At 50.1% G+C, this 63,655-nt stretch overlaps 1 protein-coding gene across 1 annotated transcript; it reads right to left on the minus strand.

The window, feature by feature from the left end:
* Positions 1-13,756: 13,756 nt before the first annotated feature.
* On the minus strand, positions 13,757-57,568 carry col5a1 (procollagen, type V, alpha 1). The gene is given in 68 exon segments (XM_067250212.1): positions 13,757-16,267; positions 16,555-16,788; positions 19,691-19,759; positions 21,645-21,757; positions 22,126-22,393; positions 22,512-22,565; positions 22,661-22,696; positions 22,813-22,866; positions 23,025-23,132; positions 23,721-23,774; positions 23,966-24,019; positions 24,260-24,367; positions 24,640-24,693; positions 24,847-24,900; positions 25,110-25,163; positions 25,275-25,298; positions 25,301-25,330; positions 25,672-25,730; positions 25,733-25,778; positions 25,912-25,931; positions 25,934-25,964; positions 27,861-27,911; positions 27,913-27,969; positions 28,314-28,371; positions 28,490-28,593; positions 28,743-28,796; positions 29,302-29,355; positions 30,576-30,683; positions 30,984-31,091; positions 31,433-31,486; positions 32,201-32,290; positions 32,455-32,562; positions 34,287-34,319; positions 34,321-34,341; positions 34,435-34,488; positions 34,647-34,700; positions 34,818-34,862; positions 35,043-35,096; positions 35,317-35,361; positions 36,461-36,514; positions 37,018-37,071; positions 37,579-37,686; positions 39,578-39,631; positions 40,348-40,392; positions 41,578-41,631; positions 42,026-42,070; positions 42,178-42,193; positions 43,083-43,135; positions 43,291-43,335; positions 43,691-43,744; positions 44,363-44,407; positions 44,851-44,904; positions 45,567-45,611; positions 46,425-46,478; positions 46,649-46,702; positions 46,933-46,986; positions 47,252-47,305; positions 47,441-47,494; positions 47,655-47,711; positions 47,846-47,938; positions 50,164-50,238; positions 50,618-50,680; positions 51,191-51,232; positions 53,322-53,378; positions 53,478-53,933; positions 54,190-54,825; positions 55,105-55,212; positions 56,997-57,568. Coding segments are annotated over 68 exon segments (5,520 nt in total). The 5' UTR covers positions 57,111-57,568; the 3' UTR covers positions 13,757-16,120.
* Positions 57,569-63,655: the final 6,087 nt, after the last annotated feature.

Raw genomic sequence — 63,655 nt, forward strand, 5'->3', positions numbered from 1 at the left:
TCTGAGACCTGCGCTCTCCAACAGAGCATGCGTGAAAGTCCAACAAAAGGCCAACCTTTTTAGACTTTGCAGTGACCGCGAGTGGATCGTTACTCAGTCACACCCGGCTATTTATGTTCCCCTGTCGTCCATTTCGATGCTCAGTGGTCAAGTCTGTTTTGAAAACAGTGGTAGGCAATCAAACTCACATCGAAACCTGCGTGGTGTACGTAGAGCGTGGGTTGGCATGTTCGCACGGATCAGTGGGTGTGCGCACCGGTGTCTAGTTTGTGCGAATGTATGGACATGTGCGTGTGTTGGTGTGTGTGAGAGCATGCTTTTATGTGGATGTGTGTGGGTACTTGTGTGTGTCTGTCCTGGCTCCCTCCCCCGGATGTTCCTGATGTGCCGCCCTCTTCTGCTCTGACACCACAGGCAGGCAGCTCGTTACAGCATCGTTAGCGACTGACTGCCCCGACCCGGCTGTGTGAGCAGAGACGCAGGGACTTCCTGCCTTTTCATTTACCCAGAATGCCAAGGGAGGAGGAGGAGGACGACAACCCCGATCGGGGGGGGGGGGGGGTTGAGGCGGAACGAGGCGGAGGGAACGAAGGACAGAGCGGAGGAGGGACGGAGCAGGTGACGAGTGGAGCGACTTGAAGAGACGGGGAGAGAGAGACACTAATTGAGTGCGGTGAGAGGAGGCCAAGTGGAGACAAGGAGCAGGCGAGAACCACGGGGACAGAGTGTGGGCAGACAGGGGGGGACGGGACACGTGTGTGAGAGAGGGGGGGGGGGTCCGTGGGGTGGGGCAAACAGAGCGAGGGAGCTAGTGGGAGAGGAGAAAAAAAGAGGTGGAGAGAAGAGTCAGAGGGAAATGAAGGAGAAAGAGGCGGGGGGAAGGGGATCGAGCGGGGGTGACGAGCGGGGGAGGTGTGAATGACGGGAGGTGACGACGACGACGGGGGGGAGCGGAAGCGCGGGCGGCATGCCTGTCGCTCCTTCTCCCCTTCGCTCTTCTTCTCTTTCTCCCACCTTTCTCTCTCTTTCCCCCTCACCTCAGTGGAATAGCCTGTGTCACCATGAGGAACCCGGAGGAGGAGGGGGAGGGAAGAGGAGACGTAGTTTGTCTGTCGTCGTGGTTGTAAAGCAAATGACAGACGAACTAAGCAAATGCGTGTCCCCTCTCCAGTTCAACTGCTGTTTGGGCGACGGTATGCACACACACACACACACACACAGACAGCACACACTTGACTTGGCCCACAGAATTCCTCTTCCAAACAACAAACAATCCTCCACACACCAGCATGTCTGGAGCAGCAGCGTTCTCGCTCCCTCGCAGTTTCTTTCTGCTCGTCTCGACAGAAACTTTAATTAGACAGGGGACTAGATCGGAAGAATTAATGTGTGTCATCACTGCTGTCTGGCTGGCTTTTATTAGCCCTGCTGCGGGACTCGGCACTGAGCACTGACGATTAAGCCTCTAGGCTGGGATATGGAGGTTGATGGTGTTTGTGGACCTTGATTGCTTTTAATGAGACTTTTGTAAAGCTACGTGGAGACACACCAGTGGAACCGGAGAAGGCCGAGCTGCATGGGAATATTGGTTGGCGGGGTGAGAGCTCCGAGCCCAAATCAATCAACCAGCCAACCAGCCAGTCAGCTAGGCAGTCAACAAGCCAGCCAGACAATCGACCCAACAGCATGCAAGTCAGTTAACCAGTCAGCCAGCCAGTTAACCAGCCAGGCAGGTATCCAGCCAGTAAACCAGTCAGCCAGCCTGCCAATTATCCAGTCTGCGAGCCAGTCAGTCAGCCAGCTTCCTTGCTCATTGGAGATGTTGTCTGGAGACAGCAGCCATGATGCTTAAGGGAGTCAGCTCGGGCTACCTGGCAGCTGCTCACGCACACTTCCTGTCTCATATAAGGATGCTTGCTGCTGTTCCCCCACAAGTGCTGGAGGAAGACTTTAATACTGGTGGAACAATCTGTCTAATACTGGCGTGAAATAACACTGGGTTGGCTGTGTGTATGTGTGTGTGCTTGTGTGAATGCCGGCGTGTTCCAGAAATGCGGAAGACCTGCCATTTGTGTGTTTGGGCATCAGGTGTAGAATGTCGTGTTACGTAATTCCCTCCACAATCACAGTTCGGTAGACAGAGAGGCCAGATAATGACACACCTAGCCAAATCAATTGACAAGGCCATGCTTGGTGAATCTGGAGGTTCAATATCTAGACAGAGAAGGTGTGGATGTTGCCTTGGCTGCGTGTTCTAATACAGTATAAGAAATATGGAGAGAGGGAGAGTAGGATGATGGATGGATCTAAAAAAAGAAGGAAGGATATAGATAGACAGACAGAGATAGATAGACAGAAGAAGTATGTGTAGGTATGTGAAGTATGAGGTGGGTAGGTAGGTAGGAGAGGTAGGTAGGGGATGTAGGTAGGGGAGGTAGGTAGGTAGGTAGGAGAGGTAGGGGAGGTAGGTAGGGGAGGTAGGTAGGTAGGTAGGAGAGGTAGGTAGGTAGGAGAGGTAGGTAGGTAGGTAGGAGAGGTAGGTACGAGAGGTAGGTAGGTAGGTAGGTAGGAGAGGTAGGTAGGTAGGGGAGGTAGGTAGGTAGGTAGGTAGGAGAGGTATGTAGGTAGGTAGGAGAGGTAGGTAGGAGAGGTATGTAGGTAGGTAGGAGAGGTAGGTAGGTAGGAGAGGTAGGTAGGTAGGTAGTAGAGGTAGGGGAGGTAGGTAGGTGGAGAGGTAGGTAGGTAGGTAGGTAGGTAGGGACTGTATGGTGGTAGATACCATGTAGATACCCATGTAGACGGGCTGGCAATTTAGATCCTACATGTTTAAACAACTCATGACATAATTCATGAGCAGCTCTCAGAATAAACATTAGAGCTATTAGCACAGCTCCAAAAGTAATGGATTTTCATCTAATGAAGGGACTTGTGGGGGGATGTGTAGGGATGTGAGCAGAATAGCAGTCATCAGACTGAAAGCTACACTACAGGGACCCAAACACCCGTTTACTCACCAAATTATTGAGGATGCTATCACATTTGGCACAGCGATGAGAGTGAAAGGTTGTTGTGTAATGAAAAGATAATGAGAAGCTCAGAGCCAAATGGGATTATGTCCATTTTTGACTTCCTCCTTCTTCTCTCCCTGTGGTAGATACTCCAGAGTGCTTCTCCCCATCGCTGCTCTTGCCTTGATAGTTATCAATAATGCACACATCCAGCACTGAGCTGGGAAAGGCCACACTCGTCATTTCTACATTTGTTTTGTTTTTCAGAGCGGAGCGACGAGCATGAGAAGCAAGGCGTCTCAGACGACTCGAACCAAGCAAGATGAAGGAACAGAAGTAGGAAGGTTTCAAACCATCACTACCCGAGATTCAAAACTCACAGTTGTACTCGTGAGTAGAGAGTCATTCTGAATGACTTTGTCAACCCTAATGCCAACATGTTAGCTAAGTTAGCGGATGGCCGTGGTATGCTAATCTCCCTTAACACCTAAAGGATATTGCTAGACGGCCATTGTGCTTGTCATGCGTTGTTATGTAACCAACAACACTAAACCAATCTACATTCAAACCCTAAATGTGCCATTTAGCTCTTTCTCTTACAAACATTTGGTGAGTTACGGCTGTGGAATCCCCTATGAAACAGAGTGTGCTGTGCTAATGGTGGCTATCTTCCATTAACAACCCTGTCAGGTTTTTATAGCTGTGCTTCCCAGAGCTTCATTCAGAGATATTTGGCAAGGCCACAGCACACAGATAAACAGCATCAGGTAGCCTAGACATACCAGGGCTCTCAAGTTTGATAAAAAGTTTGGCGTGAGATTACCATACCTGTCAACCAGGGCTATGAAATTTGATCAATAGTTTGGCGTGAGATTACCCTGTCAACGTTTGTGTACTAGGGGGTGGGGGGTTCTGATTGGCTGGTAGGTGGCACACATTCACACATCTACAGCTAGACAACTACAGAGCTATTAGATGGCCAGCTTCAAAGCTAAATATCTAATTACTGCTGCATAGCTAATTAGCTGAACAGTCAAACACAGCTAAGCCTAGGTACAAAACTACAGCTACACAGGTAAGTTGGTGAACAGCTACACAGCTAAGTTGGTGAACAGCTACATAGCTAAGTTGGTGAACAGCTACATAGCTAAATTGGTGAATAGCTACATAGCTAAGTTGGTGAACAGCTACACAGCTAAGTTGGTGAACAGCTTCATAGCTAAGTTGGTGAGCAGCTACATAGCTAAGTTGGTGAACAGCTTCATAGCTAAGTTGGTGAACAGCTACACAGCTAAGTTGGTGAACAGCTACATAGCTATAAGGATACTATCTTTCTTCCCACACAATCTTTGCTGTCAGATTAAATCTAAGCATGCATTATGTGTCACTCTCTGAGTTATCTCTGCCTCTCTCTGTATGTTCTCTGTTGTAGATCTTTCTGTCAGTCTCTCACCCCCCCCCCCTCTCTCCTTCCCCACACACCATATTACTTTCTCTCTCTCTTTCTCCTCCCTCCATTCTCTGTGTGGTAGCCCCCGCCCCCGGTGTCTGACTGTAGTGAAGACTAATTCCCACAGTCTTGTGCAAATCACCTCACCCCTCCGTCCTCGCGTTGACTTTGGAGTTAATGCCTCTGTGCCTCAGCAGGGACTGCGGGAGGTGCCTGGTGTACGGGGAGAATGAGAGATGGTTAGAGAAGGGAAGAGGTGTAAGAAGAGAGCAAATGAGGCTTATGAAAAGAAATGGGAGGGGAAATGAAATAAAAGAGGGGTGAGCGAGAAAAGCCCGGGGAAGGTCAGCTGAAATAAATACAGAGAGAGAGAGAGAGAGAGAGAGAGAGAGAGAGAGAGAGAGAGAGAGAGAGAGAGAGAGAGTTGGGGGTGAGGGGAATGAAACCGTTCTCATGTCTGTCTATGTTCAGCTTGCCAGTCTCTGCATCAGCTCCATTATGTAGTCAAGTAGCAAGGAGCTGTCAGTCGGTAATAGCCTAAAACACTATTTAATTATCACAACTATTGGCTAACTGTGACCTTCACTCATGGATTTGGATGTGTTTTAGGGAAGGACGACGTCACACACGCTTTCTATCTCTGTCTCATTCACGCCCGTTTTCTGTCATGCTAGTGTGACGCGAGTAACATCCTATCAAAGCCTCTGGAAATCTTCTGTCCTTTGCACCTTTGGTGTGTCTCAGCAGTTGAAATCCCGCGGGGTGACCTGAGAGCGGGTGGTGAGAGCGGGTGCGCGTTCAACGTGACGCACCTCGGGGGGTATAGCGTGAGAGCCTGGCTGCAGATTCCCATGGTCAGAACCATCGCTCTGTCAGCACAGCGCCCGTTCTGAGGATCACACACGGTCAGCACTTCCTCGTCTTGCGGGGAGCGTGTGGGAGGGATGTCTGCTGTACGAGACTAGCATAACACAACGGTACCGGCAAGGAAGCGGTCTCTGGTTGGCTCGACGCGCCTGGCTGCCGTCATGCGATCTACATCAGGAGACTTCTGTTGTTTGTAAACAAGCCATGCAACAATCATGTTTACTGTCTGGACACCAATCCAGTTTTCTGATGTCTGCAACAAACAAAAAAAGCATGTTGTTTCAATATTCATATATGGACTGTAATGGTGTCTCATAACACTGTAGATGTTCCCTCTACTGAACCAGTGTGAGATTAGTATTAATTTTAGGACCAGTCATGTCTTATTGGTCCCTCCGAGACTGGCGGTCTCCTTCTACTGCACTGTACCTCCATAATTTTCTCGTTCACTCAATGATTTTCTTATATAATTGCCTTTTGGAATCGTTTTCTGGTAATCAGCACTCTAATTGCACCAAGGACCTTTCCTCTCCTTCACTGTGGTGTGGGTGTCGGTGTGTGTGTGCGTGCGTGGGGGGCGTACTGTGGGTGTGTATGAAATATCCAAAGATATCCCTCCCTGTGCATGATAAAAGGTACAAGAAGTCCACCTGTGACTGGATGAGGTGGCCCACCTCTCTCTACATTGCTAGAACAGAACCGGCGAGATCCGAACCAAAGGCGTCTGGCTTGTGTCGACAGCCCACCGGTTTGTGACAAATGACTGGCTGAATGGATTTTTAATTGCATGTTCCGAACCTGTAATTAGGTAAATATGAGCATATGGTGTGGAGGTCTTTAGGCTGTTCTGCATCTGGGGGAAAGAGGGGGATGGATAAGGTGAGAGAGGAAGAGAGACTGGATGAGTGAACGTGAGAGAGACTGAGAAAGAGAGAGAGACATGTTTTTTTAACATGAACTCTCACGTCGAACTGCAATTAAACGCAGAAGATGGCCTTGCTGTGTAAACGTAGGGTGTGTGAGTGTGTGTGTGTGTGAGAGAGAGAGAGAGAGAGAGAGAGAGAGAGAGAGAGAGAGAGAGAGAGAGAAAGCGAGAGAGGGCGAACGAGAGGGGGAGTGAGAGGCGAAGAAAACCATTCAGTGGAAAAGGAGACAGACCTTAATTAATTGGCTTAAAATTAAAAGCTTAGTACTTAGATTAATTCAAGTTCAAGGAATGGGCTGAAAGAGAAAGGACATTTTTTATCCCTGATCAATAGACTGTGGAGGAGGCCATTACAATTGCCTGCTGAGGGGGTCACTCTCTCTTTCTCCGTCTATCTCTGTCTGTCTCTCACTAGACACTATTCACACAAGACAGTACTCTCCCTATCTCTCTTTCGCTCTCTCTAACGTCCAGCCAGGAGCTACTGGTCGACCTCCAACAATCCAAGCCCGATTGGAGGTTAATGTGCGTCCACCTGCCCTTTGGTCAGGGTCACCCAGGTGTTACACTTGGAGTCAGGTGAAAACTCAGGGCGTGAGAGGTGCATTTGGACCCTGACTGATCTTCTGGCTTTTGATGATGAAACGCCATCTTTGTAAATGTAATCATGGGCGCGCGCCCGAGTCTCTTGTTTGCGCCCGCGTCCACCAGCCACGCTAACCGTGATTGGCACCTTTGCCCGCGGCGGACGGCGAGACGAGGCGGGTCATTATGGAGAAGCTGCTTTGATGGGATGACGAGAGATCAGAGCAGCGCCATGGAGGCACCTCTCCACCAGCAGCCTCCCCGAGGAAGGGACCTCTCCTCCAGCGGCCTCCCCGAGGAAGGGACCTCTCCTCCAGCAGCCTCCCCGAGGAAGGGACCTCTCCTCCAGGAGCCTCCCCGAGGAAGGGACCTCTCCTCCAGGAGCCTCCCCGAGGAAGGGACCTCTCCTCCAGGAGCCTCCCCGAGGAAGGGACCTCTCCTCCAGCAGCCTCCCCGAGGAAGGGACCTCTCCACCAGGAGCCTCCCCGAGGAAGGGACCTCTCCTCCAGGAGCCTCCCCGAGGAAGGGACCTCTCCTCCAGGAGCCTCCCCGAGGAAGGGACCTCTCCTCCAGCAGCCTCCCCGAGGAAGGGACCTCTCCTCCAGCGGCCTCCCCCTCTCCGTGTCTCGATCTCTTTTTTATGCTGTCTTGTTGTTATATGTAATGACAACTGTTCAACCCATCATGAAAAAAATCGATGTTGAATCTCAATGAGCCCTTCCTGGTTAAATAAAGGTCAAATTCAATAAACGAATCTCTGTATCTGTCTCTACTCTCCGTCTCTCTCTCTCTCTTGACACATTCACACAGACAGAGCCTGTGACAGATAATGACGTGGAGACCCGCTCCCCTCACCACGTGAAGAAAACAGACAGGGCTAGGATTGCATCGTGCAGGGAGAGGAGGAGAGGGAGGGGGGTCTCTTGCGGTGAGAGCCGATATCCTCCTCCTTGTCTTTGCAGCGGAGGCTGCTACTCACTCCTGGAGGGGCTGGTCCTGCCAAGCTGGGCCAGGGCTGGAGGACATGAAGAGAAAGAGAGAGGGAGGGAGAGGAGGGGCCGAGAGAGAGAGAGAGAGAGAGAGAGTAGTGATGACAGGAGTGAGTGGTGTCAGCTCACTGTTATTATATGAATTATTCTCCTGTCACTCCTGCAGCCAGCCGGAACTGACGTCCTTACACACACACACACACACTTTCACCCACACACACCCATACACACACACACCCTGCAGCCCTGCCAGGTCTGATCACAAGAAGTACAGGACTGCGCACAGAAGCGCAGACCACAAACCAGAGTTCGAACTGAAGGATTCTAAGGGCCATTCGAAGACTTTGTGGATCAGCCTTTGCGACCGGCAGGGGAGTGTGCCCTATCCTTGGCATCTCCCAGTGCCATCGAAACTGGCCCTTTAATCAGACCAAGCTTTTGACCCACCGCTGGGAGCGTTGACGTTCAGGTGACAGTGATGAATTACGGCAACAGACTCCGACCCTCAGCCGTGCCATAAACACGCTTGTAATTACATTTGTTTCTTTTTTTCTTTCTTTTTTTTTTTTGGACAGGATGCAACGGATTGGGAAAGGTGTCTTAGATCAATAGTGAAGCAAGGGCAGGTTTGGCCTTCTCTCTCTCTCTCTCCCTCTCTCTCTCTCTCTCTCTCTCTCTCTCTCTCTCTCTCTCTCTCTCTCTCTCTCTCTCTCTCTCTCTCTCTCACTCTCTCTCTCACTCTCTCTTCTCTCTCTCTCTCTCTCTCTCTCTCTCTCTCTCTCTCTCTCTCTCTCTCTCTCTCTGTGTGTCTCTGACTCTCCGTCAAATGCAAGAATGCTGCATCCAAACAAAGTGCAAGTCTTCAAAGTGGGACTCCTCCCTTCCAAAGTGTCAAGGTTTCGACTAAAAATAGCCCAAGTGAGAAGTTATTTTAGCGCGGGTGTGAAAGGAGAGAATAATACCAAGCATGAACATTCCCAAACTGTCAATCCACAGAGGCAGACTGGCACCGGGAGGAAGAAAACAAATCAGTTAAATGTCTCTCAGGAGGTTCAAGGTACGAGGGGTGACAGACAGGTGCATTGTGGTCCATGAAAGTCAAGGCCTCCTTCTGGAAAGAGCCCAACCTTGAGCATGAATGGCTCTCATCCCGATAAATGGGACCTTACCCTCTCTCTGCGAGATTTATGTGCGTGCGTGCGAATTGAAACAAAAGTTCTTGTTCTCTGGAAGTTTCTCTATGTCCTATAGTGTGTATGATGCCAGGGGGAGTGTATAAATGTAATTTAAAGCTCGCATGCCAGTTTATTTATCGGCTACAGCTCTCTAATAGCAAATAAAAGCAAAGTTGGGGAAGTAAAATGCCCTGGCAGGCAGCTAAGCCAACATCATGAAATATTCAGTTAAGTGCGCAAACACTGAAATGGTTTTATCACCTGGTGTGGCTGATTTGCCCTGAGCCAGAGAGCTGTGAGCTCTGGTATTGCACGAATGCCCGAAAGGAAGAAATCGATTACAGATTCATAGTTTCATTCGTGTGTTCATTTCTCAGATTACTGTCATGCCCCTGACAGAGTTGAAAAGAAATATAATTAAATTTTATCAAAGTAATGATATCTGTGCTAGGACTTGGTGGTGTTCAGTTCACATCGTGCTTTGTACCTTTAATCTGTCAATTTCTGTTTTGGACCTGTTCTGGTCTAGATGTATGAATTACTACATTTATAGTAAAAACCAAGCTGTTTCATGGCCTCATGATGTGGGATTCAATAAGGAACTGAAATATTGAATACAAAATATGAGTTCAATAATTCCGCACACATTTCCTGGCTCTGCTTGACAAACAAAATCAATATTCTTTCATTTCATATTCAAAACAACCGAACAATAGTTCATGGCAATCAGTGGTACAGTACAGTAACGTTGCGTTCGTACCTAAGGTTCCTAATACTATCCGGGTTGTGTGTGTGTGTGTGTGTGGACTTGTGCATGTTAACCGGACTGACAGTGTTATGGCATCTGCAGCAAACACCGGACCCCGCTGCTCTCTGCCTCATTAAATGCTTCCCCTCTCTCCGCCACCTCGGGTGAGTTAATTTATGCAGAACAGTCCAGCCAGATGGACAACTACCATCTGCCGTGGAGAAGCGACGAGAGGAAAGGGGACAGGAAGGGAAGGGCAAAGAGGAGAGATGAGAGGAGTCGAGGAGAGCATTTGCTCCGAAGCGATACACACGTACGCTCGTTCACGTGGACAATATTGGTCTTTGTCAGCTTATCGACATGGGAGGCTCACTGCGTGAAGTTAGTTGTTATTCCAGCCTCGCTAACACGGAGCGAGCCAGTTGGAGGAAGAGAGAGAGAAAACAAGGAAGAGTTGGAAAGGAAAGAGATGGTCAAAAGGGTAATCTGACACTATCCCTTTAGTCAGAGCTGCGGTCTGTACTTGTTATCGTGGAACTCGGCCAAGTGAAAGAGTGCTTGTGTTTGAAAGGTTAACCTTCTCTGGCCAGTGCCTGGCCGTTAAGTGGTTAATGATAGCTGCACTGTGGTTTTATAGGGCAGCAGCACTTAAACTTTAAGACCACTCTGTTGATGGATAGATTTCTGCTCTGACTGACACGGAAGGGAGGGACCAAAAGAGATTGACAAATTGAGAGCGATAAAGTGAGGAGGACATGAAACAAAGAGAGAGAAATGGAGATATGACTTCAGTTTGTACCCAGTTTAATGGAGAAAAAAGGATAGAGAGATGAGAGGAGGATAAAACAGATGGAAGTAAGATAAGTGTTTGCAGGTTTTGCTTTGAAAACAAAAAACAACTCTTCAAAGCTAAGTCAATGATATTTGAAGCTGGGGTGAATTATTTGCCGTCAAAACCAAACGATTTATCGGTCAGGGCATCTTTGGGGCAGATTAAACAAATCAGGGAGCTTAAGTGCTCAAGAAAAAAACAATTTAAAGTCCCTTTGGTCAATGTTAAAAGGTTGGCCAATGACGGTCGAAGAGCCCATCACTAACAGCTGTGGATGAACCGTCGCTTCTGTCCGTGAACCAACTCCGAGCTCCCAAACCTGTCTTTCTGTCACAACAACTGTGAAGCATATCTGCAGAGGAGAGGAGATCCTTGGGAGAAGGTAGGACGGCAGAGGGCGTGGCAGGAGAGCGGAGAAGGACGAGGGGAGGAGGGGGAGGAGAGGAGCCGCAAAGAGGAGAGGATGTGGGAAGGAGGTGGACGGGAGCGCCGAGGGAAGAGAGGAGGCTCAAGGGAGGAAGGAGAAGGGTGGGAACGGAGAGGGGATGGAGTTGAGGGAGGGAGGGAGGGAGGGAGGGAGGGAGGGAGGGAGGAGAGTATGGGCAGACGAGTAAGAGGAATGAGAGGACGCATGTCTGAGCAGGTGTGGTTGGAAGTTCCAGCGGTACGATTGTGAATAAAGAGCGGAGCAGGTTGGAGAGGCAGAAGAACGAAAGGGAAAAAAAGGGAAGGGAAAAAAAAGCTCGACCCATATGCTCATCCTTCTGGATGTGAAACAAGATCATTGAATTAAATCAGCGGCTCAGGTCTGAATGCAGAGAAGGGAGGAGCGGACCGTGAGAGATGCAGAAGGAGAGTGGGGAGCCAAACGGGATGGATCATTGATCTTTATCTTCCTGAAATGTGTTTCACAAACGCGCGCAGTATTACAGAATAGGTACATCGATGTGGGCAAACCTTTTCTTGCCTTCACTTCCTAAGAACTGTTTTTCCATCGCCACGTCCCGCTGGATGTGGCGGTTTGAGGACATGGACATTAACAAACACAAAGGTAGCAGAGAGGAGGTTGACAGAAACATGCCAACTCCTTCCTCGAAAATGCTAACAGCACCTGCTGCCATCATTTGAATAACGTTCTAAAAATGACCCAACCTCATGTGTAATTCACCTGCTTTTCTATAGGGAAAAGATCACAGGCGGACAGGGCACATTTACACATCAAACACACACCCTCGCCTCGCCCCCCCCCCCTTCCAGTTCCCCTTCCTCTCCGCTTCTCTCCTTTCCTCTCCTTTCTGATCTTATCTCTTCCTCTCTCCTAACCTCCACTCTAATCTCATGTCCTCTCCTTTATTCTCCTCTCCCCTTACCCCTCTCTGTTGGGAGATACTGTCACTCTCAGCGCACTCAGAGAGACAGATGGTTACGATGATAATCACAGGCCATGTCGTAAACAATGCACCATGGAACTGTAAACACGTCCTGCCCCCCCTCAATGGGACTCCTCTCTTGACAGAGTGCAGGTTTGAAACGAACGTGTTTTGTATGAATATGATGCCTTCTTGGCACAATAATCCTTTCTATGGGCATTACCGTCCAACTCCTAGCACACACGTACACACACTTTGGGCATTTTTGCTGAGCTCACTTTAGAGCTTAAGTGTATAGCCATCGACAACACACCTTAGAAGACAAACACTCACCCTTCAACACTCCTAATATGAATATCCTAATACTAGCACGTTGAACTTCCCTGCATAACTGCCTTCCCCCCTTTCCACCCCCCCCTCCCCCCCTCTCTCCCTCTCTTATCTGATTCATATGGAAGTAGGTCGGTAACATCGGGGGCTCGGGAACGAACGCACCGAAGATCCTCTGGCTCAGAGCAATTACATGTCTTCACAGGCCACTTCCGCCTTCATTTCCTGCCTTCGTCTGGCACACTTGACCCTCCAGGACCTCTTCAACTCGGCCCACGAGAGCCCCTCCACCCTTCCTCCCTCCCACCCACCCACACACCCACCCACCCACCCCCAACCCCATCACTACACACCACCCCTATAATTAAGCTAATGCCTCTCCCTTGGCAGTTTCCATCCAAAAATAGCATTTCCACAAAATGGTGGCACCTCCATGAAATTAGAGAAGCCGTTCCTAGACCTCGGAGAGGATACTGTAGGGGTGGGGCAGCACAGAGATGTGAGCTGTGAGGAGATGGATTTATGGCTGACATTGATGGGCCCCAAAATGAACAGTGTACAACAAGCCCTGGATTCTCAGTAACGATAATTGCAAGAATGGGCTGCACAGAGATGAGAGGCTGCGTGTTAACCTGCTGTTTCGATTCACACCCACACACCCACTCATAAACATGCACACGCGCAAAAACATGGGTACATTACCACTGTAAAGATGACATGAAATATTCATTCAGCAACACATTTTCACATGATTTACCAGGCTGTCTGTGCTAACTCTGTGTGAATGTGTACATTCATTTTAATGAGGGGTTGTTTTGGTCCAGCCAACAACACAGATTCTTCTTCTTGGGGGAGGCTGGTGAAGAGTTTAAACCTTAAGTGAGTCACAGTACGTTACACCTCCTCACAAGGACATTTCCGACGACCAAATTGGCGACCATCCACACGTTATTCTGAGATACACAGCAAACGTGTTTTTGCGAGGCGGAGCCTTGTACCAGAGTGGGTACGATCTTTGACCCTCGAGAGATGTTCCAGTATTGGTGAGGAGAATTGAAAATAGTTTGTTCTATATTATTCCAGTGGAGTTTCATGAACACGAGATTAATTCATTTAAGAGTTTGGTGTGACCATCCCAGACCATTTGCAGGATGAGCTATTCTTATAAAAAGTGTCATACTGTATTGACTGATTAAACCATTTAACAGTTACATTTTTGCTTTCCGAGAGAAAGAGTGGGCCTCTCACTTACACTATGGTATCAATTAATATTTATTTTTAAATAATACAATAAATATTCTTAAAACGAACATTTTGGCAGAGAGTTACAATATCACCATTCTCTCTCCATTTCACAATTATGGACATGACCGTTTGTATCATTCTTAGCAATCAAAAATGTATTGTTTTTTGTAATAGAAACGTGGATTGGAGATCATGTCATTTTTAAGTATAACAAGAGAAAAAAACTTTACAATTTCATGCATACAGATAGGTTTTAATGCTTCAAAAGACATACAAGAGTGGGTGGCCACAGTAAACTTGAATTTATTGACATAAAAACCAAATATATCTTCTATCCTCTCTTACACAGGTTTGACAAGACAACAAACAACAGACAAACGTAAAACAACAAAACAAAAACAAAACAAAAACTTTATTGGCAGCGTCACTGCTGGTTCTGAAAATTTACAATAATGTGTTGTCCTTTTATTGAGAGTGAAGTGTTAAATTTGGCGTGCTGCATCACAACTGAACATAAAAACCAAAGATCTACAAGTGTTTTTGGAGTCACCTTAACAGAAATGGTTCAAGTCACATATCTATATGTAAAAAAAGAAACGTATATCAAGCTACTTAAAGAGGACAGTAAAGATCTGTGGTAGATGCTGTAGTGGTCAAAAGCATAAAGAGTGCATAGTTTGTACAAAGGGAATAACAAGGCGCAAAAAGAGAATAAACTAACAGATAAATCAGAAGACCCAAACAATTACAAAAAGCTTTTAATCTGGCTTCTCTTCCAGCGGGTGAACAATCTATCATTAAAATATATATTTAACTTTTTACTATTTTACCTAAGAACACAGAATGTCTCAATAGTGGATTTAACCAATACAATTCATCGGGGTTTTCAGTTTCTTTCAAGGGATAAAGAACATTTCTATGAGGAAATAAACTTTGGTTGAAGGAGAGTTAAGTGTCCAAGACCTTTGGATAAGCAGAAACGGGCCTATTGCCTCTTGTGAACAAACTCCATAAAGATGACCATGGCACAAAAATACCACAAAAGATCCGTTCACACGATGTATTGTGTTAAACGCTATGATATGCAAACACACTGCAGTACCATTCCTTTGTGTGTTTTTTTTACAGACATCTACAGTTCGAGTGGATTGATAAGCATCACATTCAACAACCGACTACAATCTCATATCTCCATCAGCACATGCTGGGAATTGCTGTAAGTTCAGACACGTCTTGGGCCTTGCTGGAAGGAATATAAAGAAACAATGTACTGGGCTATAAACGGGACACGGCATGCATTAAAAGACCCCTGAACATAAATAAGGATGTAGCAAAGATCTTCCAGGGTCAAAGGTCATGGCTACAGGGGAGTTGGGGCCGGGGTAACCATGGTGATGGATGAAGATGGAAATCATACTACTGTCATAGAAATAACAAACACTAGAAAAACACATAGCACCACAGGAGGAGAGAAGAAAAAAAATAGCACCTTAGTTTAAATTTCTTTGTTTTTCACGTTGTGATGTCGACTCCCGTTGCATATATAGTTTGAAAGAGAAAAAATAGGAAAGTACTAGCAAAACAAATATGATAGAAGCTGTTTATTAAGTTACTAAATCTCCAACTGCCACCAAAACAGGCATTTTATAAGATAAAAAAAGGAGGAATGTTTAGTTTTTTTATGCAAATCAACTCTCACATAGAACAGAGCTTGTTTCTGTCTTTTATTGTTATTTCATTCTTTTGTTCTTAAATTACAACAAGGTGTGCTCCACACCTGCAACAAGACAGCTCTCCCCATCGAATTTGTTCCTTTTTGTTTTTTGTTCAATTTACAAGTCAAACGTCTTCTTCTTCTTGTGTAATTTGACTGATTTCCAATGCCCGTCGTCTCCTGCCTCACAGTTGAGAAGGTCACATGCACGTTTTGAAGCCAGAATCAATAAAACATTACCAGGAAAAATATACAGAACGTACTTACAAACATACAAAAAATATTTATATATATTTATATATATAAGCTCCATTCAAGAGAATGGGGAGACAATTATGCACAAAACAAAGTGATTCCAAAATGAACGGGCGAACCAATGAATAAAGTGAAGAAAGGAGGGAGAGGAGAAAAAACAGAGATCCAAACATAAAGAAAACCAAGAGCCAAATCAGATGGTGCTCCACTGCAAATATTCCAACCCACTGAAACGAGTCCGGTTTCAGAGAAGGCCTTGGGTGTGTGGGACAGCAGACCTGTGTCTGCGTCAAGTGCGCTGGAGATTGGCAGAGGTCACGGATTAGGATTAGAGGGCAGGAGTCAAAGGGGCTTGATAGTATCTGATCTATCCAGTTTCAAAACTTGCATGTGATGGAGAAGGCACATTGAGGTTACAAGGTTGCTGTTTTTGTATTATTCTTATCAATTCCTGTAGAATTATATTGTATTCTTGTTTAGAAAGTGTTTTACTCATACTTGTTGCTTTTTGGAAACAGAATGATTTTACAAATAGAAAGTGTCCGATTCATTGCATGTATTTTGTTTCTGAGAAAACAAAAACATTTTTTTTTTTTTTTTTGCTCTCCAAAAGTTCACTTAACAGTCTTAGCCGAGGAAACAAACAGGGCCCACTTCGAATCCAAACTTCTGTGCGGCTCCACCGAAATCGTTGAACATAATGTCAACAACTGGCACCTGCTCCACCTTGGGTGTGTTGATCTCAAGAACTGTCTTTTCATAACCCTTTTTCAACTGTAGAGGGGGGAGAGAGAGAGAGAGAGAGAGAGAGAGAGAGAGAGAGAGGGGAACCGTGTGAGCCATGAGGGCCATTGAATAATGGCAAAGATCTCATCTACCTTTACGCCGTGCCGTGTACAAAACATACACCAGGACCTCAGACGAAAGGCTCAAATCAATGTTACAAGGATGCAGGTTTTCGAAAACGCACACAATTCTAGTCTCCAACGTTCCTCCGTCTCTGTATAGGCACACACACACACACACACACAACACCTCGCTCCCCTCACGGTTGTACTCACCGCACAGCCATCCACCACGGCTCGGATGAAGGGATTGTTGTCGTATGACATCTCCTCATCGTTGGAGCCCAGGAAGCGGATCGCTTTGTCGTACGAGTCCTGGTCCTGGTCGTGCCAGGCCACGGACTGGTAGCAGTTGTAGGTCACGTTCTGTCGGGCCGCCGCACTCAGCAACCTGAGGAAGGTCATCTGGACCACTCCGATAGGGTTGCCCTCTGCATCCGCATACGACAGCTAAACGCACGCACACACGTAGGGAACAAAAAGGGAGGGTGTCTAGGACTGGAGACGATTCAGCACGTACAGCTCCCGCCACAGCACAAACATAGACCAACTTTTAAACGTCTTCCTCGCACCTGCCTGTGTTTGTGTGTCTCTTAGGAGTGTGAGGAAGCCTTCCTTTCTCGAGTGTGTGGTTGAGATAACAGCTACCGCGCGCGCACGCGCGCACGCACACACAGCAGTCTTTAACGACTCGTGCTTCCAAGTGAAGATGCAGCGATGTGATTTGGGCGTCACTCACACGCCCTCGTCTCTCTCCTTCACTTCGGAATAAGTTATGGGATATTGTTCACAAGTGCGTTTGCAGCCCTGCGTGCTGTTGTCGTGTCGTTCATCACGATTCCCCGTGTGCGTGTGCTTTGTGTGTGTGCGCTGTGTGTCTACGTGGGCACTGTGTGTGTGACGGTCTCCAGGGGGAGCATGTCGCACTTCATTACCCATAATTCTTAGCAGGGCTATGTAAGTGGGACACCACTCCCCGCTGGTCTGGCCACAAATAAGACAGATATACCAGAGAGGGCTTCAAGTAGACCCTCTTCCCCCAGAATGGCGTCCTGTATCTGGGCTGACAGCTTCCTAGTCCTAGGCTCTGAGGTCCAGTGAGGTGGAAAGGCTTCTATGAGGGCTCAGTCTGTCTGGATCTGTGACTTGTAACTCCTCTAGGCCTTGGGAGCAGCTGGCAGAGCTCTGCTGCAGATCTCCAGGAGACTGAGGTAGCAGTGTGGGCTCTATCCCTCAGCCCGGGAACTCCACAAGCAGGGGCCTTTAGACAGGCCTTAAAGATGGGCTTACAATGCTTGAGAGTTGCTAGTCCCTTGAAATTGTATTGCACATTGGGTGACAGATCAAAAAAGGACAAAAGTTCAGGGTTTTCCTAAAGGGCTATGGGATGTCAGACACTGGGAAAAATAAGGATGGTGGTCTAATCTGATTTGATGCTCTGGGGGTCATACACACGCAGTGTAGAAATGTGGGATTGGTCTTGTGACGATTAACTCTTGAAGGGAATGCTCAGTGTAATTGAATGACTAGGCATCTATTATTATGACATGAAAAGTTGTGCAATGTGATTTAATCATGAGGAAAAAAAATTGCAAAATCAAATTATTTGTCCGGTCGTTTGTCATTGCTAATCGGCTTGGCAACGAGCAGACATAGAGCCTGATCCGCTTCACTGGAGTTCAAAACCAAGATGTGTTCTGTTCCACTGTGCTGACTCTCCTCGTTACTAACGGTGATGGATGGCCAGGTCGGCAGCCCGCTGACATTTGAGAACATCCGTCTTAGGTGTGATGTCACCGTTTCCATACCAACCGGCGGTGTTCCGTCGCCAGGCCCCGCCGTGATCTCTTCTTCTTCTCTCAGACACACACGACTGACCGGAGCAAAGCACATGCCACGCCCATGCCATGCAGGGGGAGCAGGGAGCCACCCCGACTGATGGTGCGTGTGCGTGTGTGGTAAATCATCCTCTCTGTCACGCACACACACGTGCAGATATTGACACGCAATAACTATGTGTAGACAAGGTACCTATACACACGGATACACACACATACACACACACACACACACACACACAACACACACTTCTGCAAACTCTCAAACGAGACCATGATGGACAGGTCCAATAATCTATTCGGAATCAGCGACCTAAAGGTCTATTTGAATTAGTGATAACTTGAGCGTGGGAGTGGTTTAACCTCAGTCCATCATGTCCTGTCTGAGAGTCTGGTCTCAACAGGTGGCTCTACATGGGAGACAGCTCTCCTCCAGTCCCACAGGATCTGGAGCTGCCCCCCTCTCCTGCTCCCGTCTCCCCCCCCCCCCCCCCTCTCCCCCCCCCCCCCCCCCTCTCCCCGCCCCACCCCAGTGTGTGGAACCAGCCCCACATAGCCATGGAAACGTTACCTCTTTATCACAGCCGCATGTCAACAGTGGCTGACTACCCAGAAGCCCCTGGGAGGTGACTGAGTGACTTTAGGCTGGTAAGCTCGGGGTGACTACAAAGCAGCAGTTCCATCTGTCAACGCCACACCTGAGAGCACAGAGGGTGATTGAGAGACACCGGAGTCGAGAGGAACAGGCAGGATGGAAGTGTCGAGATCGACAACAGCGCCTGCTCATCGTCCCCTGAGGAAAACGGTCGGTGGCAGCTTCCTGGGATGACGGCATCCAGTGCTCTCGTCCTTTCGTCTTTTGTTTGCGTTTGTCAACGCGTTGTTTGATAGAGCTTCCGAATTTCTGAGGTTATTTCCTGCTTGCCAGCGTAACGCAGCACTCAGTCACTTCTAGGTGATGCTCCTTAACTGAACAGGCAGGAAGGTAAGTGGAGCAGGTGTGTCTACAGTCACTGTTTCCCATGGTAACACTTTCCTTCTTTCTTTCTTGTCTTTTTTGGACTCATTTCTCATTCCAAATTACGATGTTGTTTTGCAAGCTGACGTTCACCATGGTAAATACCGTGCCTGTGTACCCTACTGCTCCCCCCACCCCCCCACCTCCCCTCAGTGTAAGAGCCCCTCACCTGCTGCTGCCGTCGTTCTGAGGGATGAGCCGAGCTCAGGCTAGACCATGCACCGCACACAACCACAAGCCAGGTGCCAGAGATACGGGAGGACCCCGTACCAGAGACCAGAAACCATGCAGAGCCTCAGGCGCCAGAGGTGACCCAGCCTGAGCTGGGCCTCTGGAACCTGGGGCCAGGGGGCCACTTACCAGAGAACCTCGCTTGTAGCGACTATACCAAGTGCCCGGGCTGTCTTTGGGCCATTTTGCCATTTTGCTCTGTAAAATATGAACATGGCGTTCAGGGAAGGGAAAGGGATGAGGGGAAGAGGGGAGTGAGGCTTACCAGTTTACCACGTTTGAATTCACTGAACCAGGAGCCGGGAATCTCCTTGCCCCAAGACGTGAGCCTAGCCTGGGGTACGGAGCCCCACGGGAGACAGCAGGAGGACGGAGGACAGAGAATGAGTGTTAAAGTAACAGCCCTGTAAAATAAATAGAGGGTTTTATCCCTCCCTCCCACCCGCCCGCCTGCCCGCCCCCTCCCTCTCACTATTCCTCCCATCATCCCTCCATCGCTGTCTGTGTTGCAGAGTCTGCTGCCAAACCTGTGAAAGCAGACACCGCACAGAGCGGGAATGCAGAATGCTGAAAGACCCCGGCGAGACAAATATGGCAGTTTGTACAAACGCTGTCTGGTGGCTAATTACCAATCGAATATGAGTAAACAATCCTTAAGTAGGCCAGCCCCCCCCCCCCCCCCTGTTACTACGAGCAACAGCCGTTTCGAACCAGCCCTGACAGGATGTCTCTCTTTTAGGGATGTGTTGGTGCTCCGCGGGGCAGCGGGGCATGGCTGTAATGGACTTATGACTGAGAGGACGGCCCTTTCATCTGGTAGATGAGTCCCGACGAGGGCCTGTCGTCAGGGCCCTCGCACGTTAATGAATGTTCGACAGGCGACTACAGGGCGGTGTGTGTGAGAAGGCATACATTAGACACACGCTGCCTTGAAAGTCACCTTCGGATGCTCCGGCACAGAGGGAGCCAGATAGAAGGAGAGGGAGTGTGTGAGAGAGAGAGAGAGAGAGAGAGAGAGAGAGAGAGAGAGAGAGAGAGAGAGAGAGAGAGAGAGAGAGAGCAGCAGGGTGCTCCAGTGGGGTAGAGTGAAGGAAAGTGTGAAAAGAATTGAGAAAAGCAAAGAGAGGCCGAGAGAAACAGAGCAAAGGGAGAGAGGGAGACTGAGAACGACCGAGAGAAGGAGAGAGAGAGTCTGAGCCTTTCACTGTACAGAAAAGGGAAAGAGAATAAATCGTGTTCACCTCCATTTTTACCCACAAATGAGAGCAGACCGCACGAAGCGGTCAAGTCCCAGGCTATGTAAAGGCGGCTTCATTATTCCAGGCTTAAGCAAACGTCCGCTCCTCTGGGCTAGAGAGTGGATCGTTAAAACCTTTGTAGCACTGTGGCATTACAGAACTCCCCACCTAACACAGACAAGCTGTCTGCTGTTCTACCCACCCCTGGCCCCCCCTCTGCTCTGCTCTACTCTCATCTCCATCCCTCTCCCCTCCTCTCCTTTACACTCTCCTCTCCTCTTCTCTGCTCTCCTCTCATCTCCATCCCTATCTCCCCTCCTTTCGTTTACGCTCTCCTCTCCTCTGCTCTCCTCTCATCTCCATCCCTCTCCCCTCCTCTCCTTTACACTCTCCTCTCCTCTTCTCTGCTCTCCTCTCCTTTTCCGCTCTCCTCTCGAACTTAGCTGGTGGTCAGCTGTGTGTCTATGCAAGAGGAAGACCGTAATCTCTACACACTGACTGTGACAGCCACAGACACGAACACTGTCGACACTGTTAGTGAATCTGGACGTGTCTCTGATGGGGCCTGCTGCCCTCTAGGGGACTGGCAGATCCCCTGGGTGTCTGCCTCAATCCCCCAAATCCCACTGGCGTGGTGGGGGCTACGCTGCCCGCCAGACCTGCGCGAGGAGTGGACGAGACCCCCAGGGGGTCCGCCGGGAGAGGCGCAGTAGTGGTTTGCACGCCTGACAGTCGAGGAGGAGACGCAGTTCCAATCACTTTGTCAGCAGCACGCAGTCTGGGCTACTCTGCTGTCGGTCGAGTTCAGAGGACCAAGTACAGTACTGACGACTCTCCTCCCCCCCTCCCCCCTCCCCCTCCCCCCCTCACCGGCCAGAAATGCTCTATTCCACTAACTATAAATATATCCCCTTCTACCAAACAACCAGAGTGAGAGAAAGAGAGAGAGAGAGAGAGAGCATAAAGGAAGATAAGACTCACCCCTTCTGACTTCTTATCAGGGTAGATACAGCTCTCTCCTCCCGCTGTGAAGTTGCAGTGGACCTTGAAGGAGTCCCTGGAGCATCCCTGGTTAGGATCAATCCAGTACTCACCTGGATTGAGAGAGAGAGAGAGGGGGGGGGGGGGAGGGAGAGAGAAACGGAGGAGAGCGGGAACGCGAGAGAAAGAGAGGGAGAGCGAGAGGGGACAGAGATATAGACAAGGAGAGTGAACGAGAGGGAAAGGGAGAGGGAGAGCGAAGGAGAGGGAGGGATAGAACGAGCGAGGGTGAAAGATTGGGGGAGGGGAAACGGGACAGCGGGGGAGACGGAGAGAGAAAGGGGGACCAATTAGACACATTCCGTCGGCCTTCTTCCCTCAGGGGGCAGGAAGGCAAACACAGTTCGAAAGTGGCATGCTGCGCTCCATCCATCCAGTCAGGCTGTCATCGACACTGCGCGTGCCCAGACAGGACGCCCACCATCGGGGAAGTCGGGGTGGCAGAGCTGCAGGTCCTTGCAGGTGCGGGCCGGGTTGGCCTGGGTGCCCAGCGGGTGCTTCATCTGCTCGATCTCCAGCTTGAGGGAGTTGAGCGAGCCGAAGATCTCCTCCATGCCGTCGTCGTAGTCCTTGTAGTTGGCGTCCGCCGCCGCCGCCTCGTCCATCACCTGGCTGGCGTCGATGTTCCTGCGGCTCCTCTTGGGGTTGGCCTGCATGGGCAGCGGGTGGATGACGTCGCCGGGGGGACCCTGGATTGGGGGGGAGAGGGAAGGAGGCGGGAGGGGGAGGCATGGAGGAATTGAACAGAGGTGTCGCATCGCGGTATGGAGGGAAATCGGACAAGCAGGATTGAAGGAGCGAGCTTACAGGAAGGCCAGGAGGCCCGGGAACACCAGTCTCTCCCTTAGGACCGGTCTGACCCTGGAGAGACGGAACACGGGACAGTGTTATACACACACACACACACACACACAGAGCACAGAGCACACACAGGTTGGTTTTTGAGGAGCACCTACCGATGATCCTTTAGCACCTTTGGGACCAGGGGGGCCCTGGAAACAGAAAGACAGAGAGCACAACATCAGGGGGGTGACGGGGCTGGTGGGGGAGGGGGGATGTAAGAGGTAGGGTGGTGGGTTGGGGACAGTTGGTGGGACACTTGTCTTACCGGTAAACCTGGAGGCCCGAGGGGACCGATGGGTCCTGAGGGACCCGCAATACCCTGGGGAGGAGAGGACAGAGAGATGGAGACATGTCCGAATGAGGGAGTTTAGCATTTGGAACGAGACTAATGGCTAGACTAGCAACTGATATCAGCTAGTTACAGGGAGTACATGGCGGTGGAGGAGGTGGTGGTGGGGATGGGGTGACTGGACTCACATTGTCTCCCTTGAGACCCCCTGTTCCCTGGGGGCCAGGCAGGCCCCTGTCTCCCTTCTCTCCCTGCTCGCCTGGGGGGCCGATGAGACCGATGAGACCAGGATGACCCTGGGGAGAGGGAGAGAGAGAGAGAGAGAGAGAGAGAGAGAGAGAGAGAGAGAGAGAGAGAGAGAGAGAGAGAGAGAGAGAGAGAGAGAGAGATGGATAGTATATTAACAGTAGTCGCAGGAGGAAGGAAGAGAGACAGAGAAACCACCGCAAATATGTTCAATACCTTTTATCACACATTCATTTGTATCATTAGAGTAAAGATTTGGTGCTCCCTGGTCCATTCTGCTCATATGATTAATTGGTTGGACAGAGCAGTTAGTCATAGTTATTGACTGGAACAAGTGCAGTGTTGTGCACCACTGCTTGAGTTGTAATATGAGTGTGTGTGTGTGCGTTTGTGTACAGTATGCGAGTGTATGAATTGTAAATAGGCCACAAGTTCTCCTTGGGGACTAATAAAGTACCTGCTACAACATGTGTGTGTGTGAGTGTGTGTGTGTATGTGTGTGTGTGTGTGTGTGTGTGTGGGTGTGTACGTGAGCGTGTACAAATGCAATTGAGTATGTATGACTAGACGGACATGCATATCTACAGCACGGAGATTCCGATCGACAGGTTGGCGTGGCTGAGAAAGTGCTGACTCACCTTTTCCCCCTTGATTCCAGAGTCTCCCTTGAGACCAGGTAAACCTGGAGGACCCTGCGAGGGGGAAGGGGAGAAGGGGAGAGGTTGAAAGAAGGGCAAAGGAGGACAGAGACAAAGGGGGTAGAGGGGAGCATTGATAGAGGCATAAAGAAGGTTAGAGACATGTTTTCCGTGCATGACCTGAGATGTCATGTGCAGCCTTGAACTTCAGCCGGGGTCAGGGATTAAGGGTAATCTCTATTTACCATAGGTCCTGGAGGTCCGTCTGGGCCAGGGGAACCAGGCAGTCCTTGTTCTCCCTGGACAAAACAGCACAGACACAGTCAGACACTGGGAACATGTCTAGAGTCGCGTAGCCAGTTACAGTATTAGCCATTGCGGTTTCTCAAATCTCTCTGGAGTTGTGTAATCCATAAATATGGCAGTGACCCCACTGACCACTGCAATGCTTGCATGCTCCTGTTTTCAGTGGACTGTTTTATTTGGGAAAACGGTTCAAGCCAGAACCAAACAGAACTTCAAAGTCGTTTAGTACTCACCACTGGACCAGGGATCCCTCTCAGGCCTTCCGTACCAGGCTTTCCAGGAGCCCCCTGGGGGCCAACTGGACCTGTCTTTCCAGGTGGACCTTCCAGTCCAGATTCTCCCTGCAGAGCAGAACCAGACAGTCGGATTAGAGATATTCACCACAGTATTTTGTGATCAAAGGGGTTTTAAAGCCATGACTAATCTGACTGTCTCTGCCCGATTTAGAAAAATTTATTTAGAGCTTTGAATGGAAATTACATCTTAATCAAATCAATTATACCACATAATTATACCGCGTAATCACACCCTATTGAAGACAGTCTGATAAGATGGCTATCTCGAGTGATTTCCGCCGGTGATGGCGGCAAGGTGGCTTGTGATTGGCTTGTACCTTTGTGCCTTTCTCTCCCTGCCTGCCCTCGGGTCCAGTGACTCCGGGAGGTCCCTGGTCAGAGAAGAGGAAAAAATCATTAGACAAATAAAAAAACACACAAAAAACTGAGGAAGAAAAAGAGAACGAAAGAACTGGTGGGTTTCTCAGTAGGGGACCCACAACAGGAAGAGAGGGATGAGACGAGGAGAGAGGAGAGACACCTACTCTCTTTCCAGGTGGGCCTGAAGGTCCAGACTCCCCTGTGGGCCCAGGTGAACCCTGGATGAGGAGAAACACAGGATTCAGTGACAGCAGCACACCCCCGAAACATATCACCACAGTCAACGTGGCTAACGCGCCCTAGCGTCGGCATAAGTGCGCGCGAATACCCGTGCGAGTGGAGAGTGTGCCGGGGTGCCTGTGTGTGTGTGTGCGTGCGTTCTGTGTGTGTGTGTGTGTCGGTGTGACATCCGCGTGGTGACACTCACAGCTTGACCAGCCTCTCCGTCGTCTCCCTTGTCACCGGGGGGCCCATCCAAACCCTGTTGGGGACAAGGACAAACGTACTGTAAGCTCTGACACTTAATGTATATTCCCTTCATCGATTTGTACCAGCGCAGTACATCAAAGCACCGTTAAGTCGGAATACTTACAGCCTGACCGGTCTCACCAGGGGGGGGCCGGGATCACCAGGGAAACCACTGGGTCCCTGCGAATCAATACAAAGACTTATTATGGGATGTCTTGTCGAGTACAGATGGTTAGTTACTCCATAAAGAAACCCTACTATCCTGTATGTGCTCACTGACACGAGCCATTAATTATTTACTCCAGCGAAATGTGAAATGATTTTGTCCTCGGTTTTCACGGTGTGTGAACATAATTAGACCCAGTCTCGCAGAAAAAAGGTTTAGGTGAGACAGGGTTTACGGACAACAAGCCATGATTGAGGCACTGTTGCAGAGACGTAGTCAGTTACTGTCAAGTCTCAGCCGGAGATAGCATTGACTGTTCTTTGTTTTCCCTTCACGGAACCGCGTCCGAACTTACAGGGCTTCCTTTGGGGTCCATCGTCTCAGGTGGGCCTTTAGGGACCGGGAGGTCAGCAGACCTGCGGGACCGCCCTCTCCCTTCTCGCCTCGCTCTCCTCTTGGACCCTGAGAAAAGATGGATGTGTATTAGTGAGTGTGGGTGTGTGCGTGCGTGGGTGCGTGGGTGGATAGAGTGCTAGACATAGAGGTGATAGAAAGAGTGACGGGATGTTTGGTGCTGATGTTGTTGCTGACTCACTGGTGGTCCGAGTTCTCCTGCAGACCTGGCTCTCCTGCCTCACCTGAGTCACCCTGGGGGAAGAGGTAGAGGGATGGAGGGAGGGGGGAGAGAGAGAGAGAGAGAGAGAGAGAGAGAGAGAGAGAGAGAGAGAGAGAGAGAGAGCGACGTGAGAAAAATGTTTAGACGGAGAACAGGCAGGCAGTGAACCATAACATCTCTCAAATCCTATTCACACTTCCTCCACCTCCACCTCCCTGGTCCCTGTCCCGCCCCCCCGGTAACCCAGTAGGGGACAGGTGAGGAGAGGACACCCGGATCCTCATCCATCAGAGCCGGACGATTCTGGTTCCGAGTCGCTCCGAGGTCCACTGACCCTCGGGCTCTCTCTGAACCCTGCCCCTCCCCTCTTTCTCCTCCAGTCTGATTGGACAGTGGTCTCATGGGCCTGGCCCGGTCGCAGGCCCTGTCGTTGCTCACTGTCACACAAGCCTGGGACTGTCCACACAGGGAAATAAATTGATGGTCCCTTACCAGCTCCACCTGCAGAGAATGTTAGCCTAACCTTTATCTGGGATGATGGAGGAGAGAGAAAGAGAAAAGAGAGAGAGAGCGAGAGAGAGCGAGAGAGAGAGAGAGAGAAAGGGAGAGAGAGAAACAGAGTGAGAGAGAGAGAGAGAGATACAGAGTGAGAGAGAGAGAGAGAGAGAGAGAGAGGGAGAGAGAGAGAGAGAGAGAGAGAGAGAGAGAGAGGGAGAGAGAGAGAGAGAGAGAGAGAGAGAGAGAGAGAGAAAAGGTTCCCTTCCTCTTCGTCACCCTCCACCATGTCATTTAGATCACCATGCCAGGCTATGTTGTGCCCTGCTGGGGATAAGTGTTTAATCTGATCTCAATGTAATAAGGGGCTAGATATGGCTGTGTCTACTCGTGTACTGTAGTGTAGCGTTAAAGGTGATTGTACTCGGTGTGAGAAAACATTGGGGCAGAAATCTGCTCCGTTGAAGGGGAGTCTGAGATCCAGCCGGCCAGCATCTCATCCTCACAGCGGGGCAAAGCAGGTGCGTAAGCCAAACCTCACCCCGGCCGGCCAGCCAGCCAGCCAGCCAATAAAAGCTGCAGGATCAGCCGCTGTCAGATTAGCATGGGGAAAGGTGGGGGTCGAGGTAAGCTTCTCTTTGAAGAGGAGATGGACGCTTTGCTCTGATGTGAGTGTGCGGGGGGGGGGGGGGCGGGGGGGGGGGGGCGGGGGGGGGGGGGGGGGGGCGGTGGTGGCAGTCTTGGAAGGCTCATCGACCGGACCAGATAAAACAAATCATGCTGTGGCGGGCCGAGAAAGTGCTGAGGGCGTGCGCTGGCCGAGGCGCCAGGAGCTGCCAGCAGTCAGGCTGTTCATTAGGAAACAGGCGGGGGGGGCGGCCGCAGCGCCCGTGTTGATTTGCGGAGAGACACGCTTTTCAATAATGCATCCAGCGTCTTAGCATCTTAAGCGTGGTTAACCTAAGTACACTCTGTACATTCGCACACTCTCTCCTGCCAAAACTGAGCTGAGGGAGCCAGTCTTCCTGTTATATTAGCCGCGTGTGTGTGTCTTTTTGTGTGTGTGTTTGAATGTGCGTGTCCCCCCGCCAAAGAGAAAGAATCCGTCACTCCAGTTTCACGCGTCTTCTGAATAGCCGGCATCAAATATTGATGACAACAAAAGCTTTGCGGCGACTTTCGCAGAACTTCTCAAACTCATGATGACAACGGAGCCTCTTGCTTTTGCTCAGAAAAGACATTCACACTGATAAACAAGACATTGCCGACTGTGCTAAGCTCTAGTGTTTTTGTCCCCATTTTCAAAAACCCAACACGTCCGCCTGTCAGCAGAAAACATTCCTTTCGGAAACTGTAACAAAGCACATTTCTGGCCTTTCATTCCGAGACGCGCTTGCTGTGTCCTCTTTCAGGTGAGACTAACAGGGACTTACCTTCTCTCCCACGGAGCCGGGGTTTCCATTGCCTCCTGGGGGGCCCTGGGGGGCCGTCAGCTCCTGGGGGTCCGGAGGGGCCTCTGGGGCCAGGGGGACCAGGTGGGCCCTAGGTGGGTGGGTGGTGGAAGGAGAGGATAAGGAGAGAGGGATGGAGGAATGGAGAGAGAGGCAGAAGGGGGTGGTGGCAAGGGAGGGAGAAAGAGAGGAGAACGAGGAGAGAGGAAGTGGCGAGGGAAGAGCAGAGGATGGGGATAGATGGATGGGGGGGGGGGAACGAAAGGGGATCAGGAGGGAGACAGGGATGGGGGAAAGATAGATGAAGGACGAGGGTCGGATCAGTACATTGTAGACAACAATGCTCCCATGTACAGTAACGTATCCAGTACGAACTCGATAAATGATGTGGATGGGGTTCTAGTTAGTGGCTATTACGTGCGAAGGAATTCTTACCATCTGACCGACGTCTCCTGTTTCTCCTTTCTCACCGGGGGGTCCAGGCAAGCCCTGCAGAGGCAACACAGGTCAGTCCTGGCAGCACTATGGAACTCTATACAGTACCTTCAGGGGTCACAGGTCAAGGGTCAGGAGAGTCGAAGGGGGCTGGGCTAAGGGTTCTGACCTGCAGTAGTCCGACTGGACCGGAAGGTCCGGGGAACCCTCTGGATCCTTCGTCTCCCTTCTGTCCGAACAGGCCCTGTTGGCCTCTGGGCCCGGGCTCCCCATCAGCACCCTGGGAGGGGGGGGGGGGGGGGGGAGGGAGGGGGAGAAATGTTTGAGTTATATGGAGTAGGTCCACAACTGAAACTGACCAGTAGAAGGAAGTGACGTCATCATAACAGGAAGGCCTCAAGGTCTAGATTAGCCGGACAGGATGCTCACAGTGAGACCAGGGGCTCCAACCGGGCCTTGTGGGCCAGTAGGACCAGGGGGACCCTGGGGAAGAGGATGAGAGCAAAGGGTGAATATGAGTACACATCACCCTTAGGAATGTTCTGTACAAGCATGGTTATGTTATCCAAGAAGTCACTTAGTAATGGGTTAGGTTTATAAATGAAGATACTTGAAAATCCTATAAATTCACATGGCAAGTGGGCTGTGTGGATGCAATACATTTTGCATACATAAATATAATCTTAGAGTAGCGCAGAGCACTGCACAGACACGATAAGTAGTTTACATTACAGTAGAGTGGAAACGAATGGAGTAGAGTAGGGTAGACTAATGTGGAGTAATTAGAGTAACAGTACAGTAGAGTAGAGTAGAGTAGGGTAGACTAATGTGGAGTAATTAGAGTAACAGTACAGTAGAGCAGAGTAGAGTAGGGTAGACTAATGTGGAGTAATTAGAGTAACAGTCCAGTAGAGCAGAGTAGAATAGAGTAGAGTAGACTAGAGTATAATTGAGCAGAGTAGATAATACAAGGCAAGGTTGAACTCACATGTTCTCCTTTATCTCCTTTGCCTCCCTTCTGACCAGGCTCTCCAATCTCTCCCTGTAGAGGTTAGAACCACAGACGGGACAAACAATGACATGGCGATCTTCGACGTGACTTCACGAGTACCTCACCAACCTGGCACCTCGCTCTCCTAAAAGTCACGCCCGAGAGTCTTAGCGTCTCAGCGATCCCCCTTGCCGCCCCCCTCAACCCCCAAGGTCTGGCCTCGCACCCATTAGCAGCTCCGAGAGGCGCTGGGCAGAGGATCGCACCTCGACGCGTTACCCTGCGTCTTTCGCAGACTCGGGATGTGTGAACGAGAATAGGAACAGTGACTCACTCGACACAGTCCCCACACCCCCCTTCGCACGTCCCCCCGTCCCCCCCGTCCCTCTCTTTCTCTCACCCACCTCTTCCTCCTCCTCCTCTGCCTCTCCAGGAACGTTAGGCTCTTAGACAAAGACACTTGGAGTGGATGTGTCCCAGCTGTAGCGAGCCTACCCTGGGAGATAACTGTTTAAATGCTAGAGGTGGAGTTCATTTTTTATCTGTGTGGCAAAACTGCCTTGTTCCCATGCCCCTGTCACCGTGAAGCCAGGGAAAAGACCAAAGCCCATTTCCAACTGAGGGATTCCTCCACGGAAAAGAGATTCAAGTACTGCTGATCTCTGCGCAAATGTTTCTGTGAATGTGCGTGTGTGTGTGTGTGTGTGTGTGTGTGTGGGGGGGGGGGGGGTAGGGCCGTGTGTGTCTGCATCTGTTTCTATGCGCGTCTCGGCATACTAATAGCTCTCCCCCCCCCGCCGCCCCCCCTCTTCCTCTGCCACTTCCTCCAGCTCTCGCTGCGTCCTCCATCTTGGAACGAAACGTACGAATGAGCGAGGATCTGCCCCTCCGCCAGCCCCGACGACTTAAAGACCTGTCGATCCCAGCTAACGCTGCCTGTCAGGCAGAGAGAGAGAGAGAGAGAGAGAGAGAGAGAGAGAGAGAAGAGAGAGAGAGAGAGAGAGAGAGAGACGCCCCGGCCTTGATCTGTTCACCGTGACGTTTGTGTGTTGTTCGTGTGCGTGCGTTCCATTCCTCGTGTCGAGGTTTCTATATTGTTCATGATGCTGCATTGCCTGCCATCGCGCAACTTGCAAAGATATGACGGAATATCTCTGGCACATCTTAGGCCTCTTACGGCCAGCTCTAGAAGCTGGAAGCCCGGTACCCGACACCCCCCCCTGCCCCTCTTCCTCTCCCTCCCCCTCTGCTTCCCTCCCTGCCTGCCTCACCTTGTCTCCGTCCTCCCCTGGGGGTCCCAGAGGGCCAGCAGGTCCGGGCAGACCCACAGGTCCCTGGACACCATCTCTTCCGGCTGGGCCTTGCGGTCCTTTCTCTCCCTGCAAATCGTCATCACATCATCTCAATGTCATTCGGGTGGCTTTCATGGATTTAAGCAGTGGATCGTAACGACAGCATTTAAGTAATAGAGCTGAAACCAACGCAAAGACACATAGCACCACGACACTACACAACCTCACTAGTATGCTGTGATATATCACAATGGTGCTGTACACTCCCGCAATGTTGCTGTAAAATGTCACAATGACCCTCGACAATCCAACAGTGATGCTTGACATTAGTGACATTTCCAGAAGCTTAAGTAGCTGAGTTCACAGCCATGCAGAACTGGTTCTTACTGGTCCGCCCTTCTCTCCTGAGGGGCCTGGGGGTCCCTGAGGTCCGGGGCGGCCGGGGAGTCCAGTGGGTCCAGCGGGGCCGGCTGGTCCACGCTCACCAGGAGAACCCTGCAGAACACGAGAAAACCAGGTCAGTTAGAACTGCAAACCTTACATTAGAACTATAGAAACCCCTTCAAGCATCTTGGGAGAACATCTTCATGTCAGGCAAATGTGCAAAGTAAGAATTGCAGCTACTACATGATGAACAGGCTTAAATGATGTTATGTAATGCATAGGATGGGAAGTTGTTGCTAACGCTACTATAGTGAGAAACTAAGAGTGAGAAAGAGAGAGACAGAGAGAGAGAGAGAGAGAGAGAGAGAGGGCGAGAGACACATTGTGTGTGTGTGTGTGTGTGTGTGTGTGTGTGTGTGTGTGTGTGCGAGTACGTCTTCATGTTTACTCACAGCAGGTCCAGGTGGGCCGTTGGGGCCTTCACTTCCTTTCAAGCCATGAGCCCCCTGTGGAGAGACAGAAGGAAGGACTTTGAAAAGCAACCAATCCTCCAGCTCTTCTCAGGAGAGAGAGGGGGGCGTAAAGCCCCCACCTCTCCCTCACCGTGGACTCTGAAGCCCAGCATCCCCCGTTGGGAGTCGGGGAATATCCTTCGACCCCCACCGAGGACCCTAAAGTCGTGCGAGGGTGCGTGTGTGCAGACGTGTGTGTGTGTATGTGTGTGTGTGTGTGTGCTTGAGTGAAAGGAAAAGAGACGAGCGTGAGACTCACTGAGAGACGTCACCTTGTCCCAAGTCAACTCTCTAGTTGCGCTCAACAGACAGAGTCGATCGCGAGAAGATCCCACATACTTAATGGAGCGATGACGGAAATCGCCGCATTCTAATGAGGCTATAATTAGATGCTGATGCATGGTAGTTACATAACAATCAGATGTCTGTTCAGTTCCATTTTTTTATGAGGGAAGAATGGAAGAGGGCCCCTCAGGATGGGATTTGATCCGTGAGATTACCAAATTGAATAAAACCCATGTCGAAAAGACTAGGAGGATTCTGCTTAAGTTTCAGCTCCTGAAATGAACTAATATTAGAAAAAACTCACTTTTGAAAGTTAGACATTTCTGTCTATGCCATGTAAGTCGTAAAGCGAGCCAAAGGCAGTGCAGTTGACACTGTTGCCTGCTGGGAAGTGTAGTTTGGTTTCCAGGCAGCATCACTCACCACTGGGCCGGGCAGACCTCTCTCTCCAGGGAAGCCTCTCAGACCGGGGGGACCGTCTTTACCAGCTGGGCCTGCGGGACCTGGATCACCCTGCAGGGCAACACAGAGAGGCTCCAGGTGAAGGGAGTGTATATGTCTACGCTGTAGGCTGGTGGTGACCAGTGAGAGGAAGAAAAGTTGTAGGAGAGAAGAGAAGAGGAGAGGAGTGGAGAGGTGAGGGCTGGAAAGGAGAGGACTAGAGGAGAGGCGCTTACCTTGGCTCCCTCCTTCCCTGCAGCTCCAGGTAGACCCTGCTCACCAGGGGGTCCTGGGGGGCCTGGGTGGCCCCGATCCCCCATGGGTCCTGTCTCACCGGTGGGTCCCTGTGGATAGATGGAGGAGTACAGTTAAGGAGGGCAAACAAATGAAGTGCGATCATTCGTGATTTTTGGAAACAATCTCAATGCATGTTTTGAGCTCTTTACACTAAGGCAAATCCACTGGAAGTTACTTTGCGTGAGTATTAAGTCTAGCTACTATAAATGTCACTGAATCTCAAATGCCATGCAACCTTTGATAGTAACATCGAACAGTGAACATAAAGCCTGTCTATCGAAGTGTAAACGCGGCTGTCTCAACGAAATGTCTACCTAAAATCACAGGGGAACCTGAGCACGAACGGTTTGTTTATTTATCTGCGTGTCTCCGTGGCGACAGAGCAATACCACTTGTTCAGTGAGCATAATTGGAAAGAAATGAAGGCAAATACAATGTTTTGTCTGTGTACTACCTAGTCCGAGTTTGTGCCAGCCAATACTCGGAAACTGTGCAGATGTAGTGAGAGGGATGAGAGAGGTGAGGGAGGGAGAGAGGTGAGATAAAAGGGAGCAGGATTAATACGGAACACAGGAGCAAGAGAGAGAGAGAGGAAACAGCAATAGAATGACAGAGAGAGAGAAAGAGCGAGAGAGAGACAGAGAGAGAGAGAGAGAGAGAGAGAGAGAGAGACAGAGACAGAGAGAGAGAGAGAGAGAGAATGAGAGAGAGACAGACAGAGAGAGCGAGAGAGAGAGAGAGAGAGAGAGAGAGAGAGAGAGAGAGAGAGAGAGAGAACGAGAGAGAGACAGACAGAGAGAGCGAGAGAGAGAGAGAGAGAGAGAGAGAGAGAGAGAGAGAGAGAGACAGATGAGGTAGAGGGAAGTGAAGGAGTGCAAGCGTGTGGGAGAGGCAGCCAGCTAGTTAAGAGAGCTGCGGTGTGCCTGGTGATCGAGAGGGAGGTGTCACAGAGTGCGTGCGTGGTTGTGTGCTGAGTGGGAGGCCACGCTAGTCACAAAGCCATCATCGCCTTTCATCTGAATACCATTACGACGCGTAATGTGCCTAATTACCATTAGCAGAGAAGCCACACACAGGAAATGACTGTTGACTGTCTATGCATAATGTATGAAGCCCCAGCCGCTAATATCTAAGAGGATAAACAACACTTTGTCAGGGAGCGTTCCTGAGATATAGGAGCAAGCATTGCTAAACACCCAATGTCTGCCTTGTGAGATGCTAACGACAGACTTAATAACCTATCAACACCTTCAGTCCACGCTCACGACCGTCACAGAACGAAACCAATTAGACCGTCGATGGAGAAGAAGCCCTTCCCTCATTGCTATTCACATCTAGCGAGCGAGTAAACAAACACGCGTTCATATTTTATCTGCGTTTTGATGAGTCCGAACATTTCTCCCAAAACTGCAAGCTGTGATCATCTAAACGAGACGCAGCCTGAGAAGGAGCAGCTGTGCCAGCGGGTTGTCTGAATTCACAACCATGTGACCTCCCATCACCCGACATCCACTACGCTACATCGCTACATCCACAACATGCACCATCACTGCAGCTGTAACACCCTGCAGATTAGTTTGAGGATTCTTAACAGGCCGCGCCATGGCATTAACCACTGCCATATTGTTAGAGCTGTGCCCTTCCGGTCCCTTTGTCGCCTGACGTCCTCATTCGGTGCACATTTGCACATCGCTTTGGATGAAACCCTCTGCTAATGTTCATTTGTACAGGTACGATCGCTAGCGGTCGTCTGAGAGGCCAAAAGGCTCACCTGAGGTCCCACCACACCTGGAGGTCCCGGGGGGGCCAGTTTTGCCTTGGAAACCCTGGGGAGGAAGAAAAAGAAGGTTTGGGGTTAGGCAACGTCGTTGCGATCGCCAGCTTGTAACGTTCCTGTGGTGACTGGTGCGTTTGCTCACAGTTTCTCCTCGCTGTCCTGGGTGTCCGGGCAGACCATCCTTTCCGGCGGGGCCCTGGAATACACACACGAGCACACACACTTCAGAGCTGGTAATACACGCACACACCACACAACTTAGGCTAGCACTTGATGGATCTGCGTTAAAGGATTGTAGAATAGAAGACATGACAGGCATTGATTAATACACAGTGGTTAGAGTAACAGACTTACTGGTGGGCCCTTTGGCCCCGGGAATCCTGTTGGTCCCTGGGGACCTGGAAGACCCTGAACACAAAACAACAAGCGATCAATGAACCGATGACCCACTAATTAGTGAATCGATGCCCAGTACTGTAAATGGATCAGGATGATAGTGTCTAAGTGCCAGATAAGCTTACTTACCCTCTCACCAGGAGGCCCTGGGGGGCCGTCACTTCCTGAGTTCCCCTGGAAGCAAGAAGAGAGAGGCAGGAAGTTGTCAGAGGCAAAGTTGAAAATGCGACGGTCAAAGACTCAAAGAACTTTCCCGTGCTCGATTTTGGAGTATAACCTTTGAAGTAGTTTCTTTGCATGTGATGAAAAAACGTATCTTAAGATAAAACTTAACAAAGGGGACCTGTGTCATACCTTTGGTCCAGCTTTTCCAGTGGGTCCCCTCGGGCCCCTCTCTCCACGAGGCCCCTGAAAGGAGGAAGAAAAAGAAGCGAGAGAAAGAGGGAGATGGACAGGAAGAAGGGAGAAGAGATGACCTGTGAAGATTTCCTTCGCCGTTCAATGTGCCTCCGCTCAAACCATCTTTCATGTCAAAATGGAGGTGATTAGCAACTGCCACCTGGCATCAGCGGTTGTCATGGTTACTCTACTCAGTAGCAACAGGTCAAGGTGTAGTGTGGGGTCTCACCGTTGGTCCTCTCTGTCCCCTTGGGCCAGGCTTTCCAGCTGTGCCCTAAACATAGGACAATACACACACACACACACATTGTCAGCATCAGAGGTCACATTCTAGCTGATGTCAATGGGTGACATGAGCTTCTGATATTCAGCCAAGTGAATCAGCCTAACTCCAACCCCACCATGCAGTTAGAGACCATGGGATGAGAGAGTGGTTGGAGGCGTCAACTGACTTGGAGACCTAGAGCATGTGGATAGTTCAAAACTCAAATTACACTACAAGACCTAAAGAAAGTTATCTAGGAAAGTCGAGACCATACAAAGAGCAAACTGCAGACAATGTTTCCTAATAAAGAATAGATTAATGCCTCAACGCACAACGGATTACTTTTAGTTGGTGGCAAAAGAACGTTGTGATGAATCATAAAAGAAAGTATGTCATTTGTAATAATCTCACGTAATATCAGTGTCTTCCATTTATGTATGCAAAAAAATATAATGTATGAACTGATTACAGCTTTATTTGGGTTTAAGATTTACAGAGAACAGCTCCAGTGAAACTCATGTTAATATGCTATCCATCTCTCTCTCTCTCTCTCTCTCTCTCTCTCTCTCTCTCTCTCTCTCTCTCTCTCTCTCTCTCTCTCTCTCTCTCTCTCTCTCGATCTGGGGTTTTAGCCTCGTGAAGCTTCGCGGTGTGAGAAGATTAACAGCTTTGTGTATACCGTTCTGTTGTGCACATGACAACAAACCATCACTCTTCAGTCTGAACTAATGGTCCGTTCCTTCTATAGGAGAATGAAACATTGCACGGGTTCCACAAACAAGTGATGAACAACTTGGGGGCCGAATTTCAAAGCGTATAACAAAACGGGCTGTGGAAGTGAACGGGAAGCTGCAATGGAGTCGTTGTTTTGTCCTTGATCCTTTGTGTCCTCTCCTCCTGTCCTTTTACATTGCTCTCCACTTTACTGGTAAACATAAGACGGCGGCACTGTTACTGCTACACCGAGAGGGAGAGGGGAGGAGAGGGAGGAAGAGAGAGAGAGAGACCGGGGGAGAGAAAGTGTGTGTTCCGTGTCAAACTCGGTATTGATCTCGGGAGTTCTCAGGGACGAGAGGAATACTAAAACCTCTGGCAGATTCCGACTCACCCTGGTTCCTTTCTCTCCGTTGGCTCCGGGGAAACCTTGGAATCCCTGAGAGCCCTGTGCGTGGAAATAAGACAAACAAGAGGAAGAGGAGAGAGGGGAAGAGGGAGAGTTAGAGAGAGAGGTGGAGAGAGATAGTGGAAGAGATATAAAGAGAGAAAGAGGGAGAATGAGAGAGAGAGAGAGAGAGAGAGAGAGAGAGAGAGAGAGAGAGAGAGAGAGAGAGAGAGAGAGAGGAAGAGAAAGATATTATATGCAGCACATTCATTAAAGACTATGCAGAAGTTTTTAAATGCTGGGCCAGCGAAACGGCATTGTGGGCAGAGGTCGGCATGACTACAATTTGATGAGTAAAACGCCCGTTCTTTGATCAGCAAGGTTCAAACATGTCTGCCACTAGCTAACGTCAAAGATATGTCCTAGGAGAGGTGTATGGGGTGGGGGGTGGGGGGGGTGGGTCATCATAAATGTCATGTTTGATCAAGAAACAGGAGCATCTACTGCACAGTCTCAGATACATACTGTACATCAGACACACACACGCAAAGAGGGATAATTACCTTTGGTCCTTGCCTTCCTGGGTAACCTGGCAACCCAGGAACACCAAGTTTGCCCTGCGAGACAAGCAAAGCAAAAACAATCAACAACAGTCTCATTCGTCATACAATCGAGAGTTCCTGAAGTGGCTTTCATAAGAAATAGAGCTAGGACTTATCCCTTTGAAAAAGTACTAGTTTGCCTGTGGCTGGGTATTTGAGAGTACAATGTGCCAAAGAGCTTTGCGATCAGTTGTGATCTGTCGGATTAGTAGAGCTAGTCGTGTTTTGCCTTCTGGGGTTTAGAAGTCACCGAATAATGAAGACTGCTTTCCTTCCTTGTTCTTCTCCCTGTTCTGGGTCAAGCCCAACCTATTTTGTGGACACACATCCTTTACTAAACGTGGGTGGGATGCAAACATGGAAAACTGTTCCTCCGCTCGTCCCAGATCTGATCCATGGAATCCCAGGAGGTGAAGAGGCATGGTGAGAAAGGACTGCACTTCCTCGTGTCTGTGATGAAGCCACTCAGTAGGAGAAATGAGGGACGGTGGAAGAGGGAGAGGAAGGGGAGGGACGTCTCACCTTTTCACCATTAGGTCCCAGAGGTCCAGAGTCTCCAGGGAGACCAGAGCGACCCTTGGGCCCCTCAGGGCCATCCTCTCCTCTTGGTCCTGCAGATCCCAGTTCACCCTGAGCACACACACACACAAACAGGTAAAACAGGTTGGGATTAGGGTTCCTTTAGCCTTTTATTGATATACAATCATGTCATCATGCCAAACCTACGGACCCAGTTCCACTGCTTATCATGTTTACTAACCTCAGTATGGTACATGCAAGCTCACATTTGAATATCGCAGTATCGTTTATACTGTACTTAAAGAGCAGGCATCACTGCTCCAGTCACAAGTACTTTTGAGACTGCTCCACGCCTGAGTTGGTGGACTGTATGTGTGTGTGTGTGTGTGTGTGTGTGTGTGCGAAAGAGAGAGTGAATGTGCATGTGAGAGAGAGAGACGGAGAGAGGGAGAGAGGGAGAGAGAGAGAGAGAGAGGGTGTACGTGTGTCAGTGTGTGTGTGTGTGTGTGTGTTTCGCTGTAGTGATGCTCAGTAACTGGTTGTAGAATCAAATGAGGCTATCTCCCCTGCTGTCAGCTCAGAGGACGTGAGAGGCAGTCATAGCTGCTCTGTCCCAGCATGCACCTCCATTCGGGGGTCACAGAGACGCCATGGAAACGACGCCACGCTTCAAACTTTCCGAGACAAGCTCCAGAGACCCGACGGACCGTGAACAGTCCCTATTTACAGTCACACACACACACTCGCTCTGTATCTCTCTGAACACACACACACTCACACACACGTACACACAGGTTGAGAAAGAGGCTTCTGCTGGACACACGCGGATACTGTACAGACAGCTCATGAAAATACTCCTCAATACAAAACACACACACTCCATGTAGAGTGCGGAATAATAAGCCATTCCGATCGAGGAGGCTGCTCTTACACACAGACTCTTCTTAAATCCTCCCGTTCTTTCATGTGAATTCTCTCCATCTCTTGAGGAAGACAGGAGGGAGCCCCTCGTCTCTCTATCTCCGTCCGGCAAGACGTGATCCTTCCATCGATTGCTGCTCTTTCTTCCTCCACGCATGTGAAGATGGGCTGGCCTGGGATTTCTGCGTTTGAAGTGGAGGCCAGGCCCAGTGCCTGTGCTTTCTCACTTTAAAAGGTCTTTTTTTTCTTCTTCATCAATTCAACAAAGAGAGCCAAACACCGACGCAGGTGGAGGGTGGAGAGCTATTTCTGGCTTCGAATCGAAAAGTTTTCGCCGTCACGGGTAATTGGAGCGAGGGCGCAAGGGGGATGCAGAGCAAAGTGGATGGGTGTTCCATTTCTCTCCTACAAGCGCACGCACCGATACTGTACACTGAGCCCAAGGAACATTTCCCCAAGGGGACAAAAAAGTATATCTCATCATATGGTTTTGTACACCCACAGATTGGCACATTCATACATGGGAGACAAATGTACGCACACTTGGACACACACACACGCGATCAAACACGCACGCACGCGATCAAACACGCACGCACGCGATCAAACACGCACGCACACGATCAAACACGCACGCGATCAAACACACACACGATCAAACACGCACACACACGATCAAACACGCACGCACACGATCAAACACGAACGCAAACACTTGCCAGGGCTGGCAACGAGGTCAGTCGCTGTTTGCTCATTACCCACAATTCCACAGTGACTCAGCAGTCAAAGTGACTCAGGGCTACAAAGGGCCAAGGTGACAAAGAGGATCGATGCGCTCAATCAGTTCAAGTAAAGTCTGCATCCCTTCAGACCGGCGAGATTAAACTCAATCCCTCTTTTGTGGAGTTTTAAGCACCTCAAGTTCTTTTCAATTAAAACCCAGAGAGGTAAAAGAACCGTGAACAGACACGTGACGTCATGGCGACCACTCGGACAAGGGAGAAAAGCCTAGTCGTAAAGCTCAAGATACCAGTCACACATCTCTCCCAAAACAACAATCTCCAAAGGGCGAAACACTTACTCTGTCTCCCTTGATGCCCATGTCTCCCTTGAAGCCAGGGAATCCATCTTCTCCCTGAAAAAGGGGGGTGGGGGGTGGGGGGGAGGGAGGGAGTCATGTGTAGAGGGGAAGCTCAGATTGAGTTTTGAGAAAACACAAAGGCATACAGGAGATCTGTCTCTGACAGTTAGTCATTGGAGAGCAGCATAACTTCATATCAACTATGTATGTGTACACACACACACACACAGACACACACACACAGACACACACACGCACGCACTCACTCAGATGTATCAATGCATTTGGCAGTCACTGTTTCCATAGAAACCGATTCTCATTTTCAACTGGTCGAGGTAGGATGGCCTGACTTTGTGGGATCTACAATCTACATTTTAATATCCCATAAACATCATTATCCTCATCTTCTCATCATACTTCTCGAATACTGGTAGTTGGTTTATGTGGGAGTCAGGTGGCTGAGCGGTGAGGGAATCGGGCTAGTAATCCGAAGGTTGCCAGTTCGATTCCCGGTCATGCCAACTGATGTTGTGTCCTTGGGCAAGGCACTTCACCCTACTTGCCTCGGGGGAATGTCCCTGTACTTACTGTAAGTCGCTCTGGATAAGAGCGTCTGCTAAATGACTAAATGTAAATGTAATGTGTTCAAAAGAGTCAGATCATCCCTTTGCATCTCATAGCTTTTGTTCAACACAGACACACCACTGACAAACACACACAAACACACAGACACGCACACACAAACTACACACTGTACTCAGTGCCCATACCTTTTCTCCCTTGTGTCCTTTCAGACCCCGTACACCATCAGCTCCCTGTCAGCGAGAGAGAGAGACAGAGAGAGAGAGACAGAGAGAGAGAGAGAGAGAGAGAGAGAGAGAGAGAGAGAGAGAGAGAGAGAGAGAGACACTGGTGAGGACGTTTCCTGGGTTACCAAGCTGGGCCAGACCAGAATCAGTAGTCCTGGAGTGTCTAGCCAGGCCAGTTATGTTATGCAGCTAGGCCACCGTCTCCACATTACTAGGACAACTAAAGATGCACCTTAGACTGGAGCTCATTGATAAATAGTCAGGCAGACAGATGGATCATAAGTGTGCAGTAGAGTGGATCAGGTGGCTTTTCATGCGCCTTTCTCTGCTCGGCCTTGCTCTCGTCTGCTCTCTTCTGGTCTCTTCCGGTCTCTTCTGGTCTGGTCTGCTGTGCATTTGTCTGCTCTGCCCTGTAGTAATGAGTTTGGCCTCTAAGCCCTCTCCCCGTGTGGATCATTTGATGGGCTTCTAGCTCTCCCCGCAACCTATTGTGTATCGGGCGAGGCTGGGTGGAGGTGGCTGGGTGGAGGGGGCTGGGTGGAGGGGGGGGGGGGGGGGGCGGGGGGGAGTGGTCCTGGCTGACACTGAGGCAAAGGCAATGAGGGAGGGTGGGGGCCTGTTATCAAGGCCAGGGCGGATCGTTGAAAGAGGGACACGGGAGGGAGATGAGAGGGACGGGGGGAGGGATGGGGAGATGAGGGGCGTGATGGAGGGAGTGATGGATGGAAGGATAGGTGACACTCGGGGCTGTTAAGGAAAAGAGCTACGGCCGTGTCTGGCCATAAAAAGCGTCGCCCCGCCACCTCTGCCACGAGCTACGAGCTCCGCAGAGATTAACCTCTGCTCGTAATCCCCCCTCGGCCCAGTCCCCCTTCCCCCCCCGTCCCCCCGTCCCCCTCCTCTACAAAGACAGGCCCTGCACCATCAGCAGAACCGCAGCCAGCGTGACTGATCACTCAACAAAAGACGTTCGAGATCGGCCGTGACGACAGAGCTCAGTGGAGACGTTTCATCGTCAGGTACATCATGGAACACAAATAACAACCTCAGGTTTCTCTTGGGATAACTTCCTCTGACCAATAGGAAAGGCCCTTACTGCCGTCATGTGACCCATCGAGGAAGTGAATGTCTTGTGGAGGGAGTTATTCCGAGCTGGGGTGGTGCAGTGAGGCAGGGCCGCATGAAACTCACCTTCACGCCTCGAGGACCAGGGTATCCGATTGGTCCTTGAGGGCCGGCGGGGCCCTGAAGAGAGACAAATGAGTGGAAGAGAGGGATTTTCACACGCGGTCTTTTGCGATGTAAATGTGAAGAGAATGCAAATACGTCTCCAGAGGGAACAGGGCAGAAACAGACTGCATGAGTCTGAGAGGGCTTGGAGGGAGGGAAGCAGAGAGGAGGGGCAAAGAGAGAGAGAGAGAGAGGTAGATAGATAGATAGACAGAAGAAATTGGTGGAGAGAAGTAGATAGGAGTGAAAGAGGACGAAGGAAAGACAAGAAGGGCGGAATACGAGACACCAAGAACTGAAGCAGAGCGAGAGCACCAACTGCAGAGAGGGGGACGCAGAGGAGGAGAGGAGGAGGATCTAGAGGACATAAAGCTGAGCGGAAAGACGGTATAAAATAAGAGGATCTTACCAAATGTCCTTTCTCTCCAGAAGGTCCCTCCTTTCCTGGGTGACCCTGAGAATTATTGAGAACAGCATTAATGGCAGGTTCATGCAGGGATAATTACATCCATAAATGCCCCTACGACAGCCAGTTACGAGGGGATTATGCTGTAAAGCCACCTGAGGATGCGGGGCTCTGGAAAAGGCCATTTGGAATAAAAGCCTGCAGAGTTCAATCTCATTTGGGATTTCTTCCTTAATGCGCAGTATAATACAAGCCATGGGCTATTACAAGGCTCTTAAATTGGGCCTGCACAGTCATCGGAGACACCGTATTGCACACACAATGGCACGCATACACACACACACACACACAGACACACACAGCCACACATGTACAAAAATGCATGCCCAAATGCAAACACACACACACGCACACAACTGAGGGAAATTGATTATATTCCCTTGAGACGGAGAAGCTTTGAGCTGTCCATTGATGAGATAGATTAGAAAGAAGGGAGTGAGGGAGAGCGAGAGTGAAAGAGAAAGAGAGCAAGACATGCACAGAGAGAGGCAGAGGCAGAAAGACAGATAACATGAGAAAGAGAGAGGCAATGAAGTAGCAAGAGCATGGGAAAGAGAGCGAGGGAGATGGAGAGAAATAACGACATAAAGGAGAGAGAGACAGAGAGAAAAAGGGAGAGAGACAACGACACACAGAGAGAGAGAGAGAGAGAGAGAGAGAGAGAGAGAGAGAGAGAGATAGGTATGGAGAGATATCAGGAGATTACAGGCATCCCTCCAGGCTGGGAGAGACAGATGTTGCTCACACGTAGCTCTCCTTTCTTGTTCACACATACATTCACTCTCCCTCCCACCCTCTTCATCTTCAATCCTTTCGTTCCATCTATGTACCCCCCCTCCCCCCCCCCCCCCCCCCTCCCCCCCTCTCTCCCACATCCCATCTGACACCTTCCGAGGCCCACCTGTTGATGACACGTTCTCATCTGGTTGGAGGCTGTGACTGTATGTTTGTGTAAGTGTGTGTGTGTGTGTGTGTGTGTGTGTGGCGGGTGTGTGCTCACCGGGGGCCGTCAGCTCCGGGCATCCCTGGAAGTCCTGGTTTACCGGTTGGACCCTGAGGAAGACAGGAGGAGAGGAGACAGGAGGACAGAGGAGCGGAGGAGAGGAAGAACGTTAGACCAATCCAGATCTCACACGGGGGCTCCTGTAGTGATCTGGACAGTCTGTCAAGGAGGTGTCTCAGGGACAGTGGCTGTGGGGGGCCCTCACCTTCTCTCCTGGGGGGCCGATGGCTCCCTGTGGCCCTGGAAGACCCTGGGAAGGAGGGACAGAAAACTCATCATCCTCTCATTGGAGGACAAGACAAGAACATTCATGACTGACACGTGGCTCATCCAATGACCTTAAACATACTCCACAATAGACAATCAAATACGTGGGTGTACTTGAGTTGTCTCAACCACTGCAATGAAAACAATAGACCTGGTGGATACCGTAACCGATCGACCACGAGTGCGGCAAATCGAGCACACTTGAAATACTGTTCTTTTAAACAACGACGTCGTAGCTGGTGTCGACCAATGACACAAGAACACGGGGGGCCACGCCCACAAGAAGGGCGTGGTCCCGGACCCGCGGTGGAGGTGACATCACCTGGCGTCATACTGACCTGAGTACCGGGGTTGCCTTGCTGTCCAGGTGGCCCTGGTTCTCCTTGAGGTCCCTGGCAAAGAACAAATACAAAACAACCTTCAAATACACCCCTACTATAGCATCCTCCAGCTGTCCCATACACGTGGTGTGTGTGTGTGTGTGTGTGTGTGTGCTCCCTCTTCCTCACGCTGGAACTTATATAATAGGTTATTGTTCTTGTTCTGCATAGGCTGAGTGAGATTGCACTCACACTCACAAACACACACACACACACATACTCACACGTAATGTATACCCACACACTAGGACTCGCTTACACACAGACACACACACACACACTCTCGACTTTCCTGATGAAAGAAACCGCTGAAGCTCAAACACAAACGCCTAGCCTCCCAGTTAATTGACAATCACTTATGTTCCGGTGTCCATGAGGAGAGTAGGAGGTGTACATCTTCTATCTCCCCCTAATTGGAGGATTCCCAACAGAGAGGGATTCTGGAGCCAGGAGTTCTCCTGTTCCAGGCTGGTAGGCCTCAATATGACCAGTCTAGCGTCATATCTAGTGTTTGAGCATGTGGGTATATGTGTGTGAGAGGGGTGTTTGTGTGTGTGTATGTATGTGTGTGTGTGTGTGTGTGTGTGTGTGTGTGTGTGTGTGTGTGCATAGGTGAATCATGATACTTACAATGTTTCCTTTGGGTCCAGGATGACCATCCATTCCAGTCACACCCTGGAATAGAGCAAATAAACCCAGTGTCAGCAACACACACACACACACACACTCTCTCTCACACACTCACACACACCATATGCACACAGTCTTCTGGGTACACTTTATCTTATCTATGAACTCTGTGGGAAACAACAAGCTGTCAGAGCAATGAGAAATGTGCTCTTATGCCAAACATTCTAGGGAGATAACATACTGTGGGATAGAGAGGTATATCATTGTATACACCCTATCGTAGACAGTACTGTCTACGAGTGTGTGTGTGTGTGATAAGGTGTGTCGTGGGGAGGAATAATGATTTTCTCCATGGGTGTCTGTGTTTAGGTTAGTCAGAGAGTCCCTGTATCAAAACACCTGTGTCTGTCTGTGTGTGTGTGGGGGGGTGGGGGGGGGGGGGGGGGGGTGGGGGTGGGATTGGGGGGATGGGGGGCTTGTAAACTCACAGGGGGTCCAGGGGGGCCCTGAGGTCCTTTGGGTCCAAGTAAACCACGAGGTCCCTGGAATGGAAGAGAACAGCCATGACACAGTCTGCCAACAATCAACCAATCAAAGCTGTTTCTGTTTTTCACTAGTGGCAAGATACCTACACAGAAAACACATTGGAGTTACAGTATATTGATATATACGGAATAGGTCATAGGTCATACCTCTCAATAGACTAAATTTAACAGGTTAACCTTGAATCAAGTTCAAAACTCAATAGTGTGTTTTTCCTCTTGTAAAGCCTGATAGACACAGAGAGTGCAGTCTCTAACATTTTGTCACACAGCACTGCGGGGGAGACTCCAAAAGAGGAGCGCCCCCTGGTGGTCTGGATAAAGAATTGCAGAATGGTCTTAAAAAAACACTAAAGCAGGTTCTTTCGTATGGCTTCCTATCTCTCTCTCCGTCTTTCTCTCTGTAATCATCACCCACCTGTCTATCACGTGTTACCTGTAATGTCATATACACATCCTACTCGGGTCATCCGTACGTGGGTGAACCCATTGTGAACACATATCAAGTCCAAATGTATGTATGTATGTATGTGTGTATGTGCGTGTCTGTGCGTGTCTGTGCGTGTGGGTGTGGGCGTGACTCGGCCTTGACCCTGCCACCACCCTGTCCGGTGTCTGCGCGACCACGGGAGAGAGAGAGAGGTGATGAGGTCGTTACTCACGGGCTCGCCGGGCAGACCCCTTGGCCCGATCTCTCCATCGTCGCCCTGGGGAGGAGGAGCACAAGGAGAAGGGTCAGAGCGCAGCCAGGGGGCGGGGGAGAGGGGTGGACGACAGCAAGGGGGGGAGAGGAAGTGCAGGGCCGAGCCGGTGTTGCCGTCTGCTTGTCGGGGGGGGGGGGGGGGGGTCACCGGAGATCGGTGACATTTTGAGGGAGGGACAAAAGAGACAGGAGGCTGTGCAAACAGGGATGGGGGAGGTCGTGTGTGTCTGTGTGTGTGTCTGAGAGAGAGATAGAGAGAGAGAGAGAGAGAGAGAGAGAGAGAGAGAGAGAGAGAGAGAGAGAGAGAGAGAGAGAGAGAGAGAGAGAGAGAGAGAGTCAGTGGGGGGCCGTGAGCACAGCAGGAGGAGTGGAGAGGGTTGGACGAGATGCTGCGGAGATGAGAAGAAGAGGAAGAAGACGGGTCAAAGGAGAGAGGAGGAGGAGGAGGTGCTTAGGAGACACAGAGGGAGAGGGGGTGGGGTGTGTGGGGGGGGGAGGTGAGTTGACTCAGACTGTAGTCAGGTTCGCCCCCCTCCTGTGTCTCATCAATACCACACACACACACACACGCGCGCGCGCGCGCGCACACACACACACACACCACAACCGCAGAACATCACGCACACAGGCACGCGGGCGCGCACACCCACCGGGCGCAAAGGACATCACACACGCACACAAACACGCTACGTTATGCAAAAAGGGGAGTGGGAGGAAGTGAGAAGCCAGTGTAGGATAGCTGCCTCAGAGGGTGGAGAAAGAACACACAGCCCAAGAGAGGGAGAAGTGGAGAGAAAAAGGAAAAAGATGTGCTCACTCTTTCTCCATCCTCTCCAGAGGGGCCCGGGGGTCCATGAGGTCCTGTTTCACCCTGCCGGGACAAACACACACGGGTCAGTGACGCACACACACACACACACACACACACACAGTAGCGCTCACTCACACACACCAGAAGACGAACATGCACACACACGCATACGCATTCAAGCACACATCCACATCAATTCAAACAGTCAGTAACGTGTCAAGGTGACTTACCCGGTGGCCTTTCTCACCAGGAAGTCCAGCCAGACCATCAAACCCACGGTCTCCCTGATGGACAGAGGAGAGAGAGAGAGAGAGAGAGAGAGAGAGAGAGAGAGAGAGAGAGAGAGAGAGAGAGAGAGAAAGAGAGAGGGAGGGAGATAAAGAGAGAGAGAGAGAATTATAGAATTCATCTCATTGGTCATGCTATGCTACTGGATGCAAACGCTGTCTGGTGCTTTGTGTCAGTGGCTGCGGACGAGGATGATGATCGAGCGCGGCGGCCATGATGAGGATACCTTGGATCCGGTCTGCCCGGGCATGCCTCTGGCGCCGTCAGAACCAGCCCGTCCCTGGAGACACAAACACACGGTTATGAACACACACGCTGGGTAAAGCCCATCTGCACCCACCTGTACCCACATGCCTGGCAGGCATTTATGCCAGTGTGGCACATTATTGTGTTAGTGGTCGAAACCAAGTTGAAACAGATGGAAACGCCAATATTCTGAGAAAGATTGATATAAAACGTGTAAAGAATAGACATGTATATATATAAAGTGTGTGTGAGGGGGATACGTCCTCTACAGTCCTTTTTACACCCGCACGGACACTCACCCTCCGACCAGGCTTTCCAGACGGTCCATGGGAGCCCAGGGGCCCGCGAGGTCCCTGATACAGAGGAGGAGAACAGGGTTACAGGGGGCCAACACCACAGGACTAACCCAGCGTGGGCGGTGCCCTGGTGGTGCCATGGTGGTGCCCTGGTGGTGCCCTGGTAGTGGGGTCACTCCTAGGCTTTCTTACCTGAGGACCGGACTCTCCAGACTCTCCCTTCAGGCCAGACACACCTGGGTTACCCTGGGGAGAACAAGCAGCACATTAGCCTCAGTCAGGAAATCATCCCATATCAGACTGGGTTCCCATTTATCTGTGTGTGTGTGTGTGAGAGAGAGAGAGAGAGAGAGAGAGAGAGAGAGAGAGAGAGAGAGAGAGAGAGACACTGAGCTGCAGTACTTACCAGAGGGCCAGGTCGACCAGTCAAACCCATGGGGCCTGTAGGACCACGCATAGCCAGCTGTGGAGGAGAGAAAACACAGTGCTAATGAAGTACCTGTGCGTGTATGTGTACGTGTGTACGTGTAAGCGTGTGGGTGTGTAAGTGTGTGTGTGTGTGTGTAAGTGTGTGTGTGTGTGTGTGTGAACTCTCACCCTGGCCTGCTGCATGATGGCTTGCATCTGGGCTTCCTGTGCGGAGACGGCTGGTCCCTTCTGTCCAGAGTCAGCACCAGAACTGAACCGGAACTACAGCGGAAAACAGAACTCAGAACTACGACCCCCAACAGTGACTCAACAGCACATCCCACCCCAACATCTCACACAGAGATAAGTATTACACAGCTTATGCTCCCACTATGTAGAAACACTAGGGGGACTAAACACGTATCAAGACCTGTAAATATAACAACTAAACAAAATAAGTATGAATAATTTGCTCACTATAAGAGGAGACGGTGTCATTTGTAAGTTGCAAACTTCCAAACTTGTCATTTGCAAGTTTAACTTCTAATTTCGCAAGGCTTTTTCCTCAGATGTGTTGTTCTCATATATGAAAATAGTGGACCTTGACTTCCATCTAGTGGTGGATGATGAGTATTACACCACAGTTGAAAAAACATTTTGTAACTAGTTTCTGGATCTAATCTTATCATGTCTCTTCTGGTCTTGTTTCAGGAAACAAACAAAAAACAAACACGAGCAAAAATCTAACCGATGTTTATCAGTCTGTTTGTCTGTCTGTCCATCTCTATGCCATCGTTTGCCCATCAACCCTATCACGTCTCCAATACAGAGTGCTCTTGAACCCTATTGGTGCCTGGGACACAAAACACCACATAACACCACAAGCTCCCTGGAGAGAGACTGGGCATTCTACCTCGAACACGCCCCTGGAAACGAGTTGCTTTCTATCTCAACTCATAAAGTCCAACAGCTCACAGCCAGACACACGTGACAGTAACGCCATATTACATATGGCTATCATTAGATGGTAGCGCAGGAATTCAGTTTCAAGCTGCAGGAGGTCTGTGCGGCTTGACCATCCCAGGCGGACCAGACAGTACCCCAGAAACCCCCATTCACCATCTTCCACAGACACGTGACCGAGCACCCCTGGGACCCCCCCACACCACACCTGGAGAACAGATCAGGCTAGCCAGCTAGCCAGCTACCCGCTAACAGACAACTGACAATCTGACTGGCTGACAGCTGGAGCAGGAATGCTAACTTTAGCTTGAAGCGGCTGTGATTACAGGAAACTCGCCAGTCCCGCTCCACTTCCTGTCTATGGCTGGATGACTTCCTGAACCCCCACCACCACCACACACATACTTCACTTTCATTTGGGCTGAAGAATGTGGAGCGGTACAGTAGGGGGGTGCAGCCTAATTATCTCATTAAGACAGAGAGGAAATCTGTAGGGGGGCAACAGAACAACTATTTCTGATGGAAACAGAAACAATGAAAAAGGGGTTGGGGTGACCTGAACGAAAAGGAAGAGTAAAAAGACAAACATTGTGTCTGGGAGTTTGGTGAAGGACTATACTATTAAAACAACCGAGCTTGTCATGGCCGCACACTATCTATTTACTTAAACTTACAATAGGTAAGATTGAAAAAGGAAAGAGGTTTAGTCTCCGATAAACCTGTTTATGTAAGCTAATAAGGCCTTCTGAGAGTTGTTTAGCAACACAAACAGCTCAGTGCCAGGGAAATGTCAATTTCCAAATTTTGGAGCGGCCCGCTACTTTCCAGCCAATTATGTTCCAGTGATCCTGTTCCAGCCAATCACCTTCGGTGAGGCAGGTCCTCCTACTTGGCTTATCTTGTGAAATCAAAGACAATCTAACTCAAGTTGGATGAAAGCACAGAAGTTCAGACACGAATTGGGGCCACTTTATTTTCCTCCTTTATCCTTATTTTACAATGTTACCTACTGCAGCTTTACGTTGCGCATAGGTTCACATTAACACTGGGGGGTGCTAGAGTGCTGATGGGCCATATGGTGGTCCATATGAGCCCACAGAAGAAGACTCATTTCAAAGGAGACTCCCTGCATTCCACATTAGAACACACATGGATCAACCTCCGGGGCAGGAAACACAGGAGAACACACATCACAGCTTCAAACGCTCGGGGCCTTCCGTGGCCCCGCCCATACACGCCATGACCGTGACTCATCGCCTCGCAGAGAGAGGAAGGGCCAGATGATCTCGGGAAGACCAGACCAGATGAAACGCGTGACTAACGTGCCAAAGAGAGCCTTCTCTCTCAGCTGGTGGACGGACAAGTGTGGGAAGAGAGGTTGGAGTAGAGCACACCAGCCGGAAAAAAAAACAACCAAACGATCTTTACTATGAATGGAAGATGTGCGGGCCTCTCCAGCGCGGAGCGCGTCATCATGCTTGACGATGGGGTCTATGGATATTCTTCCGGTTCAAAGCCGTGTTTTCGTTGATCGGTTTACTTACAGGCAGCATCAGGACTGTCCCTGGGGGTCCTGGCAGACCATCCGCTCCAGGAAGACCAGCACGACCATTAGGGCCCTGAGAGAGAGAGAGAGACAGAGAGAGAGACAGAGAGACAGAGAGAGAGAGGGAGAGAGAGAGAGAGAGAGAGAGAGAGAGAGAGAGAGAGAGAGAAAGAGAGAGAGAGATGGACAGGGAGAGGGAGAGGGAGAGGGAGAGGGAGAGGGAGAGGGAGAGGGAGAGGGAGAGGAGAGGGAGAGGGAGAGGGAGAGGGAGAGAGAGAGAGATACAAAGATACAAAGTAGAAAAGGACAAAAGACAGACACGTCAGATGAGAACTATGTCTGTGACCACAGGCACCTATGTGAAGCTCCAGACCAGACCAGTCACTGGCACAAGCCAGTGATGGACGAGTGTGTGCGGTGGGGAGGATTGGGGTCTGGCCCTGACTACTTACCCTCTCCCCGGCCTCTCCTGAGCTGCCTGGGGCGCCAGAGGGTCCTGGGGGTCCAGGAAGACCCTGCAGAGACACAGCAGATATAATCATACAAACAAATTACTCACGTTAAATGAAATATTGTACATAAATACCCACACCACGGGCTGCTAACACTATCTGGGCTGAGGGAACTGGGAGCTGGCAAGGAGCCCTGCTGACTTCAAACTGTGTCCTCTCTCTGTCTCCACTCTCTCTTTGTGTTGCCAGGTTCACAGGGAAGGGAGGAGTACGGGTACATAGTGTTCCCTCTACAGCCCGTGCTGGACTACCAGAGAGAGAGAGAGAGAGAGAGAGAGAGAGAGAAAGAAGAGAGAGAGAGACAAAGAGAGAGAGAGACAAAGAGAGAGAGACAAAGAGAGAAAGAGACACACACAAAGACAGAGAGAGAGAGAGAGAGAGAGAGAGAGAGAGAGAGGAGAGAGAGAGAGGAGAGAGAGAGAGGAGAGAGAGAGAGAGAGAGAGAGAGAGAGAGAGAGTGAGAGAGAAAGAGAGAGCGCGAGAGAGAGAGCCATAGAGAAGGAGATGTCTTACTGTTGGTCCTTCAGGCCCAGGGGGACCCTCCACCAGCATGCCCTGAAACACACACAAACACACACACACATTAGAAACACACACAAGAAAACACACGTTGGAAATGCACACAAACATATAGCAACTTGGTAAACAGCCACAATCTTGAAACATACACATCATACTTTCGCTCAATGTGTTTGTGTGTGTGAGTTTCGGTGTGTGTGTGTGTGTGAATATGTGTGTGTGTGAGCGCGACTGTGTGTGCATGATTGTTTATTAATCCGCACACATTCATGGTTGCATGTCTTAACACATCTGCCTATCTATCCTCCATCCAGGAGGGTTTGAGCTGACGTGATCTGAATTCCTCTCTGTCACTTCATCTCAACCTGAAGAAACGGTTCATGGGAGCTCATCTGGGAGGAAGAGGAGGGCGAAGGGGGTGAGGGGACTGATTGGTTAAGGCAATGTGGAAACCATCCAACATGCCCTCTGGTTGGCTGGTTGTGATTGCCTCTGTGGTTCCCTCGAGATCTCCCAGGGTTCCAAGGTGCTGATCTGGGACAGGATGTAAGTCAGGACTGTCCAATCAGGAGCAGGGATGACTAGAAGTAGTCTCTGCCGCAGGAGAGTAAGCTTAAGTTTCATTTTCTTGCTAAGAGTGTCACTACTGTAAAATGTAGAACGTTTTAAATTGTTTTTGTAAGTAAACAAGCTAAACTGTGGATTTGTGTAGGGTTCTGCTTTGAGAAGGTACTATATGGTAGCCTGGGAACCAGATAAATCTGCCAGCTCACGTTTTATGGATCTGGCCAACCTCCCATTCAAACAGATGGGACCAGAATCTGATTGGACCAATCACAACCATGTATCTGAGATGGCGCGGGTTTAACTTAATGACTACAGAAGCACTGTTGAGGTATTTTTGTTAACAACCAAGATTTTTTTTTTTGCTCTTATTGGTTGTATCCATCCATCCAGAGGCATTTCGATCTGTGCCTGTTGATACCGCCCATTGGAATTCAAATAAGAAGTGACAATGTTGTTCCTTGTTTTGGTTGCGTGGCTTCTCAGTTGGCTGTCGGCTGTTGGTGACAGGGTAGCGTCCGGCTTTACTGTGGTGACAAACATCCCATAAACATATCCTAACCCTCCGAAGGGAATCATGGGAGCTTTAAGCCGCTTCCCACGGCGCCCAAATGTTCTCCTACGGCTTCAACCCTGCCCCACTGCCTCGCTGTTTCTAAGTTGTACAGTATGTGCGTGTGTGTGAGTGTTTGTGCGTGTGTGTGTGTGTGTGTGTTTGTGCGTGTACATGAACCTAAGGTCAAATCACTCCTCTGAGCTAATGTCAAACACCTGAAGGCTGTGTGTGGACATGGGTTGTGATGTTTGGTGCAAGTTAACAGTGACTGATCACTGCAGTAAACATAGAGAGCTGTGTGTGTGTGTGTGTGTGTGCGCGTGAGTGTGTGTGTGTTTGGGGAGGGGGACTGCATTGGTGACTCTCCTCGTGTATTTACAGTTTGAGCAGGAGGGAAGGCTAACAGGCTAACTCGTTCTGGGTGGTATGACAAACACATGCACACGCTCAAACACAGTAGATGTGCTCTGTCACACACAGTCACACAGCTGAGTTTAGTGTGTTTGAAGTCGGCCATCTGTGGGTTTTTTTCAAAAGTACTTCTGAAGAAGAAGAATGTCAGGTCATTCAAATCTCTCTCTTTATTTCACCTTTTTTTTCTCTTTCTATCTGTCCCGCTCTTTTTTTTTTACATTCTATCTCCTTCTCTCCCTCCCAGCTGGCTTCTCTCTGGCCCAGCCAGTGTTTAGACACTCTGCACAATAAGCAGAGGCCTCCCTTAGGTCGTCCTCCATGTTGACGCTCCAGATGTAGCCAGACAGGACTGCTGAGATCCTGGCTTGGTCCTGGGGGATTCTGACTGGGACCCAACATGTCTGGTTCTGATTGGGCTTCAGAGAGGGTGTGTTTGTCCTTGAGACGCATGCCATTACTAAGTCTCTTGATGATGTTCTGTCAGCCCCCCCCCCCCCCCCCCCCCACACACACACTCAACACAAACACACACTCATCCACTCAGACCCCTGGTGCTGTTCCAACCCTGCCTCATTCAGCTTCATTACTTACAGGCTCAATGATGGCTGGCTCTCCCTTCTGACCCTTCTCTCCGCGAGCCCCGTCGACCTGAGAGGGACGCGCACAAGCAGTATTAACACGATGACGATCCTCGACATTACAATAATCAAACCCTCAACGAAGACACATCATCCTCCTGATCCTCACCTGTCCGTAGTACTCGTCCGTTTCAGCAGGCAGAACCTTGTCAGAGTATTCTCCGTAGGAGTCGTACATTTTGTCTCCGTAGTCTTGAATGTTCTCCTCTGTGAATTTATCCAAATCCCCGTAATCTTCCTCCCCGGCCTCGCCCTGGCCCGTTCCCGTGGCAATGGAGCCCCCGGCTCCGGCCCCGGCGCTGGCAGCTCCGCCCCCCGCACTGGCCGAGCCTCCGCCAGATACGGAACCGCCCCCGACAGACGAGGAACCGCCCCCGCCAGATACGGAACCGCCCCCGGTAGACGAGGAACCGCCCCCACCAGAAACGGAACCGCCCCCGGCAGACGAGGAACCGCCCCCAATGGCGATGGTGCTGCTGCTGCCGCCGGCGCCCCCGATGGAGTACTCCTCTCCGTAGGACAGGTCGAAACCCTCACCATAGTCATCATCATAGGCTCCTCCCACCTGTAAACAGAGGGAGAGAGAAAGAGAGAGAGTTAGAGAGGGAGAAAGAGAGCGTCGAAAAAAAGACAAAAGACCAAGAAGAGAACAAAAAGAGAGAAAGAAAGTTAAAAAAATTCGCAAAGAGAAAAGATGAAAGAAAAATAGTTTTACCAGATATCTCTGAAAGTTACCGAACCGCGTCCATTTCCTCTGAATGCTTTGACATGAGGCTTTCCCCTGACACCTGAGATTCCCTGAAAGAATGTGTGTTACTCACCAGAGTATTGTTGATTGTCATGGTGACAGATGGGTGTGTCCCTCCACCGCCAGGTATGATCTTCTCAATCCCCGCGCCGGTGCCCAGGTCCAGGTTGGACCCCAGAATCAAGTCTGCTTCGGCTCCGGCGCCCGTGCCGGTGATGGTGACGCGGCGGGAGGAAGTGTCGGGTGAAGCGGTAGACTCTTCGTAGTACGTCTCGTAGTCGTCATAGATGTCATCGCTGTCATACGGGCTGGTCTCCTTGCCGTACGCTTCTTCGCCAGTGGCGGCCGCAGCGCCGTGAGCTCTGGCTCCACCTCCAGCTCCGCCTCCAGCTCCGCCTCCAGCTCCGCCTCCAGTTCCAGTAGACGAGCTGACACCGCCGGACGAGCCGGCACCACCGGACGAGCTGGCACCACCGGACGAGCCGGCAATGCCGGACGAGCGGGCACCGCCGGACGAGGTGGCACCACCGGACGAGCCGGCACCGCCGGACGAGGTGGCACCACCGGACGAGCCGGCACCGCCGGACGAGCGGGCACCACCGGACGAGCCGGCACCGACGATTCTTGTTGAGCCACTGGTCAGTACTTTTCCCTCTGCACCAGCCGACCCCATGATTGAGGTCAAGACCTCCCGGTCTTCCAAGGTAGGCTGGAAAACAGAAATCATAACTTTATTATCAATTGGGTTGAATAGGGTTACATGAAAGTCGTCACAAGTGGAGGAGACATTCAATGTCAACCATGACTACCCATACAAAATAAATAAAATAACTAACTTTGGTCACAATGAAAGTGAATGACACTAGTTTTGCATAAAGCCCCCTCCCCCTCAGAGGAAAAAGGGGAGGGAGAGAGGAAGTGAAGGAGAGAAGATGAGAGAGTCAGAGGGATGGAGGGTGGAGGACGGGGGCAGGGATGGACAGAGCACCTTTTCTGTCACAGCTTCTTCTGTGTCGGGAGATGACTCGTAGGGTTTGCCATCCATGTCGTCGTCATAGTAGGGGTACTCGTAGTAATAGCTGTCCTCTTCCTCTTTCTGCACAGGTGGGGGGAAATAGAGATGGAGAGACTGTTAAAAAGAATGTATACATGAATAAACAGAGAAGGAAAGTGAAGGAGACAGAGAGAGAGAGAGGTAGAATTGATGAGAGGAAACAAAAAGACCAACAGAGGCTTCCTTCAGAGAAAGCAACTTGTGTGTCTGGCATTCTTTAGGTGATATGAAAGATGTATTCTGAGCTTTAAAAAGCCCATCATTGGTATATCATCACTCATCCGGATGTGTGAAGCTGAACTTTCGGAGCACCAGACCCCTGACCCCAGAGTCAGGCCAGAAACAGGCCAGGAATGTTGACTTGTCTGTGTCCTCCCTCTCCCTCTCCAAATACACCTGACAGCAGCATTGAAACTATGCGTTGCTACTTGCTACCGAGGAGGCAGGGGAGAGACAAATGAAGCTTAATTGGCACGTTTCCAAATGAATCTGTCAAGCGTGGATTTGTCATTTTTAAATCTTGTTGCTGACTGCCCCTTGTTCCAAGACCTTGCTCAGCGTATTTTCCGACAGGGTGAGCCAGGGCATTGGGAGGCGGGGTTGGGTGTCGGTAGGTTTGGGGGGGGGTGTATCCCTGTATCCCTCCGTTTCCCGAGAGATGGATTGCAAGTAACAAATAGAACACATGTCGGCGGTATGTGTGTGTGTGTGTTAGGTGGTGTGTGTGTGTGTTTGTATGTGTGTGTGTGGGGGGGCAAACTGAAACAGCTGTTCAAGAAAACCCTCAACGGTTTCAAAGTGATTTTCCTACTTGTTCGTAGAATCCAGGATCAAAACAGAAACGTCCAGGGTCTTGCTATGTGTGCTTCGCTTCCTCGAAGCAGCGCTGATATCAACGCTTTCCAGCATCTCAGATGGACGCCATCCAAGGGTGTGGTGGATTGGCACGACGAGCCAATGGCTGAGCCCCGGCACACCTTGGTTACACACATGGAGACAGAGCTCCTTTATTCGAGCATGGAGAATGGAGCGCTGCAGGCTTAGGCAGGTATTTAGGTGCTGCAGCTATCATTCCTGCATAGTTGATACTGTCTGACTCCGGCCTTATATCAGCTCTGTGTCGGCTGTCATTACTTTCCCCTGGCAGAGGGGGCTGCTGGCAGAGGGGCTGCTGGCAGAGGGGCTGCTGACAGAGGGGCTGCTGGCAGAGGGGCTGCTGGCAGAGGGGCTGCTGGCAGAGGGGCTGCTGACAGAGGGGCTGCTGGCAGAGGGGCTGCTGGCAGAGGGGCTGCTGACAGAGGGGCTGCTGGCAGAGGGGCTGCTGACAGAGGGGCTGCTGGCAGAGGGGCTGCTGGCAGAGGGGCTGCTGACAGAGGGGCTGCTGGCAGAGGGGCTGCTGGCAGAGGGGCTGCTGGCAGAGGGGCTGCTGGCAGAGGGGCTGCTGACAGAGGGGCTGCTGGCAGAGGGGCTGCTGGCAGAGGGGCTGCTGGCAGAGGGCTGCTCCTTTCTCTCACCCACACAGTTCCTTCTAGCAGCCTTTGCAGCCCAGTGAGATCAGGGTGTTACTTTTAAAGATGATGATATAGATTAGGATATAATAGTAAATTATAGATTAGGGTATATGATAAGATATATTGTACATGATGGTATATTACAGATAAGGGTATTATAATATAATATAATGTAGGTTACTCAGTTTTTCACAAACTTTACTCCTAATCCCTTTTTAAATGTTTTCTATTCTGAGTGAACAAAGGAATCGAGGAGAGTAGATGACAGCAGAGTAGAGCTGAGGAGAAGAGAAGAGAGGAGCTGCTTCAACTCACAAATTCGTCCGTGTTGGGGTCCTGGTTCTGGGGCTGATCAGGAACTGGGACCTCACAGTCGGGGCTGTAGTGCTCACAGTAGTCGAAGGCGGCGCGGTGATCTGCTACAATCATCAGCTGCTGGATATCTCCCTGGAACCACACAGGAAACAGGAAGTCATCAGACCAGAACAGAACAGAAAGTATTGATGGATATTAACAAACAAACAAATGAAGAAGTAACAAATGATTAGTCTCACCCCCCAATGACTTCCAGAGGAAGTTGTTTCATAAATAACAGAGTGGAGAACACATCTGGGTTTAACATTGTTATGCGTGAAGGACACACAAAACTTGGTTGAGAGGCTGGGACAAGCCATGACTAAGGGTCAAGGAACTCTGGCCTGGAGCTATGGGACAGGCGAGGGAACAGGACTTGGACAGAGTCACTGTGACACACACACACACACTCTCTCTCACAAACACACACACAGACATGTTGTCTTACACACACATGCACATGGACCAACTAAACAGCCTGCAGTGTACGACAATTTCAACCGCTGTTTTCCAGATTAATCATTTTGTCAACACGAATGCCGTAATCCCTTTCCAGCAGTTAAAAAGTAATGAGTGATTGTGCCTTCGAGCTTGTCTTGTCAGACAAACAGATCCACTTGATGTGTTCACTGGAGAGGACGAGAGCAGGCCTGCACACACACACACACCTAATGAGAACAAGATGATCACTCACTCACTGTAAGGGGAGAAGAAAGAGAGAGAAGGAGAGTGGAGAGAAAGGAAATATGATGTGTGAGAGAGAGTGTGTGTGAGAGAGAGAGAGAGAGAGAGAGAGAGAGAGAGAGAGAGAGAGAGAGAGAGAGAGAGAGAGAGAGTGACAGAGAGAAGGACCAAATGAGGGAAAGGAAGGTAGGAAATTATTAGGAGGATAGACAAATGCTGTAGAGAAAGAAATAAGGAAAAAGAGAGGGAGAGCAAGAGGAGAGGGAGAAGGAGAGAGAGAGAAATGGAATGAGAGAGATAGGGAGTGGACTGAGAGGGAGGGAGAAAGAGAGAAACAAATAAAAAAGAAAAGGAGGTTCTGAAGGATCACCAGGCTACAGAGGGAGTCGGGTGTGTGAGTCACACATTGTCGACTCTGCAGCAAAGCCTCTAACTGAACATCTCCCTCAACTTCTGAAGACCAAAAATTCTACAAAAAAGTTGTACTAATCCTAGCATGACAAAACAAAACGCACACAAACAATTCACATTCTGAACTAATCTTTGTATTTAGATACTTTAAATACAGTACACAACCAAATATTCACACGGGTGTATAATTCTTATGTTTTAGAATGAAACGAAAACAAGTGCAACTTGGTTGGTTTGTTTCTGCTCTAAGTAACGAAGTCCGCCAGACTAAAGCTTGCAACCACTCAACTTTCCCTCTGTGTTGTCCAAGTCTGATTCTACAGCTCTGTTGCTAACGGCATTGTTCTCTTGCTGAGGTTCAAACCACAAAAGTTCTGATTGAGCCTCTGCCCCTGCCTCTACCTGCCTCCACATCCCTATGCCAAACCGAATAGATAAACCTCCATCTGCCTCTATCCCTGTGTAGCAAATGAACTTGTTGTAACTGCAACACAAACTGTGTTGTGTTCTATAATATATGATCTGAGCCCCGTTTTCTTTATATGATATTGATTCATAATTATGAGTCAATACAAATGTGACCTGTTCCCACTCTGAGCCTGTTGATAGTGTGTCCAAAAACACCTCTTAAGAAAGTTTAAAAAACATACGTTTGCATAGCAGGGGGAGCTATCAGTTTGCTAGCAGCTAAGACAGACGCTAGTTAGCCGTAACCACTCCTGCTGGCCCTTTTTTTCCTTTCCTCGCCTCCTCCATCTCCGCCTTCTGCTCCCCGGGGGAGCAGGACGAGTGCCAGGTGTGAATTCCGACCGCACGTGGCACAATACTCATTCTACCCAGACACGAGCAATGAGAACATCACCTCAGAGCACCCTTAGTGAGAACATGCACACTCACACACACTCACTCACACACACACACACACACACACACACAGACACACTAACACTGACACACATACACACAATCACACAAGCACTCACTCTCACACACACACACTCCGGTAGTGGGTAGCATTTCATGAATTATCATATTTATTATTATTATCATATTTAAGGAGCCTGATATTCCCTGTATTTGGTGTGTGTTTTTTTGTATCTCAGCAGTCAAAGTCTTGAGGGAGATGCGAGGGAGTTGTTTTCTGAACTGGAGAAAAGGAAGGCCCAACTAGGCTAGGCTTGGCCAGGCTTGACAGGACATGATAGAACAGGCCGGGCCGGGCCGGGCTGGGCTGGGTCGGACTGGGCTTGGATGGGCTGGGATAGACGACCTAGGCTCCACTAAGTTGGATTGGGCTTTAATGAAATGGGAATAATTTCACTCTTTATTTAACAATAACAACAATTCAACCATCAAATGTAGAAAGTATCCCATAAAGGTAGTTTCAGACAGTGAAACTATTGTCAGAGCTAGAATCCACCAAGACGGCCCCTGAACCGGGTTCTAATTTTCTTTGGAAGGGCCCTAACCTCTGGCTCTTTAGGCCCACAAAAGCCAGCCAATAGTTGCATAAACTGGCATAGGAGAGCCTGTCAGAGTTCCACATTTACAGGCTCCTAGGGCATGGAGGAGCCAATGTTTCTCTAGCCAAGCATTCAAGCACATTCCTGCTCATCTGTCCATACATAAACCACGTCCAACACTCTGGCCTGCGCATTGCATGAGCTCAGAGGCTGGGTCATAAAGAGAGACATAGAGAGAGAGAGAGAGAGAGAGAGGAGAGAGAGAGAGAGAGAGAGAGAGAAAGGTTATTCACAGTGGTTTGGAGAGAAGAGAGAAGCAGATTTCAGACGGCTACAGAGGTTGAAAAGCTATGCTTTTCTCACCCTGACCTAAGGCAGATGCACACACGCCAAAAAAATAACAGACGGCCAAGCGCGCGCACCAACTACCGTTCTCAAACCACACCCTACCCCCCCCACCCCCACCACCCCACCACCACCAGCCTGGCGGGACGACGACGGAACGTCTCGAACGGCTCTTGTGTCAGACGCACGGAGCGATGACAGTGGCCCGCTCCGCTCCGCGGCGTCACGTCTCCCTCCGGAGCGGCGCCCGCTGCCGCAGCAGCCCCAGACAATAACAGTCCTGCAGTCGTCAGCATCTCTCCGGGCTGAAATACGAGCCTTCACTGCGCCCCCCCCCCCCCCCCCACCACCACCACCCGCTCCACGCTGGCGCTTCATGCTCGGAGTGGAAAAACTGCTGCCTGCAGCGAAGGGTTATAGAGGAGCGGGCCAGCTCTCTACCTCGTACTCTGAATACTAAAAACGCTGTCTTTGGGTTGCGCGTGTGTGCGCGCGCGCGTGCGTGTGTGCGTGCCAGCATGCACGGTGTCCGGTGCACTTGATAGTGAGTTCTAGATCACCCATGTAGACCTTGGAGCACCACTACCTGCTGTTCTCAATATATCCAGATGAGGGCACCACACTGTTGTTTCAAACCAAGCCAACCCCCTCAGGACTCACCTTGAGCCATCCATCATGACTGCTACATTGACATTGACATCAGCCCTTTTGAGAACATTGACATCGACAACGATGAAAATAGGATTGCTATCGGACAAATTGTGTGCAGGTAGCATGGCATAGCCAGAGATGGGCTAACTGAACTAGGAGAGACACTTATTTACTGGAAGTTTGACAAATTATCACTCGTTTTCACACATTGTCGCCTCCTCATGTACTCACTCTCGTTTCCCCTCCACACACACACACAGACATACATACACACATACAAGCATGCACCCACACACACACAAACACACACACGCCCGAGCACTCACACACACACACACACAAACAAACACACTTCAAGCATGAGGTGAATTATTACCCCAGGAGAGGCTTGTTTTTGTGACGTAACCACCACACACACCAACCTACACACACAGAGATCCACTCAGGGTGGGGGTGAGCTGGGGGTCCTGAGAAAGTGACACCCCATAGTTAGACATGGGGTCTCCTTCCCCTAGACCATCCCTGCTCTAGGTCCCCATGGACGGTCCTAATGACACTGTTTAGCCTCCTACAAGCAAACCACAGCACTTACTGCCTAGTGGAACCTTAGTCTGCAACCCTGCTCTACTCTACTCAGGTGTCAGTTAGGGGGGAAAAGAGAGAGAGAGAGAGAGAGAGAGAGAGAGAGAGAGAGAGAGAGAGAGAGAGAGAGAGAGAGAGAGAGAGAGAGAGAGAGAGAGAGAGAGAGAGAGAGAGAGAGAGAGAGAAAGAGAGAAAGAAAGAAAGAGAGAAAGAAAGAAAGAGAGCTGGACTCTGGGAGGTCCACCTCTGACTGCTTCGTCAGGCCTCCTTTACTTTCCAGCTTGTTTACACAGCCGCCCCAGAGCACAGACCCCTCCGCCTCCAGCCCCCCAAACCCCCAGCCTTCAGCCTCTAGCCACCAGCCTCCAGCCCCCCAAACCCAGCCTTCAGCCTCTAGCCACCAGCCTCCCAAACCCCAGCCTTCAGCCTCTAGCCACCAGTCTCCAGCCCGCAGCCCTCTGCCTCCAGTCTCCACACACAACCCGGTGCCTGGTCATTCTCCACCTGACCGCAGAAAACCAAACAGCACACTGCAGAGGTCAGCTCCCTGTGCAGGGGCCATAAATCAACACACACACAGCCACATTTACCTACTTACTAACCCTACCTACCAAATGACTTAGTGGCCACACACATGCACACACAAGGGCTAGCTGTGCACTGTCACTGCACTGGTACCCACCGATACCGGTACTTTGACACACTCCTTCCCTTCCAGACCGTGGCTGTGTCCCAGGGGCTCAGGTCCGGTGCCAAGCACAACAAACGGGTCGACCACCTCACTTATACCCCAGACCCGACTTTACCCTCCCCTACACACACACATCTAGAGCACTTCTCCGCTCCGCCCCGCCCGTCCTTCCCTCCCTCCCTCCCGACACACAACACCCCTCCTCCCCACACCTGTCTGAGACTCGCCTCCACCACTCAACATTGCGGCCGGCCAAGTTCCCATTTTCTTTCCCCTCGTCTCTGACAGGCGCCCGGGTAGAAGTACACCCTGGTAATGTTTTCTTTGGCGGCATGCAGGGTGCTTCAGAGAAGTGCGGAGGGCACGCTCATGTGATTGCTCCTAGATTTAGGGGGGCCTATTGTGTGTGTGTGTGTGTGTGTAATGGAATGACTGTAGGTAAACGCTTCTGGCGATCCAGGCTGGTGATCTTCCTCATCTCTGGGCCTGGGGTTCTGATCCATGCTCCTCTATGCCTGGATCATGTGACACAGCTGGGCTGGAATGGGCCGTGGTGCGGTGGTGGACACCAAAGGGTATTGACAGAGCGAGGAGGGGTGTCATCAAACTAGATACACTTCAACTTTTCTTTTTTTCTCTCCAAAAATTCAACATTTATATTCTAAGAATTGTTCCACAATGTGCCACAAAAGCATCCATTTTGGATTCTCTGCAGACTTCCTAACAGAAACCTGATAGTCTAATGACCAAAGTGCTGAAGCGCACAACAAATAAAATGCTTAGAGCTCTGAAGCTCAGAGTCTCTGGGCTGGGTCAGTGCTGACTGATGTGTTGAAGTGCCGTGATTGAGGTCACAGACTGAACATAGGCCCTTCAGTACACAACGACCCTGGAGAATACTGTAGCTAAGCCTCCGCTCTTGAGCTTCAATGTCCCTCTGTGGGTCTGTGTGTGTGTGAGTGTGTGTGTGTGTGTGTGTCTCTGTGTGTGTGGCCCCTAAACTCATGAGGTCATTTCTAATAGGTCTGCTGAGAGATGGCATTATCCCTTCACCTAGCATCCATCAACAGCACTGCTGTTGTTCCAGCCCTGATACACACACTCACACACACACAAACACACATTAAGTTCTCTCAGTTTAAGAGTTTTGGAAGGTCGTAGGACCACATTCTAGGTAAAGACTTATAAGGTCTAGTGCAAACAACGTAATGTCTTGTTTAAACAATAGTCATACATGTCTGGGGAGTACACAAAGCTTTAAGGTGTGTGTGTGTGTGTGTGTGTGTTTGTGTGCGTGTGTGTTTGTGTGCGTGGTGTTGGTCAGCTCAGATTGCAGTCTGAACCACAATGTTACTAGACAGGACAATAAACCAGGAGCCCAACAGGAGCCGAGTGACATCACTGGTGCCAGTTTCACACAGGGAACTGGAAACACAGCAACTGAGCCAAAATGGCAACTACAGGGGCTGTAACCCAATGGGGAATCTTCCACACCAAGGTAAGGAAGTAACATGAAGTAGCAGTGGAGATGAATGCTAAAAGGTTCAAACTAAGTAAGTGTCTTTCCTGTACATGACTGTGCTTGACTTTACTGTGTTATTGTCCATCTATGGGGGGAGAGATACTGTTCTGAAACGCAACATTGGCTAGGTTGATGAGAAGCCATTGAAACACGTGGATCTCCTCACAGCACAACAATCTCAAATGGAACCTTTTTAACGATCAGTCCTCTGTGTTCATGTGTTTTACTGCATTTTCCTGGCTCAAGGTGCTAGGTAGCTTCCACAGCAGAC

This window comes from Osmerus mordax, chromosome 14 (assembly GCF_038355195.1).
Source record: "Osmerus mordax isolate fOsmMor3 chromosome 14, fOsmMor3.pri, whole genome shotgun sequence".
Taxonomy (NCBI): domain Eukaryota; kingdom Metazoa; phylum Chordata; class Actinopteri; order Osmeriformes; family Osmeridae; genus Osmerus; species Osmerus mordax.